The sequence below is a fragment of the Microtus oregoni genome, unplaced genomic scaffold (assembly GCF_018167655.1).
Source record: "Microtus oregoni isolate MIOR12 unplaced genomic scaffold, Mior012 000029F_ref0000214, whole genome shotgun sequence".
In the NCBI taxonomy this organism is placed as follows: Eukaryota; Metazoa; Chordata; class Mammalia; order Rodentia; family Cricetidae; genus Microtus; species Microtus oregoni.
This window is the reverse complement of record NW_024543088.1, coordinates 25,318,884-25,379,863: the sequence shown is the minus strand read 5'-3', so window position 1 is coordinate 25,379,863 and position 60,980 is coordinate 25,318,884. Positions and strand designations below refer to the sequence as shown.

The window sequence follows — 60,980 nt, the reverse complement described above, 5'->3', positions numbered from 1 at the left end:
AGCTTCTCATAATCATCAAATGTCCAGTGACCATGATGGCATATCCTTGTAATTCCAGGAGCACTGGGGAGACTGGGAAAGAGAATTGCTGAAAACTTGAGGTCAGTCTGGGTTACATAGTGTAAACCAGCCTGAGATATGTAGAGACACATGGTCCTGCCACTCCTCCACCAAAGAAATAAAAACTAGCCCAGTTGTGCAACTTTCCCATAATCCCAGAAACTGGGAGAAAGAGGCAGGTGGATCTCTGAGTTCAAGGCTAACCTGATCTACAGAGTTCTAGGACAGTCGGGGCTACACTAGAAACCCTACCTGCCATCTGAGGACCTACTTGAACAACCCACTCTCTCCACAAATAGAGCATACCACTTTCTCCTTACACATGAACCCCACCCTTGCAGGACCTACCTGAAACACCTGCTCCTTCCACAGATAAAGTCCCCGCCCCAGCTCCATCTGGTGTTTCAACCTGAGCCCAACACAGCAATAGCCAATATCTCTTAAAACAAAAGCCCTATAGAGAGACAGACATGATAATACATGCCTTTAATCGAGCACTCGGGGGGCTCTCTCTGAGTTAAAGCCATCCTGGAAGTCTGCAAAGCAAGTTCCACAAAGCAAGTTCCAGGCCATCCAGAGCTACATAGTGAGATCCTGTCTCAAAAATCAAACAAACAAAAAACAGCTCTGGAAAGAATATATCTCAATGTAATAAAGGCCACATATGACAAACCCAGGGCCAGGATCATACTAAATGGAGATAAACTTGAAGCAATAATTCTTGCTTCGTAACTGTTTTGTTCATATAATTTTACTATGTTAAAGTTAATATTTTCCTTTTTATTTAGGCAGACAAGGGGAGGTGATATGGGATTCCCCTCTGTATGCTGTAAATATCTTTGTTTCCATTGGTTAATAAGGATTCTGATTTGAGCCTATTGCAGTGCAGAATAAAACAAGGCAGGAATTCCAAGCAGAGATAAAGGATAAAGAAGGCAGAGTCAGATAGACACCATGTAGCTGCCAAAGGGAACAGTACCCTGAAACCGTGCCAGTAAACCACGAGCCTCATGGTAATACACAGAATAATAGAAATGGGTTAATTTAAGATATAAGAGCTAGCTAGATATATTCCTAACTTATTGGCCAAACAGTATTATAATTAATATTATATCTGTGTGATTATTTTGGATCCAGGCAGCTGAGAACAAATGAGCAGCCTCCTCCTACATAAAGCCATTTGATTTTTATTTTTAAAGATGTCAACTTTACACACTGGAGTAAAGATATTATCTTCAAAAATGGTGTGGAGAAATGGAATTTCCACACCAAAAAACAAAAGTGATATTTTTATTTCTCATTCTACACAAAAATCAGCTCCAGATGCCTCAAAGATCTCAGTGTAAAACCTGAAATTTCAAGAAGAAAAAGAAGGGCATACACAACAAGACACAGGCATGGGGAAGGGCTCTCTGAGTAGCACCCGTGGTGCTCAGCAAAGAAGGCAAATGGGACAAAGGGGACTTCAGCTTCCGTAAAAAAAGGTAAACACTCATGTGAAGAAGCAGCCTTAGGATGAGAAGTTACACATCAAACAGAGGGTGAACATGGTGGCATGCAGGCAGACATGATGTTGGAGAGATACCTGACAGTTCTATATGTTGCACAGGCAACAGGAAGCAAACTGTATCGTTGGACATGGGTTGTGCATATATGAGACTTCAAAGCCAGCCTCCACAGTGACACACACAGGTCACTTAATTCTTACAAATGCCCTGAGTTCTTGTGCTCCAGTTTCTTTTCCATTGAGGAAACTTTTATTATCAGTACCTTGGCCAATGAGATAAAAGAGGATGTTGAAGAGGTCAAGGGACCAATTCCAAACGCTAATCAATGATAGAGCTGGTACTCCAATTCAGACCTTTAAATTCCAATATACTGATCCACCTTGAGACTTTCTTCAAGGTTATTATTACAAAAGACACACTATGTCGTTGGAAAGAGCAGGGACTGCTCTTCCAGAGAACACACATTGTATTCCCAGGACCCACATGGCGCCTCACAACTGTCTGTAAATCAGGTCTCAGGGAACCTGATGCCTCTTCTGGCCTCATCAGGCACTGTACACACATGATGCACATATACATGTGCAACAAAAACCCCATACACATAAAACAATGATGTTTTTAAAAGACATACCAACATAATTTATGACTCCGAGATGATCATTATTTCTACCAAAAACTGTTAAATATCTCTGGCTGACTCTATTCTCAGTAGTAGAGCAAACTATAATTGAGTAGATTAGGTCCTGAAAGATGAATTTTAGAAGACATAATTCTTTCCCAGAAAGGGCTTTCAATTTCATTGAAATGTCAAGACAAAGGCATGGGGGTGGCTAGCGAGATGGTGCTGTATGGAAAGGTACCTGTGGTCAAACCAACAACCTGAAGTCAAGCCCTAGAAACTTTATGGAGGTGCTGTGGGAGCTCCTTCCACTCCTTCAGCCAATAGCCTTTAAGATACCAGCCCACTAGGGCATGGTCTCCTTTGCTTTAAAAAGCAACAGTAGCCATGTACTTGCTCTCTTGCTTTGGGCTCCGCTTCCGGCTTCTAAATTCCTTTCATGGTCGCATAGAGGGCTGTTGTCTAGGACGGTGATCTGTAAGTTTTTCCTTTAAATAAATAACCTTTTATTAATCATAATTCCAAACTGGTGTGGGATTGTTTTATGACTTATGTCTTCAATGGAGGAGCTGCAACTTCATGGGAGCATTTTCCTGTCTTCATACTCCCACTTTATCCTCTCACCTCTATACATGACTGTGGCATGTGCATATCTACACAAAATAAACAAATAAATAGAACATTAATTGCTTCAAAGCATATGGAACAGAGACTCAATCAATCTATGGTTGTTTTTGATCAGTGAACAGACCTGATCAATAAAGTAGGAGGATGTTGGAGAAGGCTGGGAACCAATGTGGGAGACAGAAGGCCAGGATATGAGCTGGAGTAGAGTAGGCAGGAGGTCCCTATTACAGATCTTGGTGTGCCCAAGTGCTTAAGACTGCTTATTATGATGATTGGTGGGGGGGGGGGGGTGGAACACATGAAATTGAATGACAAGGGCCTGGAGCCAGGGAGTGTCTCTAAACTGTTAGATGCAATAGAAGGATGACCCCTCAGTGCTTCACTCAACAACAGGAAGTATCATATTTCTATGTCCAGTCTTTGTTAGAGAGACTAAATATTTTTGCCACTGTCCATCAAGCAAACACTTTTCTCCCACTTTTTTGTGTGTGTATGTGTGTGTAATGATATTTTACTTATGTTTTCATAAATAAAGCTTGCCTAAAAATCAGAAGGGCAAAGCTAAGTCACTAGAGGTCAGGTGGTGGTGGCATGTCAAGGGAGGTTTCTGTCCTGCCTGGTCCCTCAGTCGTTCAGTTCCAAAGAAATACACAGAGACCTACATTAATAATATACTGGTTGGCCTATTAGCTCAGGCTTCTTATTAATTCTTTCTTACATCTTAAATGAGCCCACAATTCTTGTCTGTGTTAGCCACGTGGCTTGGTACCTTTTTATCAGTGAGGCCTTCTCAACTTGGTTTCTCTGTGTCTGGGTGACAACTGTAGACTGAACCTTTCCTCCTTCCAGAATTCGCCTCTATTTCCTGCTTGGTGTCCCCACCTATACTTCCTGCTTGGTGTCCCCACCTATACTTCCTGCTTGGTGTCCCCACCTATACTTCCTGCCTGGCTACTGGTCAATCTGTAGTTTACTAAAATACAAGTAACAAATCTTTACAGGGCACAAGGCCACTGACCCACAGCAGTAGCACACACCTTTCATTCCAGGATTTGGAAGATGGATCTTTGTGATTTCAAGACAGAGGCAGATGGATCTTTGTGATTTCAAGACCACCTTGAGCCACACAAGATCAATGCTGGACCAAATTCAGGTGGTGGTGGCTCACACCTTTAATCCGAGTACTAGGGAGTCATACCTTAATTCCAGCACTGGAGGGAATATAAAATGAGGGGAGAGAAAGGCTTAGGCTGCTTAGTCTGTTTAGTCTGTGGTTGCCCAGCCTTGGGAGAGGTAAGACTTCTCTAGTGACTTGGCTGCTTTGCCTTTCTGCCTTTTGGATTGAATCCCAAAATCTTTCTCTGTTGTTTTTTTTTTTTTTTAATATTAATACTACATTTGATGCCCAACTTTTTTGGTTAAAAAATCATGAAAAAGCCATTTGCCTGAGGCATTTTAGCCACCAACACAAACCGGGCTTCATGTGGGTCTCCAGCCCTATCCAACTAGGCGCTCTCTCTCCTCTCTCTCTCTCTCTCTCTCTCTCTCTCTCTCTCTCTCTTCCTTTTTGGGTTTTGAGAAAAGTTTCTCTGTGTAGCAACCCTGGCTGTCCTGAAACTTGCCTTGCAGACCAGGCTGCCTTCCAAGGGCCGCCACACTGTTTTCCCTCTATTTCTTTGTGACACACATTTTACTCTTCTCCTATTTTAGTTTTCTTCCTACACTGCCACCACCTCTACCTTATGGTTGTATAGTAATATGAGCGGCGGGGCTGCGTTCCCAGCACCCCAGCCGCCTGGCTAGCTTATGCCCCGGAATAATTACACGGACACTGTATTCTTTTAATCACTGCTTGGCCCATTTCTATCTAGCCTCTTCTAGGCTAACTCTCGCACCTGGACTAGCCCATTTCTAATATTCTATGTAGCACAGCTGGGTGCGCTTACCAGGAAGATTCTAGCTTACGTCCATCCTGGGTCGGAGCTTCATCGCGTGTGTCTGCCCGGGAGCGGGGCATGGCGTCTCTCTCTGAGGCGTCTTACCTCACTTCCTCTTCCTCCCAGCATTCTGTTCTGTTTACTCCACCCACCTATGTTCTAAGCTATGAGCCCAAGCAGTTTGTTTATTACTTAACCAATGAAATCAACAGATTGATATATGACACTCCCACATCATGGTTGCTTTCTTGACTCCTGGCCTCTATAATATTCACTCCTATTTAAACACAGAAGTTTAAACTTTGAATCTAAGACTCACATATGAGAAAGTCCTACAGCATGTCTTTCCAGGCCTTGCTTACTGTACTTGGTACAATATTTTCCAGTTTTACTCACTTTCCTGCAATTTTTTTTAGTGCGGAATAGAATTCCATTGTGTAATTATGCCATATTTTCATCAGCCATTCATCTGTTGGATGACATCAAGGCTGGTTCCATTTCCTAGATATTGTCAACAGGGCAGCAATGAACATGGTTGGTTATACAGATCTCTATCTAGGATACAGGGTCCTTTGACTGTATGCCGGGAGTGGTAGATATAACTGGGTGATAGAATATGTGAAGGTTTGAAAGAAATGGCTCCCGAAGGTATTGTCACAATTAGGAGGTTCTTTTTTTTGCAGTAGGTGTGACCTTGTGTGTGTCACTGTGGAGGCTGGCTTTGAAGTCTCATATACGCACAAGCCATATCCAATGATACAGTTTGCTTCCTGTTGCCTGTGCAACATATAGAACTGTCAGGTATCTCTCCAACATCATGTCTGCCTGCATGCCACCATGTTCACCCTCTGTTTGATGTGTAACTTCTCATCCTAAGGCTGCTTCTTCACATGAGTGTTTACTTTTTTTTACAGAAGCTGAAGTCCCCTTTTGTCCCATTCACCTTCTTTTCTGAGCATCATTATTCCTACTCAGAAAGCCCTTCCCCATGCCTGTGTCTTGTTGTGTATGCCCTTCTTTTTCTTTTTGAAGTTCCAGGTTTTACATTGAGAACTTTGAGGCATCTGGAGCTGAATTTTGTTTATAGTGAGAGATAAAAATATCATTTTAGTCTTTTTTTATGTGGATATTCAGTCTCTCCACACCCTTTGTTGAAGACAGTATCTTTCCTCCAGTGTGTACCTTGGCATCTTTAATAAAAATCAAATGGCTGTATGTAGGCGGAGGCTGCTCATTTGTTCCCAGCTGCCCAGACTGGAAATAATCACACAGAGATTGTATCAATTACATATTGTTTGGCCAATAGCTTAAGAGTATTTCTAGCTAGCTCTTATATCTTAAATTAACCCATTTCTATTATTCTGTGTATTACCATGAGGCTCATGGTTTATTGGCACGGTTTTGGGGTGCTTCTGTTCCATTGGCAGCTACACGGCGTCTATCTGACTCTGCCTTCTTTTATCCTTTATCTCTGCTTGAATTCCTGCCTTGCTCTATTCTGCACTGCAATAGGCCCAAATCAGATTCCTTATTAACCAATGGTAACAAAAGATATTTACAGCATATAGAGGGGAATCCCATATCACCCCCCTTTGTCTGCGTAAATAAAAAGGAAGATTTTAACTTTAACATAGTAAAATTACATATAAAAAACTATTACCAAGCAAGAATTATTGCTTCAAGTTTATCTCCATTTAGTATGATCCTGGCCCTGGGTTTGTCATATGTGGCATTTATTGCAGTGAGATATATTCTTTCTAGAGCTGTTTTTTGTTTGTTTGATTTTTGAAACAGGATCTCACTATGTAGCTCTGGATGGCCTGGAACTTGCTTTGCAGACTTCCAGGATGGCTTTAACTCAGAGAGAGCCCCCTGAGTGCTAGATTAAAGGCATGTACTATCATGTCTGTCTCTCTATAGGGCTTTTGTTTTAAGGGATTTTGGCTATTGCTGTGCTGGGCTTGGGTTGAAGCACCAGAGGTAGCTGGTGTGAGGGCTTTATCTGTGAAAGGAGCAGGTGTTTCAGGTAGGTCCTCCAATGGTGGGGTTCACGTGCAAGGGGGAAATGGGGTGCTCTATTTGTGGAGAGAGTGATTTCTTCAAGTAGGTCCTCAGATGGCAGGTAGGGTTTCTAGTATAGCTCTGACTATCCTAGAACTTTCTGTAGATCAGGCTAGCCTTGATCCACCTGCCTCTCTCTCCCAGTTTCTGGGATTATGGGAAAGTCACACAACTGAGCTTAGATTCTTTTCTTTGGGCAGGGGATGGGCAGGATCTTTTTATGGATCCCAGGCTGACCTCAAATTCCCAGCAATCCTTTTTCCCAGTCTCCCCAGTACTGGTATTATAAGTATATGCCATCATGGTCACTGGACAGTTTCTAATAATGAGAAGCTAGTAGATATTGAATTGACATAGATTATCTTCCATCTGGGTAACACCCAGATTTAGAATTATTACTGAGCAAGTCTAATCATCACTAGCATGGACTTGGGGAGCAGGAGCAGGGTGAAGAACAAAGAGCTAAGCTTTGGATACTGGCAGAATGGGACTCCCTAACCCTTCACATAGCACGCATGGAGTCTCAGTGAGAAGGAGGTCCATCTAAGGATTGCTGTCTAATTTAGAGGGAATGTTCCAGAGTGGGGTTGTAAGCTTTTGTGGCCAGACTAAAGCTTTGGTGACGGCTTCAGTTTGCTACAGTGCAGATGTGGCTTAAAGGAGACCACTGTGAACTCATCAAGTCTGAATTTTATTTCACCTAGAGGCTGAATGATGAAGGGACATTCTTCCATGTTACATGTATCCCATGATTCTTCTGTTCTGTCCACTTGGGTTCATGCTGGGGCTATTGTGCCAAGAGTGAAGATTTTGCCTCACTTCCAGGCGCTGACTCTGCCCCTGGCCCTGAGCGTCTGCCCTTGTATTCGCAGGTTTTTGCAAGCCTCTGTAAGTATAGCAAAACTCTGTTAATTTGATGTTCATGCTCGATATTTGCAAAAGGATGAACTGCTTGACAAGGTGAGAATGTTTCCTGGTGTCACTGGTTCTTTATTTTAAAATGTAGACAATATTGAAATGAAAGAAACACTCAGAGCTCACAGCTTCCAGTAAACCCCAGCAGCAGCAATGAGTGCATTCACAGCATGGCGTGGTTGTGAAATCGCATCTTTACTTTCCCTTCCTGCTCTTGACTTTATTCCTGTCTGTAGATATTTTGCTTTTTCTAAATCCAAGGTTTATAGCAACTCTGCAGTATGGGAATCCCTTGATACCATTTGTTCCGTGGTGTGGGAATCCCTTCCTGTCTTTCACATTTCGGGATTCTTTCTTTTAAAGATTTATTTATAATGTATATGACTGCTGATTCTGCATGTATGACTTATGTCAGAGGAGGGCACCATATCTTTTTACCACCATGAGTCACTATGTGGTTGCTAGTAATTGAGCTCAGGACCTCTGGAAGAGCAGCCATTGAGTGCTCGTAACTGCTGAGCCATCTCTTCTGTCCCAGTCCCATTAATCCTTACAGTATTGTCAAAGTTTTCATATATATATATATATATATATATATATATATATATATATATATATATATTGGTTGTTTATTGTCAATAATATTTTTACCAAGCTAAATTTTTCTTTGACAATTTTACATGTATACATATATTCATTTACACATACATATATATTTATATATGTACACATATATGTTGTTCTTTGACAATTTCACATTTGTATTTCTGATTATACTTTTTCTTTGGTTTTTCAAGACAGGTTTTTCTCTGTGTAGCTTTTAGAGCCTATCCTGGAACTCCGTCCTCAGATCAGGCTGGCCTTGAACTCCCAGAGATCTGCCTGCCTCTGCCTCCCTAGTGCTGGCATTAATGTATGTGCCCCACCACTTGGCGAGTTCTGATTATTCTTATCCCCACTCTCTCTTTTCTCCCTCCCATACCTGATAGTGCCCCCCTCCTCCCTACAGGTCCATTTATCTTGCTTGATTTTTTAGTGACCACTAGAGTGTCTTAGTGTCCATGGATATGGAATTGTCTAATAGAGCCTGGTGGACTCACCAATGGGAACAAAAAGTTTTAGTTTTGCAGGATATTTGACACACTATGAACTCCAAGATTTCACTATTTACTGGAGAAAAAAAAACAGTTTCTGGTTTTGGTGTGGCTCATCCCTAGCACACACCTTTAATTTGAGAGCTTTCTGCCTGAGTATCATAAACAGGATTAAATACAATCAGGTCAAGAGTCAGAGCAAGCAAACAGCTGACAGAAAGTGAACATAAATTATTAGGAAAAAATGTAGAAAGTAAGAGGAAGTCAGGAGGATGGATAGAGAGACTCAGAAGCAACAGAGGAGACAGACATTGAGTTGGAGAGGACTTATTTGAGACAAGAAGAGGCTTCTGGGACAACAGTGGAAGAGGAAGGTCAGTTGGATGCTTTCTCTCTGAGCTAGCAGGCTGTATAAGTTAAGAAAGAGCATCAGTGAGATCAAAATCAGAAAATTCTCCCATTTCTGTGGCTGGATCCTTTCTACTAACTGGCTTCCATGGGCGTCCAGGACATTTGGGGGACATTGCTTCTGGAAAGTCAGATATCAGCTTAAATGAAAGGCTATCTGGTTGCACCCGGATTTCAGGGATCAACTCATCATAGGTCTCCGTGGCATATGGTGGTGTGGTACCCACCTCACCATCAATTAAATCTGAGTTCTGAAAGTCAGAAGGGGTAACCGCGACACTGGGCTGAGCTAGGGGAGGGCTAGGGGTGGTCCAGCCCTGTGTCTGTATGGAGGATGTAGAGCTGTCTTCAGAAGTGCCTACCAAAGGCTCTGTTCTCTCCTCAGTTTGCTTGCCATTGTTTCTGTTATGATTTTTGTGTTTACTATGGCCATGACCATGCTTATGAGCACGTTCCTCTCTATGTTCATGGTCAAAATTGTCTTCCCTTTGGGGTTTAAGATAATCCAATTTAAGCTGATGTCCATGGCCAAGGCCATGTTGCTTCTGATGTCCATGGCCAAGGCCATGTTGCTTCTGATGTCCATGGCCAAGGCCATGTTGCTTCTGATGAACATGGCCAAGGCCATGTGTCTTTGGGGGCCGATGGCCTTGGTCATGCCCATGCTTATGACCATGGTCAATCTTATGCTTTTTCTGTTTCTCATGCCCCTCAGCGGGTCTTCGCTCATGTTCTGCATCCTGCTCTTCTTGCACCATGGCAGTATAGGGTGGACTTACAGTTGTTCCTTCTTTTGCTTCTTGGACTTGGACTGACCGGAAAGGTGAAAAGCCTGGAGGTCTCCTCATCATCTAGAAAGGAAATATTAAGATGAATGCGTTGTTAGAATCAGGTTGTCAATGAGGGAAGCAGAGATTAAGACTCTGGTGATATCATTTTGGCTTACAATGGGGTGATTTTTGCCAGATTTTAAATACAGTATTAATTTTCTAGAAAGAATGAATTAACAAAGTTTCTTCTCTTTTAATTGTTCTTAAGATTTATGGACTTTGTGGCACTGGAGACTGAACTCCAGACCTTATACCTGTTGGCCTCAACCACTGATACATCCCCAACCTTGCCTGCCTATTGTTCTTAATAATACTCCAAGACTAAGAGTTTTTCTTCATTTGAAAAAACTGGATGGTTGAACTATGTAACAGTACACTGTTTGTTAACTGATTTAATTTCTTTCTTTCTTGTTTTTTGTTTTGTTTTGTTTTTTTGAGACAGAGTTTCTCTGTAGCTTTGGAGTTTTTTTTGGCCCTCGCTCTGTAAACCAGGCTGGCTTCAAACTCACAGAGATCTGCCTGTCCCTGATTCCCAAATGCTGCGATTAAAGGCGTGTGCCACCACAGCACGGCCTGATATCATTTCTGCAACAGTTATTACTGGTTTTATCCTTAAAGGCCTGAACAGCGTCACAGTTTCACTTTTTTGGCTGAACCACTCTGGAGCTTACTCGCAAGCTTGATCACAAGGCTTTTTACAATCATTTACAGACAGTATACAAACGACAAGGACCTAAACTAGAGAGAGAGAGGCGGCAACTTGCACGAAAGCATGGTTTCGTGAATACGATCCACCTCCATTTTCACCACCTGTGAGAGGAGACAGGTGAAGCCAGCGTTCAAGCCTGATCTTCTAGCTGTGAGGATCAGGATGGAAAGGGTAAGCTCTGATTGGACCTGCTCTCGATGCTGTACAAGCTACCTTCACTTTTCTGTAAAAGAAAAATAGCAGCACTCCTCCCAGGGTCCTAGAGACTGGTGAGAATGTGCATGGCGTTTGCTTTGCAGAGCCTGGGACAAGGGATATAGTGATGTAATTCACTCTGGAGCCTCACAGCTTTTCAAATCTTTTTCTTTGTCCTGTTGTTGTTTTTGTTGTTGTTGTTGTTTTTAGAGACAGGGTTTCTCTGTGTAACAGCTCTGGCTGTCCTGGAACTCACTTTGGAGACAAGGCTGGCCTCAAATTCACAGATATGTCTGATTCTTGAGTGCTGGGATTAAAGGCATGAGCCACCATGACCTGACTGGCCTTTCAAATCTTAGTGTCCCATCTTTGACAACTCACAAAGCACTATTCTCTGTAAAGACTTGAAAAGATGATGTAGAGTCATGCCTTACAGACATGAACCATGTGTGTGAGCCCTTGAAGACCTATTAAAACACAGGGCAGATCAGCATAGAAAAGGATAACTTCTTACTATTTTAAAAGAGATACCCCCTCCCTCCAGTTTATTTTCAGAAATGATTCATTTTGAATACCCAGATATGACTTTTTGGAATTATAGTCAGAATTGACCCCAAGCTGACCGCAATTGAGCTCCTACCACTTCTAATACTTGGCACTTGACGGTCGGTTCGACTTTGTTCTCCCAAGGTCTCATGTACACATTAGCACTGCAGCTGAGACTTTGCTGATGAGGAAAGCAGAAGCCAAGAGGAAAATCGTTAGTCATGAGGCCCGTGAGCAATGAATTTTAAAGCATCACCCAGGCCCCCTGATACTCACACCAGAGGACTTGACTTCACAATCTGGTCCCAGTTCCATGTTATTCGCCTTTGAACATTTGGTTTCTCTGGCAATGAACTCAATAAAATACCTCATTCCACCTACCACCTGTAAAGTTAATTAGAACAATGTTGACAGAGGTTTCTGTCCCACCCAGTCCCACAGCCATTCATTCCCAAAGAAATACACAGAAGTCTACATTAATCATAAACTGGTTGTCCTATTAGCTCAAACTTCTTATTACTTAATTCTTACATCTTAACCCACAATTCTTGTCTGTGTTAGCCACATGGCTTGGTACCTTTCATCAGCAAGGCACTCTCATCTGTGTCCTCTGCGTCTGGGTGACAACTGCAGACTGAGCTTTCCTCTTCCCAGATTTCTCCTGTTCTTGTTGCCCCGCCTCTGCTTCCTGCCTGATCATTGTGCCTATACTTCCTTCCTGCCTGGCTACTGGCCAATCAGCACTTTATTAAGCCGTTACAAGAAACAAATCTTTACAGGTTAAAACCAAGATAAGTTTTTAATAAGGATTAATGTAACAAATTATACTTTTTTACTCTGATAAGTTTAAAGTTAGAACATTGACATTTTGATTATGCACTGATCATTTTAGTAGTCATACTCCCCAAGCTACCAATATCTGATACAGACTTTAGGGTTGTATGCACATCTAGGATTTCTTGATATTAGTTGGGTAGAGTCCTTTACTATGTGCAAGAAAAGCTGGATACAGTGTTTACTTTCATCCACATATATCAATTTTAAGGCTCAAGAGCTGCAAACTATGTTCACCAGAGATTCAGTTCTTAAGTTACAATACAATCCGAGGTATGGAAGAGCAACCTAAAAATATTTTCTTCACACATTTTTTGTTGTCTTGCTGCCAAATACTAAATCAGTAAATTCTTATGTAGAGTGATATGAAATTAGGAAAATATTTAGATTATCTATTGCTTCTCATTATTATTATTATTATTATTATTATTATTACTATTAATTTGGTTTTTCAAGACAGAGTTTCTTTGTGAAACTGTTCTGGCCATTCTGGGACTCAGTTTGTAGACCAGGTTGGCCTCACACTCAGAGAGATCCAACTGCCTCTGCCTCTACCAAGTGTTGGCATTAAAAGCATGCACCACCACCACTTCGCTGTCCAGGTGTTCTTGCACCAACATCTGTACAACACGCTGGTGAAGTAGTGTCCTCATAGCTCAGAAGAACATCTGGAGTTACAACGGTTGAGGGCCACCATGTTGGTCAAGAGAATTGAACTTTAGCCTACATAAGAGCAGCCAGTCCTCTAAACCACTGCGCCGTCTCAGCAGCCCTTCCAGTTAAGTATTTAGTAACAGTTTTTTAAAACTTTATTGAGCTAAACATTTTCTCTGCTCCATTTATTTCCCCCCCTTTTCCTTTCTACCATGTCCTGTGATCCCATGTACTTAATTTACTCAGGAGATCTTGTCTTTTTCTCCTCCTGTGTAGATCCATGTTTGTCCCTCTTAGGGTCCTCCTCATTGTCTTTGCTAACAGTTTTAAACACTACACAATCTTGTCTATAAACAGTAACCCAATTTTGTGATCCATTTATATACTGTAGGATTGAACTGTATATGTGCACGTCTAGAGTATAACACAGCTGGTGCAAAGAATTCATCTGTACATATTGATCCAGAAGAACAGAATCTGAAACCTTTTATAGCTCTTTATGCTTTTATGGTTTTATCTTTGTTGTACTAGGAGGGGTGCTAGGATTCACCAGGGACCTACTACTGAGTTTTATCCTCAACGCTTTAAATTTTTATTTTTTTATTTGGGAAATAATCTTATTATGTAACTCAGAGTGGTCTGTAGATAGTGGCTGTCAAAATCACAAACCTCCTGCCTCAACCTTCCAAGTACTAGAATTACAGGTGTGAGTTGCCATTCTGGCTTCCTGGTGCTGACAGCTTAACTTAATTCAGAGCTTGGGGGGGGGGAATGCAACACAGCTAGTAGGGGTTCAAGACTGCATCCACCCTGCCACCACCACCAGTGTTCTGATCAAGGTTTGCACCGTACAAAGTCTGAAGCCACTGTGCCAAATTTTATCTATCTATCTATCTATCTATCTATCTATCTATCATCTATCTATCTCTCTATCTATCTATCATCTGTCTATCTATCATCTACTTTGTTATCCTTGTAGAGAATGCTGTATGTCAATATAAATTCCAACTGTACTTGAAAGTCAAATAATGGAGGGGAAACATAGTGGGAGGAAGCCTAAAGTAAAAGGAAAATCTTTACAGTGCTAGACAATGATGTAAATCATTCCTCAGAAATTAGAGCAAGGTAGGGTCGTGGTGGCACATGCCTTTAATCCCAGCACTTGGGAGGCAGAGGCAGGAGGGCGTCAGTGAGTTCAAGGACAGCCTGGCCTACAAGAGCTAGGTCCAGGACAGCCAGGGCTGTTATACAGAGAAATCCTGTCTATGGAAAACAGGATACAAACAGGCTTCTAAGGAATAAAAATAAATAAAATATAATATATTAAAATAAAATAAAACACAACACATTACAATGAAACAAAAATCAGTAAGTGACATAGCACAGCGGGCCATGCTTTAATCCCAGCACTTAGGAAGAGAACCTAATAGATCTCTGTGAGTTTGAGGCCAGTAATGTCTACACAGCAAGATCCAGGACAGCCTGAACTATATAATGAGATCCTGTCTCAAAAAAAATAAATATAAAAGTATTTAGAAAGATATCTAACCAAAGAAGTCAAAGACCTCCACAATGAAATTCTCAAGATATTGGAAAAGGAAACTGCAGAAGGTACTAGACAAGAGAAAAAATGTCAATATTCTTGGATAGACAAAATTAATATTGTGAAATATCTACACTACCAAGATTAATATACAGAAGTGATACAATAGTTATGAAAATATCATGTAATATTTCACAGGCTTAGAAAAAATAATTCAAGAATTCATATGTAACCACAAAGAGAGAACAGCCAAAGCAATCCTAAGGGGTAAGAACAATGCTGAAAGTGTTGTAATACTTGACCTCAAATCTGTATAGTATATACCCATAGTGTTAGCGACAGCCTACAACTGGCACAGAAGCAGACAGGGAGACCAACAGCTCAGGAACCAGCCGCAAGTCTCAACAGAAGAGACTGGATGAGAATGGCCTGCATGGCTAAGGAAACAACCAGCACAGAACACACAGCCCACAGCATGGGGTGCGCTCCTCCAGCTACACGTCAGACAAGGAGCTAATATCCAGAATTTACAAAGAACTGCAGACATTCAATGCCAAGGGAATAAAACTGTCACTCGACAAGCAGGCTAATGAACCAATAGGCAGTTTTTTAAAAAGGACACACAAATGACCAATAACTATTGTAAAATGTATTCGGTATCCTCATACACTAAGGGAAATACAAGTTACAGCTACTTGGAGATAACTCCTCCTCCCACTCAGAACTGGCTACCATTCAAACAACAAAAAGCTGGAGAGAACATGGAGAGAAATGAACCTTTATTCACTGCTGGTGGGGATGCAAATTAATACAGCCATTAAGAAAATCAGTTTGAACGTTCCTTATAAAAAAGTAGAACTACTATATGACCTATCTATTTCACTCTGTGCATATGTACAGAGAACTCCACACCCTACCACAGATAATTATACCCCATGTTTATGACTGTTTATTACTTATAGTAAAGAATTGACATCAGTCTAGTTGTCATTGAACGAATGGACAATGAAAATTTAGTACCTATGTATGTACATTGAACTATTACTCAGCTCAGAAAAAAAGTAAAATTAAAAATTTTCAGGAAAATGCAACTTAAACTGTGTAATAAATATTAATTGTGGTCACATAATCTGAGAAAGAAATATATCACATATTTTCAGATGAGAAACCTGGCCCACAATATACATAAATCAGCATATATGTGGATATAGTAAAGATGAAGAAAAGAGAACAAGTAATATGATATAAAGCTAATTTTTTAATGCTAATTCTGTCATGGACTTTTTGAATTTGGTGTTGAATAAGTACATAAAATTTGATACTGAAATTATAAAATAACATGACGCTTCACAGCCTCTCTTTCGATGCCAATTATATTAGCATAAGTTCATTAAGGACTTTGGGTATGGTTAATTTTGCTGTGTGATGTTTTTATTGTTTATTCAAGTTTATTAAAAATGATAAATAAGATATCACAATAAACAAAGTGAAAAGGCAAACAGGTAAAACTGAGGTGCAGGATAAAGTTTGCCATGAACATAAAGCCCGACTTTGAAAAATGGACATTGGGCTGAGTATCTGAGAAAAGAAATGATGTGTACCAGTCATTAAAAGGATTAATGTTGCTAATAAGCAAAGAGGGGTGCTTTGAGAAAGGAGAGCAACATTATTCTCAGTTTTCCAGACCAGCGAGGATGAGGACAGGCAGACACCGTTGTTGAGCAAGTGCACACTTGGTCCATGATGGGAGGAGAAGAATCAAGACTACATCCGTTTTAGTGGTCTCCTGCCTCAAGGACTGGATCCTAGGTCCTATGTCATGAGGTCCTCTCTCCAAGCACAAAGTTCATTTTTAAATGACAATTAAAAATAAACCTCTACTCTCTCTCTCCCTCTCTTTCTCTTTCTTTCTCTCTCTCCCCTTCTTGTCACTCTCTCTCACTCTCGTTTTTTCTTTCTCTCTTCCCCCCTCTATTTCTCTTCATTTCTTCCTTTCTTTATACTTGGTTTTTGAGACAGAGTTCCTCTGCATAGCCCTTCCTGTCCTGGAACTCATGCTGTAGACCAGGCTGGCCTCAAACTCCTAGAGATCCACCTACATCTTGAGTGCTGGGATTAAGGATGCGTGCCACCACCACTCACCTTAGTTCTTTTCTTGAATCTACCTACCTCTCCGTTTTGTTTCCATAACACTACTATGACAGTTTGCTTCAAAAGTCACAGGTATATGCAAACTGAATTGCAAGCCCTAGGCTTTGGGTTTGGTCCACAGCACCACATGAACACATAAACAAATCCCTCAAAATCAGATATCTACAATTTTTTTTTTTTACATTTCTTCTTAGGACTTCTGTTAAAAGAACATTCTCAAAACTGCACATAGATTGTCAGCATTTGTTCATCTGTGCAGAGACAGGGACAATTTCCACAGCCCCAGGGGACATCATCCACAGCCCCAGAGAATCCCCATCCACAGCCCCAGGGCCAGCAGCTGTGGGGCAGGAACAATGGACAAGAAGCAGCAGAAACCTCACTCATGGAAGATTTGGATTCAGAGTCCCAACTATCAATTTAGTTTGGAGTGGATCCACACTCTAATAGGACTAAATAGATAAAGCCAAGGCAAGGTTACAACTATATAAAATATCTTTAGCAACTTAGCAAGTTCTTGGCCAAGAGTCTGCATCAGAACAAGTTCCTAACAGCTAATTGAGTCCCTGTAAATTGCTACTTTAAAGGCTGCTTTGAGTGACCAGTTTAAGGAGTCAAATAGAGGCTTTCAAATGAAATTCGTACTATATTCTAGTAGATTTTGCAGCTAACTAAACATTTGTCTGTAACAGAGACTGCTTTTTTGTTTTCCAGCTGAATAGTCACACAAAACTCTTTTAAATACAACACTGTTTGGGCAATGACTCTGGCGTATCCCTAGCTAGCTCTTCCATCTTAAATTGACCCATTCTTATTAATCTATGTACCACCATGAGGCTGTGGCTTACTGGTAAGTTTCCATTGTCTTTCTCCTTTGGCAGGTGCATGGCATCTGCATGGCTCTGTCTTCTTCTACCAGCATTGAGTTTAGTTTTCCTGTCTAGCTCTATTCTGCACGGTTATAGGCCAAAGCGGCTTCTTTATTAACCAATGGTAATAAAACATGTTACAGCATACAGAGGGTAATCAGTTGTCTGTTTCCTGCTCTCAGTATTATCTCAATGTGCTCCCTTGGCATTCTTCACACACACACACACATACACACACACACACACACACACACACACACAACACTCATCCAAACATGCACATACAAGGGTGAGGTAGAAGAAGGGGGATGAATGAAGGGCTCCTAGACCCAAGCCTTGGATGTGCAGTACATGGCCACCCGCAATCCTGACATTGCTAAGAATAAAGAAATTTCATAGGACAGCAGAACCATCAAACAAGAATAAAGAAAGCACAAAGAGGAACAGTATAAAGCAGCAGCCCCTTTGAGGGAGCTGGCCCGTGACATCAGTGAGTCTCAATGCTGTGAGCATCACACAGAGGTCAAGTTGAGATTTATTTGAATAATGTTTGTCTATTCTTTTTGGCGATAAAATGGAGGAAATTAGAAAGATGAGAATAAGTAGACCCTTGTCCCACATTCTAAATTCACCATTGTGGACAACCGAGGCACACAGCACTCCACCTACTCATCTCTTTTCAGTGTTGCTTTCTGTAGGCGCAGCTGTGGCATCACGTGCATCCTCTTTCTTTCTTTCTTTCTTCCTTCCTTCCTTCCTTCCTTCCTTCCTTCCTTTCTTTCTTTCAGACAGGGTTTCTCTTTAACTGCCCTGGCTGTCCTGGAGCTCACTTTGTAGACCAGACTGGCCATGAACTCACAGAGATCCACTTGCTCTGCCTTCTGAGTGCTGGGATTAAAGACAAGCACCACCACCACCCAAACTCATGGATTCCTTTTTACAGTCTGCTTTTTGTTGGCTACTAATCACAAGACCCTTCTCTAGTGAACACTTTTTACAGAGATGCCTTTAAGTCTCTGCCTAATCATTCCCATATTGTTGGTTCTGTTATTTTCAATGGGGTGGGGTGGGTGTGTGCATGCCATGGCCTGTGTGTGGAAGACAGAGGACAACTCCGAGGAATCGATTCTCTCCTTGCACCCATGTGAATTCCAGGGATGGGATTCAGGCTGTCTGTTGGGTGGGTATAGAAAGTGCCTTTGCCATCTGAGCCACCACACTCACCTGGAGAGTGTGACATTTTACCACATCTTTTGCTCCTATAACCGCAACGAAAGTGACTATGGCTATATATGAAGCCTCTTGCCTCAGATGCCTAGAAATCCAACTATTAAGCCAAACGATGGGCATTTTCTTACTAGATTGCAAAGATTATTTTGGCTACTTTAACAGTTTGGGTCTAGCTTGTTTACTTTTCTTACCTTGTATCTAAGGAAGGCAGCTTGAGTCTCTAGAGTAGGAATCTGTCCTTGCACAATACGATTATAGACTACCAGCGCTGTTAGAGGGTCTGGCTTTTTTGAATCCAGCTACTCATTTTACAGATGGTGCCACAAAGGCTGAGATTTTCATAACAACATAGAGTCACCAAGGATAGAGGCTGTTTTATAGCTAATCTTCTGATCCCAGATGAAGGTAACTAGCTTTTATGATTGGGTGAGAAAGTGGAGCTGAGGCTCTAGAGAAATAGACATGAGGGCATCTATGACAAAGGGAGAGGAGGGAGAAAGAACAAGGCCATGTGAGAGTGTAGGGCTTTTAATGACTGACTATCGATGTGGCTGAGTCTAAGGGGTTTAGCATTTTCCCCCACCTCATGTCTCCATTCCCCATCAGTGTGTGTGTATGTGCACGTGTACATGTGTGCATGTGTATGTGTGTGAAATAAATCAGACCTTGCTATGTAGTCCAAGCTGACATAGAACTTGCAGCAATCCCCCTGCTTCAGCTTCTGAGAGCTTGGACAATGGGTGTGCACCACAACACCTTACACTAATGTTCTTGTGAGAGAAGAGCCTGCAAAGGCTGAAAGTAAAAGCCTTGCTCTTCCTCCCCAAGACCTTGCTAACTCTACAGTGGTTTCCAGGGTTTGTATAGTAAAAGCCTTGCTCTTCCTCCCCAGGACCTTGCTAACTCTACAGTGATTTCCAGGGTTTGTATAGTAAAAGCCTTGCTCTTCCTCCCCAGGACCTTGCTAACTCTACAGTGGTTTCCAGGGTTTGTATAGTAAAAGCCTTGCTCTTCCTCCCCAGAACCTTGCTAACTCTATAGTGATTTCCAGGGTTTGTACCATTTTCTGGAGTCTGACATTCATTTGTCACACTTTGCCTAATTTGAGCTTCATCCCAGACATTTTCAGGTAGAAAACAGAGCTTTTGCTTTGTTTTGTTTTGCTTTTTGTTTCTCAAGACAGGGTTTCTTTGTGTAGCCCTATCTATCCTGGAATTAGCTCTGTAGATAAGGCTGGCCTCAAACTCAGAGATATGCCTACCTCTACCTCCTGAGTGCTGGGATTAAAGGCGTTTGATATCACCTTCTGGCAAACAGAACTTTAAAGATACTTGTCTGAGACACTCAGGCACACAGCGGAGTTGGGAGTTGAAATTTAAACCACAAAATCCTGTTACCAAGTATAGTTTCCCCAACCACAGTGAAGACCAGCAATCAAATTAGCAAGCAATCTGCTCGTATCGGATTACACCCTCCGATTTTTGTGGCTGTTTACAGACCTGGGATGAAGCTTTTTTCACTGTGTCGATCTTGAAATAGAAAGAATGGTTATTCTCTGTGTTAAGCTTTTTGATGGCATGACCGAGAGGTTCTGTCAACACTGGGCTATCTACAGGTATGCTCTTGGGGCATCCAAAGCAGCCGTCGGGAAGTGGTTGTGTCAAATCCTCTCCTGAAAAAACAAACAGATTTAAAGTCAGTAGGTATACCCAAAGAGTAGTCTACCCTGGCTCCTGTCACACAGAGGCCCAGCATCCTCATTTTCACAAGGTGGGAAGTGAGCAGAGCAGAGTTAAGGAATGGCGGTCCATGAGCCACTCACTTTCTTCCTCTCTCTCTTTCTCTGTCCTCCTTGCAGCCCAGATGCTTAGGGAAGCATGCCTTTGACCATGTTGAGCCATATGTCCTACTTCTTTTGATCCACTCCCCCAGACAGATTCTGATGTGTCCCAATGTTGGGAATATTAATTTAAGATGTGTTACATTTGTTTATGCTGTGATGCAAAGATGTGTTGCAGTCTTTTACGTTGCATGTATGCAACTCTGCAAAGCTCTTACCCTTTGCCTGTCTAAAACACGTGATGCTCTCGTAAAGAGCTGAATGGCCATTCGCAAGGCAGGAGGAAGGATAGGCAGGACTGGCAGGCAGAGTGAACAAAAGGGAAGAAAAATCTGGAAGGAGAGACGAAGGAGCAGGAGAGATCAAAAAGTGAGGAAGCAAAGGACCAGCCACCCAGCCAGCCATGGAGGAAGAGTGAAAGTAAGATACAGAAGTAAGAAAAGAAGAAAAGCCTAGCAGGAAAAGATAGATGGGATCATTTAAGTTAAGGAAAGCTGGCTAGAAGCAAGCCAAGCTAAGGCCAGGCATTTATAAGGAAGAATAAGACTCTGTGTGTGATTTATTTGGGGCTAGGTGGCAGGCACCGCAAAGAGCCAAAAGAATCAAAGAGTAAGAAACAACCAACTACCTTTGGTGCCCAACGTGAGGTTAGAGTGAAAGAGATTTCGTCATCCCAACCCAGCCTTGAAGTCCATGTGGAACAAAAGTTGGCCTAGAACTTCTGCTCCCCTGCTTCAGTTTCCCGAGTGATGTGATTACAGGGTGTGCCACCGCATCCAGCTTAAAATTTTGCATCTTCAGTGCAAACTTGGGAGAAATGTGTAACTTAGAGAAAGGCAGAGGTGACCGTAAAGGAATGAATGAATGAGCCTCCAGCGCGGCTGCACGGACAGCGATGTCTTGGTGCTTCTCATCATGGCCTGTGCACAGTGCTGCCTCCAGCTATGACATGTGCAGAACTGTTTATGACTGTGAGAGAAGTCAGCTCTCCTTTGAGAAATGCCAATTTAGCCATAAGCTTTTCACAGACAACTTCCCATCCTAACATGCTGGGAAATCCATCTTTATCTGGAGGGATTCCATTCTGTATGGCTTAAAATGAGTCCTCTCCAACTCAAAACCCCACATTTAAGAACAATTTGTAGAAAAGGAAAAGAAAGCCAGCTGGCATTGCCCCTGAAGATGGCCTTGGTCCAGAGAGCACACACTGTTCCTTCTGTCCTGGGTTGACTTGGCCATTTACAGACACGCTGCAGCTGGGTCAGAAGGCAGGCCCCATTGTTTCCCCATGGCCCCCTATGTGCTTTCTCACCTGGATAGATGTTGCAGTCCTGGGTAAAGTCAGCAACGTTTTGTTTGATATCCACAAAGGCGTTATCTCTACACTCCCCAAAATCCTGGTGGTTCAAAGTCAGAAGTTAAAATCAATTTTGAAAACAAACAACTAATAAAAATCAAAGAGAGTATGCTTGCTTAACAAATTCTTGCATAGGGAAAAGGGGAGAAAAAGAAATAGAAGCTGAAAGCAAACGAAAACCAGAAGCACGTGAGAGTATCTATGTCTACAAATAAACAGAGGGGTATGAAATAAGAATGTTCACTACATGGTGAACATATCAGTGAGTGGGTTTCTCTCTCTCTGTCTCCGTGTGTGTGTGTGTGTGTGTTCACAAGTGCAGGATGATGAATCTCTTGACACTGGAGTTAAAGAAGTTTGTAAACTTCCTGATGTGAGATGGGGGTGCTGGGAACCAAACTCAGGTCCTCTATAAGATAGGGCTTCCTTATAATCATTGAGCCCCCTCTCCAGACTCTGCACCTTAGCTTATGAGAAGGGTCTCTCGCTGAGCCTGGGGTAATAAATATTATGTGTATATGAAATCAGATATAAAGATAGATAGGATGTCTAGATATAAAATGCAAAATTTTCCATTTAAAACATTGAAAGTAATGCCGCCATGAACATAGTTGAACAAATGCTCCTGTTAGTATGATTGAGCATCTTCTGGTTATATTCCTAAGAGTGGTATTGCTGGATCCTGAGGTATGTTGAGTCCCAGGTTTCTGAGAAACCACCACACTGATTTCCAAAGTGGTTGCACAAGTTTGCATTCCCATCAGCAACGGACATCCTCTCCAGCATAAGCTATCATTGGTGTTTTTGATTTTAGCCATTCTGACAGGTGTAAGATGGTATCTCAGAGTTGTTTTGATATGCATTTCCCTGATAGCTAAGGAAACTGAACATGTCTTTAAGTATCTTTTGGCCATTTGAAATTCTTCTGTTGAGAATTCTCTGTTTAGTTCACTATACCACTCTTTAATTGGGTTATTTAGAATTTTAGTATCTAATTTCTTGAGTTCTTTATATATTTTGGAGATCAGTCCTTTGTCCAAAATGGGGTGGGTGAACATTTTTTTCCCATTCAGTAAGCTGCCTTTTTGTTTTATTGACTGTGTCCTTTGCTTTACAGAATCTTCTCAGTTTCAGCATGTCCCATTTATTTGTAATAGCCAGAACCTGGAAACAACCTAGATGCCCCTCAACTGAAGAATGGATAAAGAAAGTATGGCACATCTACACATTAGAGTACTACTCAGCAGGAAAAAAAAAGCAAGCAATGACATCTTGAACTTTGCAATCAAATGGATGGAATTAGAAAACACTATCCTGAGTGAGGTAATCCAGACCCCCCCCCCAAACCGAATATGGTATGTACTCACCCATAAGCAGATACTAGTCATAAACAAAAAACATCAAGCCTATAGTTCATGATCCCAGAGGAACTAAGTAAGAAGGTGAACTCAAAGAAAAATATATATAGACCCACCTGGGAATTGGAAACAGACAAAAATTTGGGAGCATGGGGGCAGGGGGTAGAAGGAAGAGGAGAAGGGGTGGTTGAGGAGAACTTGAGGCATTGGGATAGTCCAGATGGAGGAAGGACAGATATGAGAGCAAGGAAAGAGATATCTTGATTGAGAAAGCCATTATGTGGTTATCAAGAAACCTGGCTCTAGAAAACTGCCCAGGAATCCACAGGGATGACCCCAGCTAAGACCCTAAGCAATAGAGGAGAGGGTGTCTGAACTGACCTTACCCTGTAGTCAGACTGATGTTTATCTTAAATATCATCATAGAACTTTCGTCCAACAACAGTTGGGAACAGAGGCAATGACACACATTGGAGCTCTGGACTGAGCTCCTCAGATCCAGTTGAAGAGTGGAAGGAGTGAGAGTATGAGCAAGGAGGTCAAGACCATGAGGGGTTCACCCACTGAGACAGTTTGCCTGAGCTAATGGGAGCTCACCAACTCCAACTGGACTGGGAGTGAACAAGCATGGGATCAAACTAGTCCTTCTAAATGTGGTTGACAGCTGGGGCAGATGAAGGGGCACTGACAGTGACACTGGGATGTGTCTCTACTGCATGTACTGGCTTCTTGGGATCTTATTATCTTTGAATGTATACCTTACTCAACCTAGATGTAGTAGGGAGGGCCTTGGACTTTCCACAGGGCAGGGTGCATTGCCCTCTCTTAGGATTGGAGGGGGGTGGGGTGAGAGGGTCTGTGGAGGGAGTGGGAGGGAAGTGGTAGGAGGGGAAGGAGTGGGAATTTATTGGTAATTTTTAAGTAATAAAGTACAAAAAATAAAACATTGAAAGTTGTAGAATTAGCTGTTGTTGATTAAAATTCACCATGCTATACAATCTTCACTGCTGCATTAAAAAATAATTTTACCCCAACAGAAATTCTAAGTCCAGTAAGCAATAGACAAGAATCCTACCCTTTTTTGGCCCCTCTGAATGTTCATCTACTTCCTGTCTTTATGAATTTGCTTACCTTATATATTACATATAAATGGCTTCATACAATATTTATACTTCCGTGTCTGACTCACTTCATTTATCCCACACTTCAGGGTTCACACATGTTGTAGGTGCATCATCCTTTGGTGTATGTACACAGTGTGTTATTCATCCATTCACCTGCTGTCCTGGTTAGTTTTTTTATTAGCTAGACGCAAACGAGAATCACGTGGGAAGAGGGAGCCTCAACTGGGAAATCCCTCCATCAGATTAGCTTGTTTCAAGTCTGTGGAATGGTTTTTTCTTCTTTTTTAAATTTTATTTTATATGTGCAAGTGTTTTGCCTACATGTGCATGTCCACCATGTGCCTGGTGCCCACTAAGGCCTTGAGAGGAAATCAGAAACCCTGGAACTGAAGTTCCAGAAGGTTTTGGCTCAGCCGAGAATGCAAACTGTGTTCTCAGGAAAACAATAAACGCTCTAAAGTGCTGAGCCATTTTTCCAGTCCCCGCATTTTCTTGATTAATGATTGACATAACTGGTCCCAGCGCACTGTGGATGGTCCTACCCCCTGGGAAGACGCTCCTCAGAGGAACAAGGATCAGCCTGGTCAGCAAACCAGTGAGCAGCTCTGTGATTTTGCTTCAGTTCATTCCTCTGGGCTGCTGTTTGAGTTCTTGCCTTGGTTTCCTTCAGCGAGAGACTGTGACTTGTGATAAAATAAAGCCTTACTTTCCCAAGTTGTTTTTGGTCAGTATTTTATCACAGCAACAGAACTGAGAAAGACCCCTGTTGATGGGCACGTGGGTCATTTATACTTTTGGGTTGTCTGAGTAGTGCTGCTGGGAACACGACTTTCTCTGTTTGAGCTTCCTTTTGAGTTCCTTTGGGGAGACATCTAGAAGTGTAGTTGCAAGGACATCTACTAATTTTCTGCTTAGTGTAGCTTGATTTATTTGTTTGTATATTAGGTGTGCATACCTTCATCTGTATGAATGCACGTGCACGTGTTTGCACACAAATTCGGAATCCACAGGTTGATGTCAGAGGCCTTTCTTAGTTTCTCTCTACCTTATTGGTTGAGATGGAGTCTCTCACTGACCCTGGAGCTCTCCTATTTAGCTAGGACCAGTGAGTACCAAGATGTCATCCACAGAGGGCTAGAATCCCAGAGTGTGTTAACTAACATGAAAGTAGAATTGAGAAGATGAAGAACCAGGAAGGGAAGAGCTGATGTAAGGAGCCAGGGTCTAGAGGAGCCTGTGGAACACTGAGCACACATGACGTCAGAGGAGACTAGGAGAGGATGGCAGCCCAAGCCCTTGGCCTCATCCCTGGTAAAGGTAAATACTCAGTGTGACGTATGCAGTGTCTCTGCCCAGCAGTGTGGGGCCCAGAGATCCTTCGTGACCATGGATGCGAACTACAAAACCATATCTCAGTTTTAGGGACAGTCTTCCCACAGGGTTGACAGTCCCGTCATGCTGTTAACAAAATGTTAAAGACGATCATTCAACTTTTGCCTACTTACTCCATCAGCAACGGATTTGCACTCTGGAGATAAGACCTGAAACTGCTCCTTTGAACAATTCGTTTGCACAATTGAGTAGGTGATTTCAAGATTCATTCCAGCCACCACCTGAAATGATTTTAGATTGAGTGAGAACTTGAAGTTCAGCATGAACATTAATCACAGTGAGCAAAAGTTATAAACATCTTTAAACTTTGAATTGGATTGAGTAAGTGCTCAGGGAAAACACAGCATCATTGCTACCAGGCAAAGGGATCACTGAGTAAAAATTGAGTATCTTCACACATGTGTGCGCACACACAACACACACACACACTCCCATGTAACTGCAAATTACACACAAACACTTTAATGTAATTGTAAATTGTATATATATACATAAATACATTATATTTCTTGAAATAAAAGCCCCACAATTTTTCCTTTTCCAGGTTGTCAAGAGGGCATATTTCCCCCAGCTTTGTGAAACACTATGTTTGTCTATGCAGGAGGAGTGAGAAATAGGAATGACCTTTCCCGGTGAGTTGATGGGTCTCAGGCCACCAGCTAGTGAAATTCTCCTGCTTTGTTCTTGACAGGCCCCACACTGACCGCCAACTCCATGTTGAGTACACATCATCCCCATGCTGACCACCTCCCTTCCCCATGATGACCACCCCCCTTCTCCAGGCTGACCAACCACCTTCCCTATGCTGACCACAAACTCCATGCTGACCACCCACCCTCCCTATGCTGACCACAAACTCCATCCTGACCACCCACCCTCCCTATGCTGACCACAAACTCCATTCTGACCACCTTCTCAATACTGACCACCTACTGCCCTCATGTTGACCTCTGAACATGAACACAGATGTAAAATACAAATCTCCCGCAGTGTCAAGTTAAACTGAAGGTAGAGAAGCAGATCTCTGTGATTTTGAGGCCAGCCCTGTTTACATAGTGAGCTCCATGACAGTCAGGGCTTTGTAGAGACACCCTGCCTCAAACAAACAAACAAACAAACAAAAATTCAAATACATAGATAGCTAGATAATCAGAGGACTGTGGAATAGACAACTTTTCCACCTCACCACCATGAGCGAGTGTCAAGTATAATTTAGGGTGTACCCAGGAAGTCATGTCCATCTTTTTAGGACCAATTTAATACTTTGAGGCAGTATTTAATTAATAACAACAAGATAGTAATACAGATTTGTTAAAATCCTAAAACCAGAATGACAATTTCATGAAATGCTAAACTATTTGTTACATACAAACCCAAGAGAAGAAGATGTGAGTCACCCATCCCTTTGTATGGGTCACTCTGCTCACTTGGGCCCTAGAGAAAGCCCCTTGCTTTAAGAGCTATTCTTGTGAAAGCGCAGAGGGATACTCCAGTACCATAAATCATGAGGCCAAACAGGTTCCTCCTGGCAGGGGGAACAGCAGGAACCACACAGGTTTATTTTATGTGACAAGATGCTAATCTAACAAATTTTTAACCATATCATGTCATGAAACACTGAAAAAACAAACCTGTCTCTGGGCTGCTTTTACTTCTTCAAGAGCAAAGAGGTGGGAGTGCTTGGTGTTGTTATTGAAATGCTCAACTGCGTGTTTCAGGACAGGCTCCAGTTCAGGGCTGTCAGGCGGTATGGGGTGTACACAGCCCAAACAGGTGTACTGGGCTGTCAATGCGGGTCCATTACCTTGACAAAGAGCAGACAAAGAGACAGCGTTAACAACTGAAAACATCTCTCATTTACACTGTTCCAAACCCAAACCATTTAGAAATTCCTGATAACTGACTTTCCAATAACTCTCATATGAGTTAGACATGATGAGAGTCTAGGTCTCCTGTGTAGTCAGAGGGAAAGTGGAGAGTACTAAGAATAGTTTTTTTTTATGCTATATTTATTTCATTTTTTTAGACATGGGTCTCATATACCCCAGTCTTGGTCTGAAACTATCTGTATAGCTTAGGATGGCCTGGGAATTCTGATCCTCCTTCCTCTACTTTTCTCTGCAGGCCTCTGTGTCTGACTTATGAGGTGATGGGGATCGAACCCAGGCATTCAGGCATAAACTGGCTTGTCAGAAAAAGGCCCAAGAATGGAGTCATGCGAAGAGAATGCTGAGAGTCAATACGAACACTCCAAGAAACAAGACAAGGGTCTTGTGACCTCAGTTGCTTCAAAACACAGAATTGTTCTTGGAATCTGTTTTGGGCCCCTCCCAGGGGTAGCGAATACCAGCGAATTTACTGCTTGTTCTTGTTAGCCAATTAAATTTTGAAACTCTCCTTGGTATGACTCTATGTATGCCACAGTGTGGCTTTTCCTTGTGACTATATACAGCATGTGCTCATGGGAACTTTACTGATGCGGCCTTTCTCTTTTCCATGATTTTTTTTCAGAAAAGATTTACTTAAATAAATATAATGCATACCATGTTCTGGCTGCATGTATGCCCAGAAGAGGACATGAGATCTCATTGCAGATGACTGTGAGCTGAGGGTTGAACATAGGAATCTGGAAGAGCAGCCAGGGCTCTGAACATCTGAGCCATGTCTCAAAGCCCTCATGTGACCTTTCTTAACCCTCAGGGTATAATTCATCTGAGGCTCTGAATGAAGTTGGTTATTGTAGAAGACTTTAGACTGCCTCACTTAACAACTCCATGCTCACAGGTCCCACCGCCTCCAGGACGGTGACACTAGCTGAGCTACATCATTAGGCCTTTATTTTAATGATCACAGTAATATATCAACTCACCACTTTATGAAAGGGAAACATTACAGATATATCATAAATTTGTGTGTTAATTAAGCTCCTTTTTGCCTACCTCTGTTTATTTCCTGTTATTAATCCCGACAAAGTCGACCTGATCTTTAACTCTTGGAGAAAAACCCTCCCAAACAGATTTTTCTTTCCATTTTTTTATGTTATACATCATCAAAAAACAAATCATTGGCAGGTAGAAAGTGAAAGGCTGTGAGCTGACAGGACGGCACTCTTCTCTGTGTTCCTATGATTAGTGTGGTAGTTTGGATGTAAATAGTCCCCACAATCTCAGAGAGTGACACTCTAAGGAGTTTTGGCTCTGTTGGAGTAGGTGTGGCCTTGTTGGAGTAGGTGTGTCACTGTGGGGACAGGATTTGAGGTTTCTAAGCTCATGATACCCTCCAGTGTCACAGTCTGTTCTCTGCTGCCTTCTGCTCAAGATGTAGCCAGCACCATGTCTGTCTGCACACTGCATGCTCCCGGCCATAATGATAATGGACTGAACCACTAAACTGTAAGTGAACCTGCACAAACTAAATGGTTTCCTGTATAAGAATTGTCATGGTCATGGTGTCTCATCACAGCAATAGAAACTCTAACTAAGACAACCAGCATAAAAGGCCAGAGGTTTTCTTGTTAGTCAGCTCAAGAGGAGCCTTTCCTTGAAGTCCATCTGCCCCTGCTATCACACGCCAGGTGCTGAAGTAGGGTGTAGGGACACATTAAGTATCACTTCCATGAAGGAATGACAACCAGGTAGAACAGAAAGAGTGTAGATAGCATTTCATGGAGCTTGGCAGGAGCTAGGAAAACCAGAAGGATAAAATGAGATCAGGGAGGACGTCTATGAAAATGTTGAAGACGCCTGAGCTGGAAGGAAGAAGCTGGAAAGAGGTGTCGGTATGCTCTGTGGGGGCGGGGGAGCTGTAATGGTCGAATGAGGTAACACATGATCCATGTGAGGTAATTAATACATGTAAAGTCCCTAGACCCACGGCAACACCTAAATGCTTGGTGAGTGTGAGCTCTGGGCTGGCATCTGCTGTCTACGTCTGATGATGCCCAGACACTGCATCTTTCATCATCTCAACTTCTAGCACACCAGTCCTGTGAAGTGTGCAGTCCTACTCTCTCCCTTCTGAGACAATGAAAAGGAGAAGTGAAGATGATAAAAACCTGGACTGATTTCAGGTCAGAGCAGACCCCAAAGCCCACAGTCTCCTCCCTGTAGGGGGCGCTGTGGGACTGGAGGTGAGTCCAAGCCTCCTCCCTTTAGGGGGCGCTGTGGGACTGGAGGTGAGTCCAAGCCTCCTCCCTGTAGGATCCGCTGTGGCACTGGAGGTGAGTCCAAGCCTCCTCCCTGTAGGGGGCGCTGTGGGACTGGAGGCAAGTCCAAGTCTCCTCATCCTCTGTCAGCCTCCACCCACACCAGTCCCTGCTGATACACCACAGGAGGACTTAGGATAGGTCTGAGGGGGATGATTGACACAGCCTGACCCAGTCCAAAAACCTGGGTCAGGCTACTCTGTCCACAATCTGCCACAGTGCTAACACTGTAGCTGGCATTGCCATTGTCACCATCTGCAAAGGTAAAGTAGTCTGGTCTGGGTTGTGTTCCTGGTACATACGAATAATTAATGCCCACTGCTCACCCTCCCTCCAGGCTCCTACCTGCTGCCACCACTAGTGAAGGCCCCCTGATGTATCACCCACCTGGAGTAATATTGCAAGTCTGGGTAGCTACAGAGAATTTCTTAGCTCCCCTCTTCCCCACTGTCGCTGTACATTCTCCAGTGGCCTAAAAGAAAAGAAAGAGGTTATTTGGTCAAATCTTTCTTTCTCATGTATGCATCTAGCTAGTATTGTTGCTAATTGTGATTTAACGTTTTGTTTTCTAATAGTTTTTTCTTTTTTTTTTAAATATTTATTTATTTACTTATTATGTATACAATATTCTGTCTGTGCAGGCCAGAAGAGGGCACCAGACCCCATTACAGATGGTTGTGAGCCACCATGTGGTTGCTGGGAATTGAACTCAGGACCTTTGGAAGAGCAGGCAATGCTCTTAACCTCTGAGCCATCTCTCCAGCCCCTCTAATAGTTTTTTCTTAAAGATTTATTTGATTTTATGTACATGAATGTTTTGCCTGTATGTATCCTGCTGCCTGTAGAGGCCAGAGGAGAGCGTCAGATCCATGGAACTAGAGTTACATATGTTTATGGAATCCATCTGGGCATTAGGATCCCAACCCAGGTCTTCTGGAAGAGCTCTTAACCCCTGAGCCATCTGTCCAGTCCTCTAACAAAATTTAGAGAAATGAGAATGAATATTGAGTGACTGCTCCCACAGGCCACTGATCTTCAAGGGTCAGGGAGAGGCAGAGTAAGGCTTCTGAACTTGAGCCTCAATGTGGAGTCCTAGAGAGGCTTCTCTGTCTCCAGGACGGACACTGTGCCTCAGGAAAACAGGCTAAGCCTCCTCCTTGATGTCCCTTTTAGTGTCAGTGGGTTCATGTTCTCTGCATAATTTTTAGTTAAACCTCTTAGAATATCCCACTTCCGTTCTGCTGCGTGCCCGCTCCCTCTGCCCTGGTGCCTCTCAATGGCTCTGTTTTCCCATCTTGTAGAGATACACTACATGCATGTAACAGATCATTGCGAGGAGTAAACGTGCTAACACTCAGAAAGAGCCCAGTAAAGCAGCACACAGTTGGTCTTCATGGTGGCTGTCCACGCATGGTGCTGAACTGTGCCTTTTGTCTTCTTGTTCAGTCTTATCCACTGTACTGGGTGTCAGGAGCTATCATGTGAAGCTAGAACTCACCCTGATGCCTCCCTGCAGCTCTAAGAGATTCTGCAGGGCATAGCTGCCAGACAGGCTCAGTGAGGGGCAGAGCCTGCGCGGCAATCCTGGTCTCCTAATTTGGAGTGCAGTGTGCTCTTTTACATCCATGGAGGACCACAGTGTGAGCACACTCGGGAGGATGCTGACATCCCATATAAAAGTGCAGTCCAAGCTTATGAGAATTATCTGCTTCTCAGGCAGATGACTGCCCGCCAACCCGTCTCACCCGTGCAGGGCATCCATCCGCTGCTAGATCTGGAGTTTCTTTAAGATGCCTATTGTCAATGAGATCTTATTTAGTTGATCTCGTTTCAGCCTCCTCCAGCCAGGGAGACCAAGGTTGTCTCATTTTAATAGGTTACAGCACCTACTGAGGAAGGCCAAGTGGCTTCCTACCACTAGGAGGCAAAGTCAAGATTTGTACTTAGTTAGGCCCAATATAGTTGAAGTTCCCATATTTTTTTTTTTCACTAGACCTTGAACTCAGCCCAAATGCCTATCTGCTATCTCTGTGGTGTCTGACACACAAGCTTTGGTTGGTTATTAGGACCATTTTCTCATGAGAAGGCAACAAGATTGTTTAATGGTTGGCATATTCCAGGTTTTTCTGTCTTCTCAAATTAAGACAGAATGAGGCTAAATTTTCTATATAATAGGAGGTTTATGTGCATCCTTCATAAACAAAGTCAATAATAGAAAGCATGCCCTTTTAATTTAGAAAGTCTGTCGATGATAATGGGCAAGGAAGTTGGTGTGTATACATAAAGGAAGAATTCTAAAGAATTAAATCTCGTCCCTTGCAGCGCAGAAGGGACTGGAACCAGCAGGTTGGTGAAAGCATCAGGCACAGGCCAGCAAGGCCAGCAAAGATGATGTCACAGAAACTAGGAGCGGAACATTGGAGGCTGCAGGAGGACAGGGCTGGCAAGAATACTGAGCGAATACAGACAAGGATTTTATATTGTTCTTACAGAATAGCTGGAAAGACTTTGAATTTTGTCACCGTAAAGGACTGACGGCTGCCTGAGGAGACAGGTACCCCAGCTTTAAACAAGCCCATGGCGGTCAAATCCTCAGACGTACCCATCATGTGTACAAGTTTTATGTCTGACACTCTTATTTAAATGTTACAGAGCCCCGAGGGTTCCACGCAGCAGGCCGGGGACTTTGGGATGAAGAGCAGACTTACGGCTTCCTCGGCGTCCTTGTAGTTACAGTCCTGCCAGCTGAGGCCACTCTGAACAGGGCAGTTGCCCTCCTTGATTTGATACTTGAAGGAGTAAAATGTGTCAGAACCCACCTGAGGAAAGCAAGGGTAACACATGGCGTCATTCAGTGGACCCAGCGGAAATATGTGGGAGTTGATGCATTACAAATACCTGTCCTTCTCAGACTCAAGGAGCGGTGTGTTTCTTAAAATATAAACGTTTACATTTGCATAAATACTCCTTGGAAGAATGCTCATAATATACTTATTTTCTTAGCAGTTCCAAAGCAGCACCCATAGTATTAGCCCTGCCCTCTTTCTGTGAAACCTAGTTCACATGTACATATCTGGGTCTTTAAACGTCTGGTTGAAGATGGGAATAGTGCGAAGCCTGTAATCCGGGTACCACACTTGGGGAGCTGAGACAGGAGGGCCTTGGCTTCAAGGCCAGCAGAGCTAAGTAAGGAGGCCCTGCCTCAAAAACCCCAAAGGCCAGGGTCCAGCTTAGAGTTTGGGTGACATGTGCCCTGGGCTGGATCTCCAGTGTCCGGGAGGGGAAGCCGACTATAGGGACATCGTAGAACAAACTCCCGTGTACCCATCCATCATCCAGTGGAGACAGCAGTGCACAGTGGCCCAGAGTGTCTATGGGGAGAATGCAAGCTGTGCTGTAGTGAAAAACAAAAGGCTTCATTTTACCTTCAGAAAACAAACAAGTCTACGTCCACTAGGTTTTTCTTTTTATTCTCATGTCGTTATTGGATTTTTCTTTTGCTGAAATAACTTGACCAATACAAAGAAAGAGTCTTTAAAACTGAAATTTATGATACTATTTATTTTTAAAAACTTCTACATTTTTAAAAAGTTTTAAATGTGTGTGAGTATTTCCCTGAATATACATACATATACTACATGTGTTCCTGGTACTTATTGTAGCCAAAAGAGGTACCAGATCCCGAGTTATAGATGGTTCTGAATGACCATGGGTGCTGAACCCAGGTCTTCTTCTAGATTAGTCAGTGCCCGAACCTCTCTAGTCTGTGAACTCTATCTGTCTGTCTATCTATCTGTCTGTCTGTCTGTCTTTCTGTCTGTCTGTCCGTCCGTCTATCTGTCTGTCTATCTATCTATCTATCTATCTATCTATCTATCTTTTTATCTTTCTATCTATCTATGTGTACACCACTGCCCAGCTTTCACCCAGCTATTTTTAAAACTCTTAATGATTTTGCTTTTCTCTGATTTATGAATCCTGCCTGCATTTGCCTCCTGACTGAGTGGACTAAGGCAGAAATGAAAGCATAGTCAAATCCAGCTGAAACGGACTGGGGAGGCGGGGTAGCTGGTAAAGCCCTTGCCTACCTAGCATGACCTGGGTTTGAATCTCTGGCACCACATAAACCTCGCATGGAGGCACATGCCTGTAATCAAAACACTAGGGAGACGCAGGCGGGAAGATGAAAAGTTTGCATTTATCATCAGCACCAGAGAAAGCTCGGGGTCAGTCTGAGGTTGCCTGACACCCTGCCCCAACCTCCCTGTATCCCCCAGACTGAAGAAAACTAATGGACACATTGTTATAAACCTCGAAGAGTCAGCGACACACACTCGGTGGTATTTACTTGGTCCAAGGCAATGGTGACAGCTCTTCTCCTCTTCCCTTTATTCAGCCCATGCAGAACTCTCACTTAAGACTGGGAGGCCATTGAGTTCACAGACCCAAGGCTGATTAAGTTGCTGGATTGCTCTGTGCCTTGTCCCTTTCAAACATCTCCACCTGCTGCTGTTTCTCTCTTCCCAGGAAACGGCTTTTAGGGTCACCCAGGAAGCCTCTTTTGCTTACCTAAGGACTGGCCACCTCCCGTCCTCTCCTCCCATGCCAGAGAGCACAAATTACAAGTGATCTCAAGGTTAAGCAGTCACTCACCATTTTAGTGCCCTCCGTCACTCGGTACAACACAAACTGGTAGCCAGTTTGGTTTCTAGCATTGTACTTCTTCAGAGCAGCATCCACAGCCTGAAACACATCCTCATCATTGCAGTCTATTTCCTCGGTGCTTTCTTCCTGTGCTAAACTTAGGAGCAGCCTGGAGCAGAGGAACAGTATAGTAACTAGCTTCATGATTCAAGTTTCCCTCTAGAGTCAGAGGGGTGGTTTTGATGAGAACTGGAAGCCAACTCAGCAGCTGCTCTTAGCAGCCTGTCTGTTCTGTCCAGTCCTCCTTTCTCCCTGCCTGACCACTGGGACCCTATTTGGATTCCTGCCGTCACAAGCTGTTTGCCCTCTTCCCAGAGAACAAATAGGACTTGGTTAGCTGTCCAAGCAGGTTTCAGGCTGGAACATTGCAACACAGGGGTTGTTGACCTTCGTCTTTGACTTTGGAAAGAATGTGGGAAGGCAGAGCCCATTTCCAAAACATTGCACAACAGTATACAGTGAATTAGAGCAGAAACCAATAAAAGAGGAGCTAAAAGCAACAACCAATTCTCTTAGCCTCTTGCAACGTTACTGGGCCAATTACAAAGGTTTCTCCATGTGTAAACATGAGAACAATGTACAAACCTCCCACACAGCATTACTTATGGAATGCCAGTGTGTATAGAAGCAGGCTAATGGGATGTCGGTGTGTATAGAAGCAGCTAACGCGATAAATGGGATATGTGTGTATAGAGGCAGACTTCTGTCAGATCTGCTGCATCCTGCAAAGTGCAAGCCCAGGAACATCAGCCGAGTGCTGGGAGCTCCACCCAGGGCACTGGCACATCTGCAAAACCAGCCTCTCTGCTCAATTCTATTAATTCAAGCAAAAAAGGGAGGGAGTGGCCAGCAAGAGCCCAGCAGGTAAAAGTGCCTGCCCCAGGATCCTCATGCTGACAACTTGAGTTTGATGCCAGGAAGTCAGAAAAAACCTCTGGATGGTGACACACATTTAGGATCCTGTGAACCAGGAGGTGGGGGATGTGAGAGTCACCAGGAAGCGCACAGCCCTGGAGTATGACAGCAGGAGAAACAGGAAGATCCTTCTTTCCGAGGTGGTAGTCGCATAGTCCTGATCTTTCTCTGACCTCCACATGTGGGCTGTGGCCTTTGTGCCCGCACCCACACCTTCTTATTCTCGCTCATAAACACAGACAGTAATAAAAGCAAAGAAGAAATGAAAGAAAGGATAGAGGGAGGGAAGAAAGGAAGAAGAGAGGATGAAAAAATAAAAGCCCCAAAGATTGAACTCTGTGTGTTCCATGGGAATCTCTAGCTTGTGATGGAGCCTGCCTGAGAAGCCCGAGGCGGGGTGCTGTCCTCAATATGGGGTGAGTGCTGACTTTACAGGAGCATGGCAGGAATAGGCACTTGGTTAGAGGTCCGAGATGGGTGTCAGTCTGGCTCTTCTCCTGAACGTCTATGTGACTGTGTCTGTACAGGCAAGTGCATGCATGTCAGTGTGTGTGTGTGTGTGTTTCATGCTTGCCTGGTTATGTGCCTAGGTGTGAATGAGTGTGAGTTTCCATGTATGCCCATGTGTGTTTGTGAGTCAGACTCTCATAACCTTCCCATCTCAGTTTCTCCACCTGAAAAATGTGGAACTCATGGTATCTTTTTTGTTTATTTGTTTTGTGTTTTTGACATGGTTTCTCTGCATATCCTTGGCTGTCCTGGAACTCGCTCTGTAGACCAGGCTAGCCGCAAACTCACAGCAGTGTGCCTGCCTCTCCTGGGATTAAAGGCATCTTCCACCAGTGCCTGCCTAAAAATAATAATATCTTTTCTCTTTTCTTTTTTTTTTAAGATTTATTTATTTATTATGTATGCTTTGTTCTGTTTGTGTGTATGCCTGCTTCCCAGAAGAGGGCACTAGATCTCATTATAGATGGTTGTGAGCCACCATGTGGTTGCCAGCAATTGAACTCAGTACCTCTGAAAGAGCAAACAGTGTTGTTAACCTCTGAGCCATCTCTCTCTTTTACTTTTAAATCTGTTTCTGGCACTGGAGAGCTGACTAAGAATTTTTTTTTTTTTTTAAAGAAATTTTTAGTTTACTACAGTGTTCTGCCTGCGGGCCAGAAGAGGGCACCAGATCTCAATATCTCATTACAGATCATTGCTTGAGCAACCATGTGGTTGTGGGGAATTGAACTCAGGACCTCTGGAAGAGCAGCCAGTGCTCTTAACCTCTGAGCCATCTCTCCAGCTCCCCCCCCCCCCCAAAATATCTTAATGGGGTTGTTTTTGTTTTTATTCCCTAGAAATTCTTTTATTTAAGCAAATTTTGAAAGTAAAAGCAGAGACACGTAATCTTTCATAAATGAAACAGCCCAGCACCACAGGTTACAGAAACAAAGAAATGAGGAGGTGGAAGTTGAAAAGAAACTAAGGCAGAGAGGGCAGGTCTTTGACTTTAGTTTCCCCGAAGTTGAGCGTTGAAGCAAAAAGTTTCTACAGTTAAAAGGTTCATATAAATTATATGTATTGTGATTTTTGTGGACGTCAGAATGAGATGGTCTGCACAGAACTAAAGATAAGCCTAGTGTCATATCATAGTTGTGCAAGGCTAGCAAAAGCCATGGATATTAATAACCAAAAGAAAAGTTCAGTTCTTTAGTTGCATGAGAAAAGAGTCTAGCATGGGCCCTAATTAGTTCAAGAACATAGACTATTCTACAGAAGCAGCAATTATGGGCACATTGTGTTGGAAGACATGTGCTCCTGGTTGGTACGTTATCAATTTCTAATGGGAAAATAAATACAGGTATTGTAAAAGGTTACACAAATCCACTGCACTTCTACAGAAGCACAAAGGGGAATGAAGTAGCCAGTGTGCATGTCCATCCATTCATGTCTCCAACAAAGAGGACTGTTGTACGACTGTACACCTGAGGAAGAGCTAGCTTCAGCAAGGGCTGGGAAACACTGGAGTCACACAAGTCACAATGGAGCCGGAGGATATCTCCTAGGTAAGAGGATCTTGTTAAAGCTAGGACAGCAGGTTTAAGGCCGTCAAGTCTAAGCAGTTATTCAAATCTTTTGCAGCCTTTCTGTGCATGTCTCAATCATGTGACTTGTCTTCCAACCTGTGGTGTCTCAATCATGTGACTTGTCTTCCAACCTGTGGCCAAATCATCTGGCTTACAAAACCCCGAAGGAAAACACAGACATAATCAATTCAGCAGAGGTTCCATTAAATAAGAGTAGCATACAAAGCTGTGATTATGGGGAAGCAAAGAAAGTTTGAGCATTAGCGAGGTAACACTTGCTTGCTCCTTGTTGGAGCCAGCCCTTCACCTGCTATGCAATAGGTACAATTACTGTTACATTAATTACATTGCTATTTCACGTCCTCTGTATCAGTGCACGGTTAAACTAGTCAAACCCTCCACACGTGTAGGTTTCCCTACAACGACAGCACACACTACCATTTCAATTATGGCACAAAAATTTCTTTTGTGTTTCTAACAAGTGTGGTCAGTACACTAACCTTGATGTCATATCAGAGGCAGCGCTCCTTCAACTCAATTCTACTTCCTGGAACTTAATATTTCCTGAAGAATGTTTATTTGTAAATCCTTTACAGCATCAATGTTTCTCCTTCAAGCTTCTCCTACATCAAAATGACCCAGACAACTAGCAACACACGCTATCGAGCAATATCCGTGTTACCTTCAACATTTATGCTTGATTCTCATTTTATTAAGCTCCTTTCAGCCTATTCGCTGTTTTCAGCAAATGATTATCATAACACACATGCACACACACACACATGTATTACATTGTATCAGGGACATGGAAGAGTACATAATTTAAGATTACAGTTTTGTGTTAGCTTAGGTTGTAAAATCTTACATGGGAAATCTAAGGCAAGTAAGGTCGGTTGCTGACTGTACTCAAGAAGGCAAACCGAACAAACACCCTGAGTGCACAGGAGGACAGCAGTCTTAGGACTTAAGAGATTTCAAGGTGTATCATTAACTCTGGCTGTGAGACCCCGCAAATGTTCCAGGCTCTTAGAGTATAAAGATGCCTTCGTATTTCTTCACCATAGATAAGTTTCCAGGTTGAGCAGAAGGAAAAGAGGAGCTAGCAGATGGGAGGGTGAGGAAGTGAGTAAGGTACGTTGTCCTGAAGGAATCGGATCACTGTGGACGTTTTCAGTGGAGACTCAGAACCAGAACAGCCAGCAGGGTAAAGGATATGGCTTTGGAGGAGGCTGCTCAGAGCTCTAACCTAAGTTCTAAAAGTTACTGACTTTGTGGTTTGAAAGAAAATGGATTCCATAGGACCACAGTGAGTGGCACTATTAGGAGGTGTGGCCTTGTTGAAGTGGGCGTGGTCTGTTGGAGTAGGTATAGCCTTGTTTGAGTGGCTGTGGCCCTGTTGGAAATAGATGTGTCCTTGTTGGAGTGGGTGTGGGTCTTGTAGATGTGACCTTGTTGGAGTAGACGTGGCCCTGTTGGAGTAGGTGCAGTCATGTTGGAGTAGGTGTGGCCTGTTGGAGTAGGTGTGGCCTGTTGGAGTAGGTGTGGACTTGCTGGAGTAGGTGTGGACTTGCTGGAGTAGGTGTGGCCCTGTTGAATGTAAAGACACTCCTTGCAGGGCTGATTCTTTTGTTTTTTGTTTAATTTTTGAGACAAGCTCTTCCTATTACACACCTCTGACTGTCCTGGAACTCATTATGTAGACCAGGCTGGTTTCAAACTCACAAGGATCCTCCTGCCTCTGCTTCCTGTGTTCTGGACCTTCAAGGTGTGTACCATGGTGCCCAGCTTGTTTCCTGTGTTTATTGCTGTATTGTTTATCTGTGGAAACTTCAATAGGATATCTATTAAAATAATCAGGGCTTCTAATATCTGTGCTTTTCAAGATGTATTTTCAAAAACTCAAGAAATATTTGTCAACCAGCTTTATAAATTAAAGAACAAGCCGGGTATGGTAGTGCATGCCTTTTATCCCAGCACTCCAGAGGCAGACACGAATAGATCTCTGTGAGTTCTAGGCCAGCATGGTCTACAGAGTGAGTGCCAGGACAGCCAGGGCTACATAGAAACCCCACCTCAAAAAACAAAGAAAGAAAAGAAAGAAAGAAAGAAAGAAAGAAAGAAAGAAAGAACAAAATAAAAAACAAAACAAATCTGTGGTAAATAATATTTTGGGTTGTTTATTTGTTTATTTGAGTTTATTTGTTCTTGGCTTCCTGGTAACCCCCTTCTCAGCTCTTTTCTCAGGCAGCTGACTCTGGGTTCATGCTTCTGGAAAAGAACAACGTTCCCTAGGGCAACACTTAGCTGGCCCCCATAGAGTGGTCACAGTGGTTATTTCTGGTTGCCAAATGTCCTAAATGATTGCTAGAACTGGCCAGAGCCTGTGCCATGCTGGTTATTTGGTGTTTAGAGGAGTAATGACCATTGTGGCTGGGAGGCAGAGAAAATCTAGAACTGATTAATCTGGCTCCAGGGGTGTGAGTTCAGATTGAGAACAAAGGAGAGAAGGGTATTGAAGTGGAAGAAAAAGAGTTGTTTAGCACCAAAAATGAAGAAGGCAAACTCATCTCAGACTGTGGGAAAGAGATGAAAAGGACAGTGAGAGTAACGTCAAGAGTTCCTGAGATGCAGAGCTTCGTTCTCCCTTCTGGGGGACAGTCTTCCGTTCTGCCTTCTGAGGACACAGTCTAGGCAAGATCCCTGTGGTGCATCTCGGCATAGCTACATGGGGCATCTAGGCACAGCTTCGTGGGGCATCTTGGCACAGCCACGTGAGGCATCTTGGTATAACCATATGGTGTATCTAGGCGCTCCTGTTCCCTGGTGATCTTCCACGGATCCTTTATCTTTAATTGGATATAGAAGTGGCCATTGAATAGCCTCAAAGAGAGATGAGCACAGGCCGATGGTCCTCTGTGTCCACCCAAGCAGAGCACTCTGTGGTACAAATCTGGGGAGAGTCGGGGACTGCAGGGAGGACCAGGTTTAGTGTCCCCTTAGTCCTAGAGAGTGCCTTGTGAAGTGGGAATCAGGTGGAACATGAAAGCCATTTCTTGAACATCTGAAATTTTGTTCCTGATTATGTTAAAACTTTCTTTGCAGCTTATAGCCAGTTTTATTAAGTGCTTTATAATGGAATTTGATAACATTCACTGGAAGACATTGTGAGTGACCTTTATAGCAGTCGTTTTAAAAAATGTATTCTTTCTTGGTATGTCTGGTTTGATTGAGAATGTCCCCATAGGCTGATACTTGACCATTGGGTCCCCAGTTTGTGGTTTTTTTCTGGAGATTCTTTTAGGGGGTATGCCTTGCCTGAGGGGGCTGGTCAGTGACCTTTGAGATTAAAAGCCCCATGCTGCTTCTAGTTCTTTCTGCTTTGTGCTTGTGATATGAGCTCTCAGCTTCCAGTTCCTGTCACCTGCCATGCCTGTCATTTGCTGCCAGGCTTCCCCATCACGATGGACTCTCATCTCCCTGGAACCAGGAGACAAAACAAATGCTTCTGTAAGATCCCTTGGTCGTGGTATTGTATCGCTGTAACCGCAGTGTAGCTAACACACCCAGCTATCGCATAAGTGTGAGCAGAGACTCTAGGATTAGGGAGCTAACCCGAGAAAAAGAGGAATTCCGAGTGTTAGAGATCTGCCCCATCTCATGCAGCGTCCAGTGACAGAATGCAACCCTGGCTCATAGCACTGATGTCCTTCATCTCATTCCATCTGTCTGTCCTGTGCCGGCTTCTTTCCTACACTTCGCTAAGTAGGAAAATAAAGTTAGAATAACCACACTCTTCGTTTCTTACTGTTCACATTTTTATTTATTCAGAACTTGTCTCTTTCCCCCACACCAAGATATCAGGTTTTATTTTGGAGGCATATTTGCAAAAAACTTAGAAATTTGTGGAAATTCACTCTTGAATTTCCCTGGACATGACTCCGAGGCTACCTCGGGGAAGGGTTGGATCTCTGGTTGTAGGGGATTCTTGCAATTCGACATTGAGTTGCTGGGGAAATTGGCTTCAGGCATAGCCAGAACTTCACCTGCATTTAGTGGAGGGAGTCGGTAGATACTTCTGACTTGTGGATGGTGGAAAGGAGGGAACCCTTTACCCCTTTTCCCTGAGTGGCCATGTGGTGGACCATGGCCCCGATGGTGTGGTGGACCATGGCCCCGATGATGTGGTGGACCATGGCCCCGATGGTGTGGTGGACCATGGCCCCGATGATGCGGTGGCCCGTTGTGTTCTTGATCATTGGAGGGTGGATCACAGGGTCCATAGTCATGGAAATTGTGTCTGGGAGGAGGGTGTCCATGTGGAGGAGGTCCATGAGGAGGGTGTCCATGTGGAGGGGGTCCATGAGGAGGGTGTCCATGTGGAGGAGGTCCATGTGGAGGGTGTCCATGTGGAGGGTGTCCATGTGGAGGGTGTCCGTGAGGAGGGGGTCCATGATGCTCATGACCATGAGGACCACGTGGGTGTTTGCCAAAAGGAGAATGCTCACGGCCCCAGTGGGGTTTTATGTCACTCGCGTTTCTAGCCTGCTAAAAGACACAGCAAAGTGAATATAATTATGTAAGAAGTTAGATGTTAGGCTTGACTTAGACCAGAGGCTTTCAAAGTTTTCACAAATCAGTGGAAGAAGTAGGATACCAAAAGAAACTCTTCGAACTTTTAAGAATTTATTATTTTATGTGTGTGGGGTTTTGCCTGCATCTATGTTTGTGTGCTCTGTGTGTGTGCAGTGCCAGTGGCTGCCAGAAGAGGGCATCAGATCCCCCTGGAACTGGAGGTACAAACAGCTGTGAGCTACTATGGGAAGGGCTAGGAATTGAACCCTGATCCTCTGTAAGAGCAGCTACTACTCTTAACTGTCAAGCCAGTCTTACCAGCCCAGTTCTTAAATATTTTTCTAGCCAGATTACATTTAAAATACAAAGAAAAACTGTTACTGAATAGCATGATTATTTCCCAAAAGGAATACTATTTTGACAAGTTAGAAAGATAATCTCTAAAGTAACGGTGGTCCTTTGGATGCTGTTTCGTTAAAAAAAATTATATTATTCTTGCCAGGCAATGGTGGTGCATGCCTTTGATCCCAGCACTAAGAAGGCAGAGACAGGCAGATCTTAGCGATTTTGAGACCAGCCTGGTCTACAGAGCAAGTTATAGGACAACCAGGGCTAAACACAGAAAATCCCTGTCTTGTTTTTCTCATTTCAATGAAAAGTGATGAAACTCTATCAAGGAATGGTACCTGTCTATTAAACTAGCATCTTATGATGGATATGACATTCCCAGCTCAGTCCCAAGACACTCTTCTGGAGGACAGACAGGCACACCTTTTGTTGTTGTTGTTGTTTTGTTTTTCAAGACAAGGTTTCTCTGTGTAACCTTGGCTCACTCTGTAGATCTTGAACTCACAGAGATCTGCTCACCTCTGCCTCCCAAGTGCTGGAATTACAGGTGTGTGCCACATTGTCCACCTTTTTTTTTTTGTTTGCTTGCTTGTTTTTTTTTTTTGTTTTGTTTTTCAAAGACACTCTTCCAGAATATAGCCACTCTTTCAGAGGACAGACAATAGTCTCCAAACCCTGAACTTGAGTTCTTTAAAAAAAAAAAACCAACCAACCAAACAAACAAACAAAAAAACCCAGAGTCTTTCTCTGTAACTCAGGCTGGCATTGAACTTGGCTATTCTTCTATCTCAGCTTCCCACATGTTGGAATCACAGTTTTACACCAACAGACTTTAACTTAGAAATAAATATATGGTTGGGCATGGTAGTGTTACATATGGCTGGGTGTGATAGTGCACACCTCTAATCCTAGCATTTGGGAGTCAGAGGTAGGCAGATCTCTAGGAATTTGAGGTCAGCTTGGTTTCCATACTGAGTTCCAGACCAATCAATGCTACGAAGTGTGGACTTGTCTCAAAAGAAGAAAAACAAATAAACAAAAAGAAAAAACCAAAGATATGAAATAAAATAAAAACAAATAAAACCTATAGAGCCATGTTCTTGATGACAAAAACCTACTCTGTCTCTATCTCTCTTTCTCTGTCTCTCTGTCTCTCTCTCTCTCTCTCTCTCTCTCTCTCTCTCTCTCACACACACACACACACACACACGTCATAACAGCCAAATGAGTCAAATGTACAATGTATCTGAAATGATCACTTAGCTTGGTCCTGCTCATGACAAAGGATGCTCAGCCAGCCTACCTCAAAGTCGAAGACTTCACAGTTTATGTCAATGTTTTCTGGGGTTTCCAGGTCGGTGGCATCTACGTTGTAGGACAAAACTGCTCTGCAGAATCCAAAGACCTGTGAAAAAAGATGCCTGTTAGTGTATGTCAGTGCGTGTACAGTGAATGTGCACATATGTATGTGTGTGTGTGTCTGAGTACAGGGGAGTGAAGATCGAGGAAAGGGACCAGGTCTGTGTCTTCCTTTTGGACAAGCCCTGGAGTTGAGGTCAGAACAGAGTTCCCATTTCCTGACACTTCCTGGCTAAGAGTGTACAGGCAAATGGTTTAGATTCCAGGCCTCTCTAGGTGGGTGGTGGAGCACCCCTTCAATCCCAGCACTTCACTCTCTCTGAGTTCGAGGCCACACTGTACCAGAACGTAAATTCCAGGACAGCCAGGGATACACAAAGAAAACTGTCTAGAAAACAAAAACAAACAAACAAACCACCAAAACAAAAAGAGATTTCAGGCCTCTTTATTCCGGGGTAGCGGAGCCAGACACTTTCATGGCTTCAGCGGAATTGTGGGGAAGTTCAGTAGGTGGAGAGGGGCTGTAGACAGTAGGTGGAGAGGGGCTGTAGACAGTAGGTGGAGAGGGGCTGTAGACAGTAGGTGGAGAGGGGCTGTAGACAGTAGGTGGAGAGGGGCTGTAGACAGTAGGTGGAGAGGGGCTGTAGACAGTAGGTGGAGAGGGGCTGTGGACAGTAGGTGGAGAGGGGCTGTAGACAGTAGGTGGAGAGGGGCTGTAGACAGTAGGTGGAGAGGGGCTGTAGACAGTAGGTGGAGAGGGGCTGTAGACAGACAGTAGGTGGAGAGGGGCTGTGGACAGTAGGTGGAGAGGGGCTGTAGACAGTAGGTGGAGAGGGGCTGTAGACAGTAGGTGGAGAGGGGCTGTAGACAGTAGGTGGAGAGGAGCTGTAATGTGTTAGTCCCTCTCTCATCACTGTGACCAAATACCTGCTAAGAAATGCCTAAGGGGCAGAGATACCCAGTATTTCTGGTAAGATCTTCCGGCAGATAGTGGGTCAGTTTGATCAGGGATGAAGTCCTGCTGGACAGACCTGGATTCTAACCCAAGCTCGGCTGTGAACCGGGGCAGGAACCAGGGTCACTTCTTCTCTTGTCATTTGCCATCATGGGGTTTGATTCATGGTTGTTGATGACCCTAGTATCTACTGGTTATTAGTTCACTAAACCTTTGGTCTTGATGAATTGAAAACTCAATTTCAGGTGTATGTATATAACATCATGTATATGGTAACACTATTTTCCCATCTGCAAACCAGAGAAAGCATGAGCGCTTACCTTCTGCAGTGGTGGTGTGAGTGTTGGTAAGGGAACTCATCTGTGGAACATTTGACAGGAAGGAGCCGCTTCGAGTACTGTGCACTAAGTGACATGTTTCCCAGGTGTGTGTCATACTTACTGAAGGCCTTCTGTGGAAATACTGTGTAGAACAGTTCCGCATAGAGAAGTCCACATAGTAATTGGTTCTTTCCCCTCCTCTCTAGAACAGAGGAATCAGCAGAGTTTCAGGAGCAGAAAACATTAAGAGGAAAAGCAATAGATGCTTATTATTCAATATCTCGCAAAGCACTGTGGGAATTAAAATGACAAATGCATGCTATTTTTTCTATGGCTTCTGCTTTTAAAAAATATATGACATCCGTGATAAGAGATCGCCATTTTGCAGAAACTCTAATATACAAGTGGAAGTACAGCAGGGAAAAAACACCCTCCCTGAGCCCAGACCCTCATTCTTGGGAGATGTCAGTGCTACTGTTTTCTTTTTCCATTTTATTTATGCTTTTATGTGTGGGGTGTTTTTCCTTCATGTGTGACTGTGCTCCGTGTACATGCAGTGTCCAAGGAGTTCAGAAGAGGGTATCAGATCCTATGGAATAAGAGTTACAGATCTGTGAGCCACCATGTGGATTCTGGGAAGCCAACCTAGGTCCTCTAGAAGAGTGGTCAGTGCTCTCAACACGTGAACAATCTCCTCAACCCCATTGCCACTGCTTTGATGCGTTTCTTCTTCTGGGCTTTTCCACATGTGGGGATATTTAGATATTTAAATATTTCATTTGCATGGGCTCATAAGCTCAGTAGCGGTCTGCAACCTGCTTTACCTCTCTTGCCAATACACGTGAGTCCAGAACACTCTTCATAGCAAACCGCATTATATGTATCCTACTGCATAAAACACCATGACCTATTCGAGTTTCCCTTTCCAAAACACTTGGCAGGGCTAGAGAAATACTGCGGTTGTTAAGAGTACCTGCTGCTCTTTCAAAGGACATGAGTTCAATTCCCAGTACCCACAGCAGGAGATCCAGTGCTCTCTGCCGGCCTCTGGGGGCAGAGCACATGCAAAGTGCCCATACATATACGCAAGCAAACACACACACACACACACACACACACACACACACATGCAAATAAAAAATCTTTAAAATATGGAAAGCAAAGGCCAAACATCAACCAGCTGTTCTACCAGACAGTTCTGTGTGGGAGGCAATAGAATTCGTGGTCTGTGAGGCAGCATCAGCGACAATGCTGGTCGTGGTGAGGATTTTGTTTTTGTTTTTGTTTTTTTGAGCCTCAGTGTTCTAACCATAATATAAGAAGGCTGAATTTGGATGGTTTTTCAATGCTCAGATAACTCCATCATGCTCTTGCCTTTCCTTTGGGTTCTTTTCTTTTTCCTTTCAGATGTTCAGTGTTTTCCTCATTCTACTCTCTCTCAAGCAAAAGAAGTTGTAGAAAAGCTGTGCATTGGCCATACTGGTGGCTGAGCATCGAAGGCTGTGACTGTCAGAAAGGAAGCTGGCCAGGTGAGGCAGTAGACGGTGTGTGGCCCTCAGCTCCCCGCGCCAGGTCGGAGCAGGGAAAACTCACCGCTTTTATAACCCTCTCTACTCGGTCCACTCGGAAAGAGTCAAAGCCATCGTTCTCCCCTTTGTACTTTTCCAGGGCATTATGGGCTTGTTGTCTGTGAACCTCAGACTCTCCAAGGTATTCCAGGAGCACAGGGCTGTCTTTGGTGTTGCTCAGGGCTGAAGAGACTGAGGAAGAAGAAAGAGGGTGAGACCACAGGGTCAGAGGACCAGGTCTGAATACAGCTCATGTAAGCGCAGTGCGCAGGGGACACTAGCTTCTGTATTAAAGAGAGAAGAACTGATAATGCTTAAAGAAACATGTCAGGATCAGTCAATCAGGCTGCACAGACACCAGGCTGTCTCTGCCTGCTGGTACTTGTTGGGACCTCTACCCATGATGCCTTGTCCACTCCAGACTTCACAACTTCCTATCTTTGTCAAGGAGCGAGCTTTAAATTAAAGGTACAGAAAAGGATCCAGCAGTCTCTCTCTCTTTCTCTTTCTCTGTCTCCCTCTCTCCTTTTTCTTCTTCCTTTTTTCTTTTCTTTTTTTTTTTTTTTTGGTTTTCAAGATAGGATTTCTCTGTGTAGCCCTGGCTACCTGTAACTCACTCTGTAGACCAAGCTGGCCTCAGACTCGGTGTGGCGCACGCCTTTAATCCCAGCACTTGGGAGGCAGAGGCAGGAGGATCTCTGTGAGTTTGAGACCAGCCTGGTCTACAGAGCTAGTTCCAGGACAGGCTCCAAAGCCACAGAGAAACCCTGTCTCGAAAAACCAAAAAATAAAAAAAATAAATAAATAAAAAATAAAGGTGTGCCCCACTACTGCCCAGGTCTCTCCTGTCTTTCCAACCACAAGGTATCACTCTGTAGCTGGCCTCAAATTCACACCTTGGCCTCCTGACTGCTGGAGGGTAGGCCTGTACCATTGTGCCTTGCTTCTTTCTTTCTTTAAACAACTTCCTATAGAAGCTGCTGGCTTGTTGCCTACGTTCAATCATGCTGTAATCTCTCCTTCTGAAACTAAGTCTTTCAGAAAAATAAGTAGGAGTCTGGACTCTGGAACCAACGCTGTAGAGATGTAGCTAGAGTCATTTCTATCATGTCTCCATTGCTTCTGAGAACACACATTGGAATCTTTGCCAGATCCAGTTAGTTTTATCTCTAAAATAGAAAGTTTGGCAATGGTTACTTCATAGTCTTATGTGAGGTTAAACAAAACGACCAGTGCATGACATAACACAATATGTAACCACTCTGTACACTGTGGGGTGATATAGACTGTCTGTCGAAGCCAGTTCTTGCCAAGTGTTAAGGATTCTGTGAAGATGACACATTCTATTTGATTCCAACAAGAATCCTAAATGAGAAAAACCTAAAGGTTACATGACCTGCTCCCCAAGCCACAATTATTTGGAGATAACATACCTGGGCTGGCAGAAGTTCATGACCTTGAAAACAAAATCTAGACACAATGGAGACACGATTCCATTCCAACAGTGTTGACTCTGAGGCAACTGGCAAATAAGGAAGCTTGAACTTAAGCTCAGGCCGGCCGAAACTCAGAGCTACATCTCTTTAGTGGTGTGTGTACTGCCTCTTTAAGTCTCTATGAGTACATACTAAATCTCTTTAAATGACGTTTGCCGGGGTGGGGGTGTTGTCTATTCAGCAGAGGGAGTGCGAATGGAGAAGGGAAGGGCAGCGGCCCTCTCTGATGGCTACCGTGTGTTCCATTACGAACACCACCATATGATTGAGTTCTATGTTAATCTGGAGTGAGCAATTCGGCAGACGACCTTACCAGAGCTCGTGGTGCAGTTATAGTTGTTCACTCTAAAGTCTTGAGACTCGTTAGAGTATCTTGTAGCTATGACCTTACATTGTCCAATCACCTGCAAAAGCAAGACAATTTTAAGCCCTTACGGAACCATGTGCACAGACGGCCTATGACAGAATACCAAGGCCGTGGTACACCATCTCATGTAATGTGTATTTGGGGATTCGTCCATCAGTCTTGTCCCAGAGTGGCCTTTTCAGCCTGCTCTGTGTGCTGCACACCTTTGGCACACCAAACCCTGGTGAGAGCAACTGTTTAAATGGGTCGTGACCACTTCCCAAACATTATCAAAGGGGACAGAACTAGTGTGTCCCCTCGGTGTGCAAAACTCTTCTGGCCCTGACATCCCATGTCTGCTGATCCCTTGTGCTGTCTTCTGTGACAGGGAGACTGGCCTCAGTAACCAGGGCCAGCATGCACAGCAAGGCCGTGTTCCTTGCTGCAACCATGGCTGTCACTGCTAACAGAAGGACCGATCACTCTTCAAGGCACATAGTTCCCAGTTCATAAATGTATAGACTGTGGTTCTGGAAATGACATGGGCGTTCCAGTTGAGGAGACTTAAGTCTAAGGTGATTGGGGATTTGCCAAGGCTCTTAGCTGCTGATGTTATCCTGGGTACTCCTCAAACCCTATCAACTTACTTCAACGGGGTTCCCGAGAATGGTTCTTAAGGGAGTACTATTTAAGGCTGACGTCATCTTCATGCATAAGCAGCTTTTTCTAGCTTCAGTGTAGCTCCACTGAGTGAGCGGATTGGATAGAAGATAGAAGAGCAGCGGTCCTAGTTACTTACGATTTCAGTTGGCCGTGAAGCTTCAAGACAGTCATTCTCAGATTTTGTGGATAGGACCCAACAGTCAGATTCTTTCACGTCTAGGACAAAGTAGTAGATGGTGGCATTTCCCTGAGGATGACAAGGAAGGACCGGGTCAGTAGGATGTGAGAATCCAGAGATTTATTGTTTTGGTTTGCTTTTGTTTTTAATGATAGGAATTTCTTCCTTTCCATTTCCTTCCTTTCTCTCCCTTTACCTCCCCTCTATTACCCTCCATTCTCCTCCCTTCCATTCCCCTCCCCTCCATTCCCTTCCCCTCAGTCCCCTCCGTTTCCCTCCCATCTGTTCCCCTCCCCTCCATTTTCCTCCCCTCCCCTCCATTCCTCTCTATTCCCTTCCCCTTTCCTCTTTCTGTCCCTTGCTCCTTTTCTTTCTTTTTTAAGAACAGATCCTAGGATGTGAAAACCCAGGCTGGCTTGGAATTGAGCGTCCTGCTTCCCACTCCCAAGTGCTGAGGTCACAGGCGTGCATCACTATGCCCGGCAGCAATAGCCTTTCTTAAACAAAATTTCTTGGCATATCCAACCTCTGCAGATATTCTCTTATGTCCTCTAATCTATGTATTTGAATAAACAGCTTCAAATAGCGATTTCTAAATCCTCTCCTTAAGGATCAGGAAGCTTCTTCTTTCACCTTTATAAAGCTGTCACTAAATGGCCCTGTTGGCTTAAGTAGAGGTATTGGAAATGCAAGCCTGGAGTTCAAAGTGACAGCAGCCCCTGCCTTCTTTGGTCTGTATTTGTGGTCCTGTCCTCTGTTCCTGAACTGGCTTTCTCTCCTTAATCTTGTCTGGAGCTAAACTTGTTCACTTTCGCTCCATCTCCCTGGACTTCCTCATCCTCCTCAGTGGCTTCCTTAATTCTTTACTTGGGTTCTGACTCTACAAATGTAAATTGCATACGATCAGGGCTCATACCTAGGACCCCCAAAGCTCAGGAGGATCAGGAGTTCAAGACCAGCCTGAGCTAAAAATAACAACAGGAGCAGCCAAAATAAACAAACAAGGAAAAAGATGAATGGATCTTGTTTTGATCAGTTTCTTTGCTTTGGCCAATCACCAAGCAGGTTGAACGGCTTTTCAATGACATGTCTCTTGTGTCCTATCTCTTCCTTTTCTTTGCTGCCACCTCAGTCTAGTCCTCAGTTTCAAACTCCTGAATACAGGAACAGCTTCTTAGTTCATGTCCCCATTACCTGCCTCTGTCTCCTCGACCTCATTGTGTCCCCTCCTCCCACCTCTCTGAACTGTCATTCAGAAATAGCGCCTTGCTCTTTCGTCCTGTGTCCAGCACATGTGGCAAAGAGCTTAAAGTGGTAGAGACGGTCATTAAAGGGCTTGTCTTAAGTTCCTGTGTTCCCATCTTCTGCATTTTGCCGTCCTTCCGTGTCTCCTGTGCTGTAGAGAGTATAAATTGCTTTATGTGTTGTCTGCAGTTGTCCATGGTCTGGCTTCCTGCTTCCAGACATTTCACCAGAGAAGATGGAGGCTATTGTTGTTGTTACTGTTATTGCTGCAATGGGAAGAATCAGCATCTCTCTATAGTCCCTACTGGCCTATCAAATCCATTCTAAACAGCCATATAATCTAAATGAAGGCAACGAGTTTGCATGGCTTCAAGATAAGCCCTACTCTTTTCCAGCTTCACACGGAATCCCTCCCTTTTCAGAACCTCACTGAACTTCGGTAACTCCTTCCCTGCTTCCTCAGTTACTTCGCAACACACCTCTTTCTGATTCCCCACTCTCCTAGAGGTGACAATGTGCTAGGGTAGACCATTCAAACCCCGTCCACCCTCCAAAACCCACCAGCATCTTTCCCTTTTGGTATTAAGAAATCTGTTATTAAATTGCTCCAATATCTTCGGCAGACACATGGTCACAAAATACGTCCCATTTTACCCAGTTGGCCTCTGTGCACTTAGCAGATTCTTGTTTCCTTGAGATACGCAGCTATTCTAGTTTTCAAAGTGCCCAGTAGTCCATGGGCTCAGCACAGTACTTCTAGCTCCTTACAGACTGATGCATCACTAATGACACGCCAATGGCAAACATTAATTTAGAGGCAAACCCAACAATTTCGAGCAAGCCTCAGGAACTAAACAGGAAAGCCGGATGAGAGTCATTAATTCTGCAAAGCAGTCTGCTCAGGGACTCCAGTCCCTTTTCCCCTTCACACATGACCTCCCAGCTCAGTGCCTCATTGGCCATTCTCACCACTGTGTCCAAGTGAGCGTCTGAGACTCGCAGCAACTGGAAAGCATAGCCGTTCCTCCGCCCTTTATTGATCAGATCTAGAACTTTCTCAGCCGAAGGCTCAGAAGCATCACAGCTGGTGGGACTCAGGGCATGGGAATACTGCAGGGTGACTAGAAGCAGTGCTACGGCGAGCACCTTCATTGTGCTAAACCATCCTAGGCTGTGGTCCACCATAGCAGACGACTCGATAGTGGCACGCACTCAATTGATAAAGGTTTTATAGAGTTTTGTTATATAACTGTAGATGTTCACCTTGACCCCAGGATCAAATATCTGTCAACAGTCTGTAAATGATTAGAGTAGAGAAAGTTGAGACATAACATTGCTGCGTGGGTTAGTTCATCGCCCACACAACCTTGGTTATATCCGGTGGGCAACGGATACAAAGTGTGCTTGGCCCTAAGCACTTACTGTGTGGATGTGGGGATGGAACTGGAAGTAATTTTTCTTCTATCTGTATCAGTTGAAAATCTTTATCCTTGGGTGCCTCTTTGGATTATGGCATTAAAATTCCTCAGTGGAGCCCAGCCACATTGTCTGAGTGAATAACATACCCAACAGCCTGCCTCATGTGTGGCATGGCCTTCTGCTGTGGCTGTGGAATCAGATGGGAATTTCTAGCCCTGACTCTGTTACTTTCTTACTGTGTAAGGCTATAGAACCCCTCTGTCTTTGTCACTGTTCTGTAGCTGTGAAGAGACACCATGACCACGGCAACTATTATAAAGGAAAACATTTAATTGGGGCTTGCTTACAGTTTCAGAGGTTTAGTCCATTGTCATCATGGTGGGGAGCTCAGAGGCTTGAAGGTAGACATGGTGTTGGAGAACTGGCTGAAAGAAAGTTCTACATCTGGATCTGCAGGCAGCAGGAATAGAGAACCACTGGGCCTGGCTTGGGTTTTGGAATCAAGAAGTGCCACTCCCTAATATATATATTTTCCTATGGGGGTATTTAGTAAAGTTATTACTTCTGTGATGAAATTCTATGGTCAAAAGCAGCTTGAGGTGGGAAGAGTTTATTTGGCTTATATACTTCCGTATTCCTGTTCATCACTGAAGAAAGCCAGGACAGGAACTCAAACAGGGCAGGAAAACTGGAGGCAAAAGCTGATGCAGAAGCCACAGAGGAGTGCTGCTTGCTCCCTGTGGCTTGCTCAGCCTGCTTTCTCATAGAACCCAGGACTACCAGTCCAGGGTGGCTCCACCAACAATGGTTGGGCCGGCCCTCATCAATCACTAATTAAGAAAATGTCTTCTAGGCTTCCTTACAGTCTGATCTTATGGAAGCATATCCTTCTCTTCATTTCTTCCTTCTTTTATTTTATTTATTTATTTATTTTTATTTTGTTTTGAGACAGGGTTTCTCCGTGTAGCCCTGGCTGTCCTGAAACTACCTTTGTAGGTCAGTCTGTCATTGAACTCACAGAGATCCGCCTGCCTCTGCCTCCCGAGTGCTGGGATTAAGGGCACGCATCACCACTGCTCAACTTGGAGGCATTTTCTTAATTTTCTTTCTCGGATGACTTTAGTTTATATCAAGTTGATAAAAAAAAATTCTGCCTGGGGTTGGGCATTATTATTTAAACCACCGTGTCTTTTGACTCTTAGTTTCTTCATCTATAAACTGTGAACTGATAGTGCTTGGCAAGATTGTGTAATGAATAAGAAGCCATGTGTAGGCCAGGCAGTGGTGGCGCACGCCTTTAATCCCAACACTCGGGAGGCAGAGGCAAGTGGATTTCTGTGAGTTTGAGGCCAGCCTGGTCTATAGAGCGAGTTCCAGGACTGGCCCCATAGCTATTGAGAAACCCTGTCTTGAAAAATAAACAAACAAACAAGAGGAAGCCATGTGTAAGTCACTGAGAGCACAGTTCAGTGCTGAGTTACTAATGCCACTTACTAGTGTTTGTGTTGGAACCAAGGGCCCTGCTGTGCCATCCCAGGTTCGTGTGGCTCTTAAAGCAAATCTCATGAAAGAAGACAGTGATGACGTGGACAGGGGTTGAGAAACTGGGTGACAATCCCATTTGGGGAAGACCTCAGCACTGGGAACAGGCATGAATACAGCAGCCCCAACCTTTCCAAAGTGTGGAACCTCCACGCTTGCAGCGGCTGCAGCTTCAGAAGGAACCCAAGAGAACCTGCCTAGGCTTCCTTCTCGGTGCTGCATGTAGTATCTCTACAGTGTGTCACCTCTTCCTGAGCGTGTCTACAACGAGGATCTGCAGTACTGGTGACTAACCTTGCCTTCAGGGTAGGCACACTCAAGGAACGGTAAGAAAAGTCCTGGTTTGGAGCCGGGGATACTCCTGGGTGGTAGAGTCTTGTGGAGCACGTGCAAAGGCCTGGGTCTCTGTCCAGCACAAGGAAAATATCAGTATGTGCATCCAGTTCACTTTAGGTCGAATCAGTGTCTTTAGGGGTGCGCCTGGACACTGGCTGTTTTCAAATTCCCAGACAACCCCAAAGTGTTGTCAAGACTGAGAAGGACTGGGCCTCTGTACTGAAGATGCAAAAGTAATTAAGACAGAGACACATTGATGGAGTCCCTATGTGCTGATGCAATACTATGAGAATATCTCTTCATGCTAAGACCCCGGAACTCCTGCTGGGCCTCGCAGCCAGAGTTAATAATAAACTTTGGGGTCACTCAAGACCTAAGACTGCTCTCCTATTGAGTACTCAGCCTGTTTATTTAATGTACTCTTAAGAGAACAGCGTGGCCGTTTAACTTATTTGCTTTGAACTTCCTGTGAAATCAACTTTTTTGTTTGTTTTGTTTTGTTTATTTGTTTGTTTTTTGAGATAAGGTTTCTCTGTACAGCCGTAGCTGTCCTGGAACTCACTCTGTAGACCAGGCTGACCTCTAACTCAGAGATCAAGTCTTGGGATTAAAGGCATGCACCACCACTGCCCTGAAGAAATCAACTTTACAACCTATACTAATGTACAGCTGTAATTTTTTTTTATTGCGAAAAGAAGAAAAAAAAACATAAACAAAAAACAAGTTTCCACCTCCTCCCAGCCTCCCATTTCCCTTCCCCTCCTCCCACCCTTCTCCCCCTCCTCCCACCCTTCTCCCCCTCCTCCCACTCTTCTCCCCCTCCTCCCACCCTTCTCCCCCTCCCCCCACTCCTCTCCCCCTCCCTCTCCAGTCCACAGAGCAGTCCGGGTTCCCTGCCCTGTGGTAAGTCCTAGGTCCTCCCCCCTCCGTCCATATCTAGGAAGGTGAACATCCAAACTGGCTAGGCTCCCACAAAGCCAGCACATTAAGTAGGATCAAAACCCCCTGCCATTGTCCTTGGTGTCTCATCAGCCCTCATTGTTCGCCATGTTCAGAGAGTCCGGTTTTATCCCATGCTTTTTCGGTCACAGTCCAGCTGGCCTTGGTGAGCTCCCCGTAGATCAGCTCCACTGTCTCAGTGGGTGGATGCACGCCTCGTGGTCCCGAATTCTTTGCTCATGTTCTCCCTCCTTCTGCTCCTCCTTGGGACCTTGGGAGCTCAGTCCAGTGCTCCTGTGTGGGTCTCTGTCTCTATCTCTATCCATCACCAGATGAAGATTCATAGCCAAGAGGACAACTATATGTTTTTCCTTGGGTTCACCTTCTTACTTAGCTTCTTTAGGTTCACCTATTGTAGACTCCGTGGTCCTTATTTATGGCTAGAAACCAATTATGAGTGAGTACATCCCATATTCATCTTTTTGGGTCTGGGACACCTCACTCAGGATAGTGTTTTCTATTTCCATCCATTTGCATGCAAAATTCGAGAAGTCATTGTTTTTTACCGCAGCGTAGTACTCTAGCGTGTATATATTCCATACTTTCTTCATCCATTCTTCCATTGAAGGGCATCTAGGTTGTTTCCAGGTTCTGGCTATTACAAATAATACTGCTATGAACATAGTTGAACAAATGCTTTTGTCATTTGATAGAGCATCTCTTGGGTATATTCCCAAGAGTGGTATTGCTGGGTCCAGGGGTAAGTTGATCCCGAATTTCCTGAGAAACCGAAACACTGACTTCCACAGTGGTTGCACAAGATTGCATTCCCACCAGCAATGGATGAGGGTACCCGTTCCTCCACAGCCTCTCCAGCAAAGGTTATCCTTGGTGTTTTTGACTTTAGCCATTCTGACAGGTGTAAGATGATATCTCAAAGTTGTTTTGATTTGCATTTCCCTGATTGCTAAGGAAGTTGAGCACGACCTTAAGTGTCTTTTGGCCATTTGAACTTCTTCTGTTGAGAATTCTCTGTTCAGTTCAGTGCTCCATTTTTTAATTGGGTTAATTAGCATTTTAAAGTCTAGTTTCTTGAGTTCTCTATATATTTCGGAGATCAGACCTTTGTCTGTTGCGGGGTTGGTGAAGATCTTCTCCCAGTCAGTAGGTTGCCTTTGTGTCTTAGTGACCATGTCCTTTGCTTTACAGAAGCTTCTCAGTTTAAGTAGGTCCCATTTATTCAATGTTGCCCTTAATGTCTGTGCTTCTGGGGTTATACATAGGAAGCGATCTCCTGTGCCCATCTGTTGTAGGGTATTTCCCACTTTCTCTTCTATCAGGTTCAGTGTGTTCGGGCTGATATTGAGGTCTTTAATCCATTTGGACTTGAGTTTTGTGCACGGTGAGAGATATGGGTCTATTTTCATTCTTCTACAGGTTGACATCCAGTTGTGCCAGCACCATTTGTTGAAGATGCTTTCTTTCTTCCATTGTATACTTTTAGCTCCTTTATCGAAAATGAGGTGTTCATAGGTTTGTGGGATAAAATCCAGGTCTTCTATACGATTCCATTGGTCGACTTCTCTGTTTTTATGCCAGTACCACACTGTTTTCATTACTGTAGCTCTGTAATAGAGTTTGAAGTCAGGGATGGTAATGCCTCCAGAAGATCCTTTATTGTATAGGATTGTTTTGGCTATCCTGGGTTTTTTGTTTTTCCATATAAAGTTGATTATTGTCTTCTCCAGATCTGTGAAGAATTTTGATGGGATCTTGATGGGGATTGCATTGAATCTATAAATTGCCTTTGGTAGAATTGCCATTTTTACTATGTTGATCCTCCCAATCCAAGAGCAAGGGAGGTCCATCCATTTTTTGGTGTCCTCTTCAATTTCTTTCTTCAATGCCTTAAAGTTCTTGTCAAATAGATCTTTCACTTCCTTGGTTAGATTTACCCCAAGATATTTTATGCTGTTTGTGGCTATCGTGAATGGTGAAGCTTCTCTGATTTCCCTCTCTGCTTCCCTATCCTTTGTGTATAAGAGGGCGACTGATTTTTTGGAGTTGATCTTGTATCCTGCCACATTACTAAAGCTGTTTATCAGCTGTATAAGTTCTTTGGTGGAGTTTTGGGGGTCGCTTATGTACACTATCATATCATCTGCAAATAACGAAAGTTTAACTTCTTCCTTTCCAATTCGAATCCCCTTGATCCCATTATGTTGTCTTATTGCTATTGCTAGAACTTCAAGCACTATATTGAAGAGGTATGGCGAGAGTGGACAGCCTTGCCGTGTTCCTGAGTTAAGTGGGATGGCTTTGAGTTTCTCTCCGTTTAATTTGATGTTAGCTGTCGGCTTGCTGTATATAGCTTTTATTATATTTAGGTATGACCCTTGTATCCCTAATCTCTCCAAGACTTTTAACATAAATGGATGTTGAATTTTGTCAAATGCTTTTTCAGCATCTAATGAAATGATCATATGGTTTTTTTCTTTCAGTTTATTTATATGCTGGATTACATTGATAGATTTTCGTATGTTGAACCAGCCCTGCATCTGAGGAATGAAGCCTACTTGATCATAATGGATAATTTTTCGGATGTGTTCTTGGATTCGATTTGCCAGTATTTTGTTGAGGATTTTTGCGTCGATATTCATGAGTGAGATTGGCCTGTAGTTCTCTTTCCTGGTTGAGTCTTTGAGTGGTTTTGGTATCAGAGTAATTGTGGCTTCATAAAAGGAATTTGGTAATGACCCTTCTGTTTCTATATTGTGGAATACATTAAGGAGTATAGGTATTAGGTCTTCTTGGAAGTTCTGGTAGAATTCTGCATTGAAACCATCTGGTCCCGGGCTTTTTTTGGTAGGGAGGTTTTTGATAACAGCTTCTAATTCTTCGCGACTTACAGGTCTGTTTAGATTGTTCACCTGGTCCTGGTTTAGTTTTGGTAAATGGTATTTATCTAAAAAAGCATCCATTTCTTTTACATTTTCCAGTTTTGTGGCATACAGGCTTTTGTAGTAAGATCTAATGACTCTCTGAATTTCCTCTGTGTCTGTGGTTATGTCCCCCTTTTCATTTCTGATCTTATTAATTTGCGTGTTCTCTCTCTGTCGTTTGATTAGTTTGGATAGGGGTTTATCAATCTTGTTGATTTTCTCCAGGAACCAGCTTTTTGTTTCATTGATTCTTTGGATTGTTTTCTGTGTTTCTATTTTGTTGATTTCAGCCCTCAATTTGATTATTTCCAGTCTTCTACTCCTCCTAGGTGAGTCTGCTTCTTTTTTTTTCTAGAGCTTTCAAGTGGGCTGTTAAGTCTCCAATATGTGCTTTCTCTGTTTTCTTTAGGTGGGCACTTAGTGCTATGAACTTTCCTCTCAGGACTGCTTTCATAGTGTCCCATAAGTTCGAGTATGTTGTTTCTTTATTTTCATTGAATTCAAGGAAGACTTTAATTTCTTTCTTTATTTCTTCCTTAATACAGGTATGGTTCAGAAGTTGACTGTTCAGTTTCCATGAGTTTGTCGGCTTTCTGGGGGTAGCATTGTTGTTGAATTCTAACTTTAATCCATGGTGATCTGATAAGACACAGGTGGTTACTAATTTTTTTTGTAACTGTGTAAGTTAGCTTTGTTACCAAGTATGTGGTCAATTTTCGAGAAGGTTCCATGAGCTGCAGAGAAGAAGGTATATTCTTTCCTCTTTGGGTGGAATAATCTATAGATGTCTGTTAAGTCCATTTGCTTCATTACCTCCATTAATTCTCTAATTTCTCTGTTAGGTTTCTGTCTGATTGACCTGTCCATTGGTGAGAGAGGAGTGTTGAAGTCTCCTACTATTAGTGTGTGTGGTTTGATGGCTGCCTTGAATTTTAGTAATGATTCTTTTACGTACGTGGGTGCTTTTATATTAGGGGCATAGATATTCAGGATTGAGACTTCTTCCTGATGAATTGTTCCTGTTATGAGTATAAAATGTCCCTCTCCATCTCTTCTGCTTGATTTAAGTTTGAAGTCAACTTTGTTAGAAATTAGTATGGCCACACCTGCTTGTTTCTTAGGTCCATTTGCTTGATAAGCCTTTTCCCAGCCCTTTACTCTGAGTAGGTGCCTGTCTTTGTGGTTGAGGTGTGTTTCTTGTAGACAGCAGAATGTTGGATCCTGTTTTCTTATCCAGTCTCTTAGCCTGTGCCTTTTTATAGGTGAGTTGAGCCCATTGATATTAAGTGATATTAATGACCAGTGGTTGTTAACTCCGGTCACTTTTTTAGTAGTAGGGTTTCTGTGTTTTCCTTCTTTGATTTGCGCTGGTGAAGAGTCTCTAGATGTCTGAGTTATTGTGGTCATTGTTGGACTCCTTGGTTAGTGATTTTCCCTCTATTATTTTCTGTAAGGCTGGATTTGTGGCTACATATTGTTTAAGTTTGTTTTTATCCTGGAAAATTTTGTTTTCTCCATTTATAGTGAATGAAAGTTTGGCTGGATATAGTAGTCTGGGCTTGCATCCGTGGTCTCTTAGTTTTTGGAGAACATCTATCCAGGACCTTCTGGCTTTCATGGTTTCCATAGAGAAGTCAGGTGTAAGTCTGATAGGTTTACCTTTATAAGTAACTTGGCCTTTTTCCTTTGCGGCTCTTAATATTCTTTCTTTATTCTGTATATTTTGTGTTTTGATTATTATATGGCGAGGGGATGTTTTCTTTTGATCCAGCCTATTTGGTGTTCTGTATGCTTCTTGAACCTTCATAGGTACATCTGTCTTCAGGTTGGGAAAGTTTTCTTCTATAATTTTATTAAGTATATTTTCTGAACCGTTGAGCTGCACTTCTTCTCCTTCTTCTACTCCAATTATTCTTAGGTTTGGTCTTTTTATTGTGTCCCATATTTCCTGGATGTTTTGTGATGAGAGTTTGTTGGACTTGCTGTTTTCTTTGATCAGAGTGTTTATTTTCTCTATGTTATCCTCAGAATCTGAGATTCTTTCTTCTATCTCTTGTATTCTGCTGGTTATACTTGATTCTGTAGTCTTTATTCGTTTACCTAGATTTTCCATGTCCAGCCGGCCCTCTGTTTGTGTTTTCTTCTTTGCCTCCATTTCAGTTTTCAAGTCATGAACTGTTTCCTTTATCTGCTTGATTGTTTTTCCTTGGTTTCCTAGGGTATCATTCACTGATTTACTCAATTCCTCGAACTTTCTATTATACTTCTCATCCATTTCTATAAGGGCGTTTTTTATATGCTGTTTAAGGGTGTCAATCACTTTCATGAAGTCAGTTTTTTCTACTTCCTCTTGATTAAGGTGTTCATGTCCTCCTGTTGTGGGGTCACTGGCTTCTGGTGGTTTCATGTTGTTTTTCAGATTGTTGGGAGAATTCCTGCATTGGCGTCTGCCCATCTCTTCCTCCCAATATTCCCCTTTGGATCTTCTTTTACAGGATCAGGTCTTCTTGCCCACTGATGTACCTTCCCAGTGATGTCACTCCCCAGAGATGTTTCTCCACAATGATGTTTAACTCGGTGCCCAGATCGAAACTCCGCGCTGCTTGGTTAGCTCGCGAACAAAGGGCCCACCCCGCTCGCTGCGGGCAGGCTATGGGAACAAAGGAGCTACTGGCCACCCCTTTGTCCTCCCGGTTCGGATTCGGTCCCAGCGCCCTAGCAGGCTGGGCAGGGAGGCGCTATGCCCCAAAGGAGGGAGGGAGGGAGGGAGACAGGGGGTGTGGGGATCTGGATGTAGGCTGAATGGGATAGGAAGAGAGAGGCGGTTTGGGCAGTATAGCCCCTGTAGGATGGCCAGGAAGTGTGGGCGGGCTGAGGTATGTTCCCAGCTGCCGCAACACTCACTCACCACAATGATGTTTCACTCGGTGCCCAGATAGAAACTCCGCGCTGCTTGGTTAGCTCGCGAACAAAGGGCCCACCCCGCTCGC

The 60,980-nt window shown here is 43.5% G+C and overlaps 2 protein-coding genes across 5 annotated transcripts; both read right to left on the bottom strand.

Annotated features, from left to right (window-relative positions):
- Nucleotides 1-7,482: 7,482 nt before the first annotated feature.
- Nucleotides 7,483-35,091, bottom strand: Kng1 (kininogen 1). 3 transcript variants are annotated; one of them, XM_041678256.1, is made up of 11 exons: nucleotides 34,719-35,082; nucleotides 32,774-32,884; nucleotides 30,453-30,537; nucleotides 27,493-27,665; nucleotides 25,975-26,082; nucleotides 21,943-22,027; nucleotides 20,290-20,462; nucleotides 11,786-11,893; nucleotides 11,604-11,690; nucleotides 10,009-10,080; nucleotides 7,483-7,698 (listed from the first exon to the last, which is right to left on the bottom strand). In XM_041678256.1, the coding sequence occupies exons 1-11, from the start codon at nucleotides 34,911-34,913 to the stop codon at nucleotides 7,600-7,602; spliced, it is 1,296 nt and encodes a 431-aa protein (XP_041534190.1). In that variant the 5' UTR covers nucleotides 34,914-35,082; the 3' UTR covers nucleotides 7,483-7,599. The 3 variants fall into 3 exon arrangements, with proteins under 3 accessions (XP_041534190.1, XP_041534191.1, XP_041534189.1); XM_041678257.1 differs by lacking the exon at nucleotides 7,483-7,698 and adding an exon at nucleotides 8,879-9,350 and having other exon boundaries at nucleotides 10,009-10,072; nucleotides 11,587-11,690; nucleotides 34,719-35,089; XM_041678255.1 differs by lacking the exon at nucleotides 7,483-7,698 and having other exon boundaries at nucleotides 8,879-10,080; nucleotides 34,719-35,091.
- Nucleotides 35,092-41,563: 6,472 nt separating this feature from the next.
- Hrg (histidine rich glycoprotein) lies at nucleotides 41,564-52,023 on the bottom strand. 2 transcript variants are annotated; one of them, XM_041678131.1, is made up of 7 exons: nucleotides 51,782-52,023; nucleotides 49,526-49,636; nucleotides 48,694-48,784; nucleotides 46,910-47,076; nucleotides 45,438-45,518; nucleotides 43,986-44,087; nucleotides 41,564-42,307 (listed from the first exon to the last, which is right to left on the bottom strand). In XM_041678131.1, the coding sequence occupies exons 1-7, from the start codon at nucleotides 51,995-51,997 to the stop codon at nucleotides 41,627-41,629; spliced, it is 1,449 nt and encodes a 482-aa protein (XP_041534065.1). In that variant the 5' UTR covers nucleotides 51,998-52,023; the 3' UTR covers nucleotides 41,564-41,626. The 2 variants fall into 2 exon arrangements, with proteins under 2 accessions (XP_041534065.1, XP_041534066.1); XM_041678132.1 differs by having other exon boundaries at nucleotides 41,564-42,304.
- Nucleotides 52,024-60,980: the final 8,957 nt, after the last annotated feature.

What these genes read in the sequence shown, in the direction of transcription:
- Kng1 (XM_041678255.1), bottom strand. Translation starts at nt 34,913, where the DNA reads ATGAAGCTAGTTACTATACTGTTCCTCTGCTCCAGGCTGCTCCTAAGT. An exon ending in TGAAAAAAGCTTCATCCCAG is followed by an intron (nt 11,894 to 20,289) that starts GTCTGTAAACAG and finishes TTAACTTTACAG; the next exon opens with GTGGTAGGTGGAATGAGGTA. An exon ending in GTGAAGTCAAGTCCTCTGGT is followed by an intron (nt 11,691 to 11,785) that starts GTGAGTATCAGG and finishes TTTCCTCATCAG; the next exon opens with CAAAGTCTCAGCTGCAGTGC.
- Hrg (XM_041678131.1), bottom strand. Translation starts at nt 51,997, where the DNA reads ATGGTGGACCACAGCCTAGGATGGTTTAGCACAATGAAGGTGCTCGCC. An exon ending in ATTTCCACAGAAGGCCTTCA is followed by an intron (nt 44,088 to 45,437) that starts GTAAGTATGACA and finishes CTTTTTTCACAG; the next exon opens with GTCTTTGGATTCTGCAGAGC. An exon ending in GTGAAGTCTTCGACTTTGAG is followed by an intron (nt 42,308 to 43,985) that starts GTAGGCTGGCTG and finishes TGTGTCTTTTAG; the next exon opens with CAGGCTAGAAACGCGAGTGA.